General features: G+C 36.8%; 1 protein-coding gene across 1 annotated transcript; it reads left to right on the forward strand.

Moving 5' to 3' along the window:
• Positions 1 to 1,315: 1,315 nt before the first annotated feature.
• Positions 1,316 to 31,107, forward strand: LOC137030297 (uncharacterized). The gene is made up of 5 exons (XM_067400561.1): positions 1,316 to 1,515; positions 1,660 to 3,740; positions 30,283 to 30,451; positions 30,542 to 30,704; positions 30,820 to 31,107. Coding segments are annotated over exons 1-5 (2,703 nt in total). The 5' UTR covers positions 1,316 to 1,513.
• The last annotated feature ends 40,982 nt before the right edge of the window (positions 31,108 to 72,089 follow it).

A 72,089-nucleotide genomic window follows, 5' to 3' on the forward strand; every position in this document is an offset into this window, starting at 1 on the left:
AGGCAAAAGCATACTTCCCTCTGGCTCACAGAGCTTGCTTGACTTCATTTTCGTCATCAGCAAATCATCATCCGACAAACCACCAGCATTAGTTGTCGCCTCACCGCTGCTGAATTCAGCACTGCAAACTACTCTTACTATTTCTGCACAGTATGGTAAAAAATAGTAGAAGTAGTATGCTAGTACGCGGTTCAGAATTAAGCATGCCATACACAAATTCTCTCCCGAGGATATCAAAGTGTAAACAGTATCAGAATTCCGCTCATCCAGTACTTTTCGCATACCGTTTTTATGATTGCTGTGAATTCAGTTTTACATCACTTTTTCCATCTACTATATAATCGATATGCATATTAAAATGCAGCCAAGTTCAAATAAGTATTTGAAAGGCTTGCACGCTCAACTGTGTGAGATGGAGCGAAACATGGAAAATGATGTATACTCGGGCCTTAAACCAGTTTTCTGTTACTATATCAATGATGGGGCTATTTTAGTTATACTTAAAATTGACAATTCAAAATATTATTGATATCAGTCTTACATCATAGAGGTTTTGACCTTCTGGTGCCATAAAACATTTAAATGACATTGCAAAGAGCAGTTGGGTAGCCCCCCATAGGCCTGATTTTAACGATAACTAGGAGGTCTCAGCCCCCTTGAACAACCCCTGCTGAAATTCAAACACAATCTAAAGGTAACAACTGCAACCTGCAGACAGAGCAACCTGAAGAAGCTTTTTTTTTCCCCTAGTGTTGCTCTATCAGTATCTGAATGCCATGTAGGACCCCTTTGGTGTTACTAAGTCAGCAATGAACACTTTGTTTTTGCCTGTATTAACCGCTTTTACTGTAGCCTTCATTTTTAACTGGGTTTGTGGGGGCATTTCAGCATAATAAATGAGAACATTCAAATGATCGTTTTAAGCTACACATTCGGTTGTGCTACTGATTAGTGGGGCACTTCTGTGGACCTAAAGTATAAATACACACACTAAAATAATATTTTCCCACTTTGTGCATAATTTGACAAACCAGGAGGTGATACTGATTTATTTACTAAAAGATAAGAGGCAATTTGGATTTAAAAGTTTGTTTCCTATGGGATGAATGAAGAATTGGCTTTTTAATATAGTTTTTTTTTTTTTTTTTAATAGAAACTTTTCCAAACATGCACGTTTATCAATAATTATATATTTGTTGGTTTATCTGTACATGTGTATTAAAGTACATTAAAGAACATACATGTATGTTTAATTCTATATATTTTTCCTAATATATATATATATATATGTGGCGAGGGGGGCGTGGTTCAGCGAAGTCTGCAGCGGGAGAGAGAGGCAGGAGACGAGCGGTTGAGTGAGTGGGTTAAATGCAAATGACGAACACCTGTTTCTTGTTTCAGTAATTGGCGTGGAGAGAGTATATAACGCCAGGAGAAACAGGAGTGGCTGAGAGAGAGAAGGACTACTGACTGCTTACCCCCTGGATGCTGGAATTGTTGGCTGGAGTTGCTTATGTTTGTACTGGACCGTTTTGTGCCTGTCTGCACACCTGTTTTGTTATTTTTGAAAACCAAATAAAGCAGTCAGTAGTCAAGCTGACCCTGTCCTCTTCCTTCCTGACATTGAACTTTGTTACACTGGTGCCGAAACCCGGGAAGGGAGAGGAAAGCCGCCGCCATGCAATCGTCCTCCGGAATGCCATTTGCGGAGATTATCAGCAGCCTCGCGGGCCTACAACAGGAACAACATCAGGCCCTGCTGGACTTGCGGAGAGATCAGGAAAGATCTTTTCAAGTCATCGTCCAAGCCCAGCAGGAGGACCGCGAGAGGTTCCGGAGCTGGATTGACCGGGAGGTTCGACCGGAAGCCACGGAACATCGCGCTGTGCCCGCCCACCTGCCATTCAACAAAATGGGATCTGCGGACGACCCGGAGGCATTCCTGGACCTTTTTGAAAAGACGGCCGAGCTGTCAGGCTGGCCGCGGGACCAGTGGCCGATGCGCCTGGTCCCGCTGCTCTCCGGGGAGTCCCAGATAGCGGCACAGCAGCTTCCGGTCCAGAATCTCCTGGTCTTCGACGACCTGAAGAGGGCCATCCTCCAGCGGGTCGGCCGGAGCCCTGAGGAACACCGACAGCGTTTCCGCTCGCTCGAGCTGGCTGAGTCCGGCCGACCCTTCGTGATGGCCCAACAGCTCCGGGACTCCTGCCGCAAATGGCTGTTGGCTGAGGGAAGCGACGTGGAGAAGATCGTCGATCGAGTGGTGCTGGAGCAGTTTATCACTCGGCTACCGAAGAAGACAGCCGAGTGGGTCCAGTGCCACCGCCCCACGTCGCTGGACTCGGCCATCCATCTCGCGGAGGACCATATGGTGGCGTGCCCCGGGGTCGGCGAACCCCTCCCATCTGCTTCTCTCTCTCCCTCTCCATCTTCTGTCCCTCTCTCTCATCCTGTCCCTTTACCCAGGTCACGGCCGCCTGGATATCCGCGTGTCCCGCCCCGGGGGCGGGGCGGGTTTGACCAGAGCCAGTCCGGGACTCCACGTGCCCCGCCCAGGAGGGCGGGACTGGTTTCCACGGGACGGGATCCCACTCCTGTTTCTCCGCTTTCTCCACGCCAATCATTTACCCCACCCCCTGCCACTGGGGCGGCGGGGAGGTCTGGGCCGGCCTGTTGGCGTTGCGGGGACCCGGAGCATTTCATAGATAAATGCCCGGTGATGGAGGTTGGGACAATGGTTCGGGTCCCGGACGCCCCGCAGGCTGCCCCCGGTCAAGCTGGCTGGTACCAAATACCTGTGAGTATCAAGGGGGGTACCTATCAGGCTTTGGTGGATTCAGGATGTAACCAAACCTCGATCCATCAAAGCCTGATTTCATCCGGGGCATTGGATACAAGCTGCGTGGTTAAGGTGCGGTGTGTGCACGGGGATATAATGGAATATCCTGTAGTGTCAGTCATTATCCAATTCCGGGGACAAAAACATAGTGTTGAGGTGGCAGTTAATTCGCACCTCCGGCATCCGTTAATTCTGGGAACAAATTGGCCAGCATTTTCTGAATTATTGGGTTATTTATGCACGGATGCCTCTTGGGGGAAAAATGCGGTGGATGTGGAGGCGCGGGTGCAGGCGGGAGAGACTGATCGGGGACCACTGAGTGCTGCTTCAGGGGAACAGAGTGAAATCGAGAGAATAATTCTCTCGGAGCGCGATGATTTTCCCCTGGAGCAGTCTCAGGATGAGACGTTGAAACGTGCATTTGAACAGGTCCAAGTCATCGACGGTCAGCCTCTCCAGCCTGGACGCGCGCTTACCTATCCATATTTTGCAGTTGTGAAAAATAGGTTGTATCGGGTGACCCAAGATACCCAGACAAAAGAAGATACAACCCAGTTGTTAGTTCCAAAGAGCCGCCGGGAAATGCTTTTCCAGGCGGCTCATTCTAATCCTATGGCTGGACACTTAGGACAGGCAACAACACTAAATCGCCTCATGACCCGATTTTTTTGGCCGGGCATTCATGAGAATGTGCGCAGGTGGTGCGCGTCTTGTCGTGAATGTCAGCTGGTGAATCCACCGGCCACCCCAAAAGCGCCTTTGCGCCCACTTCCATTAATGCAGGTCCCCTTCGAGAGAATTGGTATGGACCTCATCGGGCCATTAGAGCGATCATCTAGAGGACATCGCTTTGCATTAGTCATTGTGGATTATGCAACACGATATCCTGAAGCAGATGGCTGTGGCCGATTTCCTCTCCAGAAATGGGGGGGGGGGGGGCTGCAGGCCGGATGGCTCCCCGGCCTGAGTCGGGCGGTGGGGGTATGTGGCGAGGGGGGCGTGGTTCAGCGAAGTCTGCAGCGGGAGAGAGAGGCAGGAGACGAGCGGTTGAGTGAGTGGGTTAAATGCAAATGACGAACACCTGTTTCTTGTTTCAGTAATTGGCGTGGAGAGAGTATATAACGCCAGGAGAAACAGGAGTGGCTGAGAGAGAGAAGGACTACTGACTGCTTACCCCCTGGATGCTGGAATTGTTGGCTGGAGTTGCTTATGTTTGTACTGGACCGTTTTGTGCCTGTCTGCACACCTGTTTTGTTATTTTTGAAAACCAAATAAAGCAGTCAGTAGTCAAGCTGACCCTGTCCTCTTCCTTCCTGACATTGAACTTTGTTACAATATATATATATATATATATATATATAGATATATATAGATATATATAGATATATAGATATAGATATATATATATAGATATATATAGATATATAGATATAGATATATATATATATATATATATATTCTGAGATTGCATTTTACTGCTTTTATTCATTTTGAGGAATACTGACTTTTTGTGCAAGTGAGATTAGTAAATGCTCACGTTTAGACTAGAACTACAGTTACCATCATATTTACACACAACGCCTCTGCACTTACAATTTCTCTCAACATGGGGACAGGAGAGCTGTCAGTCAATAAATGGGAAAACAAAGTACTTATTTGAAAAAAGCAACTCAGACATTTTGTTGTAAATTTAAAGTGTGGTACTTTACTAATTACTTGAAAAAGATATTCTGATTAAATAACTCCAGTTACTTTGCATTACCCCAACACTGGTTATTTGTAACTTTGAATTTTCTCTTTGCTTGTATTTAAATGTCTTTCTGCACCTGCAGTCTTTTAGCCCTGATAAAGGCCTGTGTGCCAAAATGCATTGGTGACATTGAATTATTTTTTCAGCTCCACTTTCTGATTATTTTGACCTCTCCAAGTGTTGCTAATTTGACAAGCTTACAGCTGGAAATGACACACAATAAAATATTCAATATTCATTTACAATTTTACCAAATTTTCTTAATTTTCTATACATTTCTAACTGATACACAGTGAAGGAACAGTAATAATTTATGTGCAAAAGTGAATAAATAATTTTTCAGTAATTTTCACACAATTACTGAAATACCTTGTTTATTTCACTGTTCAGATTATCATAAATTAAAACCAATTTTAATGCTGGATTTTTTTTATTTTTTTTTTTTATTTTTATTCAAGATTGGTGGTCTGGAAATGGGGTAAAGAAAAAGCTGTGTAAAAAAAAAAAAAAAAAAAAAAAAAAAAGCCATTTTTAAAAAGTTTCCAAAACTATTTGCATGTGACCAACCATATACCAAAAAAAGATGAACATTTAACATTTAAAAAACATTTATATAATAGCATCTCTTGGATGAACCCTGCTATGACAGAAATAATTGTGAAAGGTTTTAAAGTCTGATGATGGTGTTACTGAGGAAGAGCCTCCTCTGCGCTCCTGCTGGCCTTCAGTAGAATGTAAATAGCAAGCAAATTAACGATGAAAAATTCCTGAGGCAGATGGAAAGGCCAGCATTTGATCATCAGATGCAAGTTTGATGAATAGTCCTCGGACAGTACCTTGCCATCAATGCATTGTTCATTCTTGATTAAGAGCTGCTATGTCTCCCCATGTGGTCTATCTAGTGCTAGCCATTATCCAAAACACGAGGCAATAAATATAGCATGGAACAAATTTGTCAGTGGTGCTGGAAATGGACCAAGTCTTAAAAGACTCAGATTTCTTTTTGAATTAATCCGAAAGTTTAATTCATCAGTCTTGTGGTCTGGCAATTTTTCAAAGCATGTGTGTACTAATGGCCATTACTTTTTTTTTTTTTTTTCATCACAGCCATAAAATAAAGACAATGAAAGGAAAAGGATAGAAAGAAAACAACAACAACAGCAACAAAATTGGATACGCAAATTTCTATCCAAATAATAACTGGAAGACCCTAACACAGTGTGAGCAAATAACCAAAAGTAATTACAGCAGTACTCTAATGAAACAATAAATCATTATTTAAATTTGCTGTGTTATTCCCTTGTTTAGCAATAGCCATGTTTCATTATATACTTATTGTCTGTAGAATCTTCAGCTATAATACAATAATACAATACATTTCTTGAAATGCTACAACATTACAGATGCGATGTGGAGGCAGATGAACACAAGGTTGCAGGGCGGGGTTAAACCAGACAAAATGAGTGTTTGTCAGTCATGCATACATCACAAAAGAGAAATCTCTCATTTTCACTGGAAAGTTCCAGTTATGACAATAAGATGTAAAATAGATAGGGTGAATTTCCATGCCGACTTCAAACTTCATTTCATCAGGTTGCAGATATGCATATTTAAATGAGCCATGCATATTCATGAAAAGACAACTTTTCTTCAATCATAAATACTGGGAATACATGGCCTGTACTTGATGCCAAAGAAATTCAAATCTGCTGCATCATGATTTTTTTTTTTTTTTTTACGCCCATGCATACTGTATAAATCACAGAAATAAAAAGTCAACAGGCCTTTAGAAGCAAAAAGACATGAGGAAATAACACAGCTGGGTGAGCGATACCAATTATTATTTATATATAAGCAAGGCCGATATTGATAGCTAAACTGAAGGTTTTTGTGATTCGTGGTTTATGCTATATATCTTTTTCAGAATTAAAATAGTTCTATGTTCAAAATTGTATGTAAGGTTTTAATCTCAGTTTCTAGACTCTTAAAGGGTTCTGTAAGGCACCTCATAGAACCTTTTACGGGTTCCCATCATGGGATCATTTCACTTAACCCATTTGTTCCCAAATTTTTCTGAATGGTTTCATGCATATAGTCATGTTAATAGTGTCCTATGTGAACATGTTCTGCATTTATTTTCCCCAAGTTTTTTTTTTCTTTTTTTTTTTTTTTTCTTCTTGAAAATCATATTTTAATGTGTGGCAATTGCCAGTTGCCAGTGGGCATGTTGTATGCACGCCCTCAATGTTTTAACCCAGTGATTGGGTTAAATGTTTGCCCAACCTGCTGGGTAGTTTTACTTAACTCAACTATTGTTTAACAATTACTGTATTGCTTGCTTAACATGAACCCAAAGTATGTTGGAAATCAACATTTATTTAATGTTTAATAAATGAGCATTTATTAATAAGTTAAGTAATAATAATTAAACAATAGACATTTATTAAATTGCTTATTAATAAATGTTCGTCTTTTGATTATTATTGTTGCATCTAGTAATTTTTTTAATTTTTTAATTATTTTTTTTTATTTTGGGTTCATTTTAAGCCAGCCATATAGTCATTTTTAAACAATAGTTTAAATAAAACTGCCCAGCACGTTTGGGCAAACATTTAACCCAAACGCTGGGTTAACAACCTAATTGCTGGGTTTGTCCATTTTCAACCCAACATGGGTTGTTTTTAACCCATTATTTTTTGTGTTGTTTGTTGTGTATGTTTTAGGTGGAATATTATGAAAGCAAAAAGCACAAAACAAGACCAATAACCTTGATTTATGAACCTATCCACATTATACCCTATTTCCCCATGATACTGTATATATACTTACAAGTCATTTGCCCACCGGCAACTATGTTGCCGCTTGGACTTTTGACTAAGTATGCCAAAAACTATAGATCTCTTGTAAGATTTGTCCTGTTTGGATGATTCTAGAGACCTTCATGATTATGTACATATATATATATATATATATATATATATATATATATATATATATATATATATATATATATATATATATATATATATATATATATATATATATATATATATATATATGCCTTGCTTCCTGGAAGTAGGGGTAGGAAGTTGATTGTATGTCATTGAGACATAAAACTTGGATAACATCTAGAAAAATACTTAAAAAAGGAAAATGGCAATTATACACTGCGGCAACTATCGTTGCCAGTGGGCTAAAATGGGTTAATACTGTTTTAATTAATTTTTACTTTATCACTTGAACAACTGAAATGACATGTTAAACATGAAAGTATTATGCAATCATTTAAGATATTTCTTCTTAAATAGAACCTTTTTTGACATAGAGTCAAAAAGGGTTCTATTTAGTTATTTTTTAAGAGTGTACTTTCTGAAATCAATATGTATCAATATTTCAAGGCAGATCTCCCTAACTTACATTCGGCACAGAAAGTCGACAAGACAACACTTTGTAACACAAGTGAACAAGAAACAAGTCAAAAAAATCATAAAATCATAAAATCCCAACTAAGAGAGAATACATAAGACTGAAAGTGAATAAAAGCCTTAAAGAGAGTCAAAATGATGTTATCGTTGTCTCTGCGCCGTTTTGAGTGGTCCCAGTATGGTTTTTGAGTCAAGAGGTTGCCAAGGTTTTTGATGAATGCTCATATTGATTCTTGAAAAAGATGCTGCATTGTTCTTTGACCTTCACTGACAGACGCTGCAAAAAAAACTCTAAAATGGAAGCTGGAATGAAAACTCTGTAAAAACAAACAGAGAAAATTATTTCTCTATAGGCAGTCTTTATATATACAATGAACATAAAAACTCAACATTTGAACATCTGTACCCCCGTAATGTTTTGATTCAGCTGAGCTTTTGATACACATAAAAGACCTTGAACTTTAGATCTTGTTTTGTAACATTGCAGATGAGATGTACTGCTGGAGGACATCAATATGTCAATGTCCTTGTCAATTAAGTACATGAATATTAATGACGGTCTATAATGAAAATAGTGGTGGCCCTGGGACATCTTCAGAGAGAGATACACAGACAGAAAAGTAACGAGCATAATGTATGCCTTTTAGTCATGCTAAGAGGCCTGTATGACATTTGTCATATCGAAACACCTGTAATTAGGCTAAATAAATCCAAATGCAATTGTGCCTTTGGTAGGGCAACTATTTTTCCATTTTGTAAATTTAGATTTTCAAACAAAGAGCCAAATTCATATGCAAACAACGTAATTCAGTTTTCATATTTTAGTCTCAACTGAATTTCTAGTCTCACAAAATTTAATCAAACCCCTGAAGTCTTTGTAATAGATTAATGTTTCTTACAAAGGCTTTTGCTGGACAGAACTTTAAATGCCCATGCCAGTATTAGGAACTACATAAATACCAAATTTGATAAACATGCTGTTTTTTATATATATATCAAGTAATGTACATGACTATGAAAATAATGAAACATTAAAGAAACATATATAATTATAGAGCACAGTGAGCTAGCCAGAAAATTACAGCACAGTGAATAACAATATACATAGCTGGCATAACTTGCGGTATTTTCATCAGTCTATATATATATGGAGACTTCAGATGCAAAAGCCTCTAAGTGTCATCTAAAATATTTCTTAAAAAATTATCATTTTTATCAAGCTTGTATGTTTAGGTTCAGTAATTTCACTTTAATGGCAATTAATAGGTCCTTTTGCACAACCAACCACCACCACGCAAATCCAAACAACATACAATAGTGATCTTTCATTCCTGAATAGATCAATGAATGAACATATCACTTGAGTAAATGATTCAATGACTCGCTTAGTATGGGGATTTTACATGACACCATTTTTAACTAAATACCAAAGAGTTTTCATGCCTTATAAAACCATTTATTTATGCCTTTATTTATGCCTAAATAAAACCATCTCGATATTAAAGTTGTTAAATTTCGAGGAATTTTGAGAAAAATGTTGAGAATAAACTCATTAAATTATGACAAAAAAGTCGTTAAATTACGAGAACAAATTTGTTAAATTATTACTTTTTTCTCTTAATTTAATGAATTTATTCTCATAATTTAATGAGTTTATTGTCAACATTTTATATCGACTTTTTTCTCGTAATTTAATGACTTTTTTCTCATAATTTAATGAGTTTATTCTCAACATTTTATCTCAACTTTTTTCTCGAAATTTACCTACATTTTTCTCATAATTTAACGAATTTGTTCTCATAATTTAACTACTTTTTTTATCGTAATTTAATGACTTTATTCTCAACATTTTATCTCTACTTTTTTCTCAAAATTTAACGAGTTTTTTTCTCGTAATTTAACCCTTAAATGCATACCTTGGGTCTTTAGTGACCCGGGACGTCATTCACTACCCTCCTCCTCGTTCATTTTTTAAAATTAGACATCAACCTTCTTGGTATTCCTCAATCAATTCATTATAAAGAATATAACATTATAAAATTCATTATAAAAAATCATAAAATTATAAAAGAATGCCTATTTTTGTATTCATTTTTTGTAAAAAAATGTATAGGGTCGCAAACGACCCGAGGTATGTATGAGTGTGCGTATATTTTTTCTGCACAACAATAATTGAATCTAAGATGACGGAATAAATGCAATTCACCTTTATTCCACAAGGTGGCAATGTCTGATACACAATGCTGAAGTGACGACTCATTTAGACAGAAAACAAAATAAAAAGAAAATCATGAAATGGCTCAGTGATTTACTGCAGAGCAAGTACTGAACGCAATCAAATATGACTGTAACTGTCACTGGATGAATCTGGTGAAGCTGTTAGCGATCGAAATATTGATTTTGAAGATGTTGAAAATTATATAGTTTTGAGAATATGTTTGAGATCGCGAATGGGCTCATATTTGTGACCTCAAACATAAAACTAGCCCATTATTTGCTTAATGTACTGGGAAATTAGCTCTGATGAGGACAGTGGTGATGGCATAAAACATCTGCTCAAACTGAACCCTTTCAAGCTCCAAAAGGTAACAAAATATGCTTTATTTTATTCTTCTGTAATTGTTGCTCTAATATCACAGGAGTTTTATATTATCGCGACAGGTAGAGATCTTTCCGTGTTAGATATTGATCCGGGTCGATAAAGACCCGAATATGTAAGAATGGTTGGCGAAACAGTCATGCATTTAAGGGTTAATGGCTTTATTCTCAACATTTTATCTCGAGTTTTTTCTCGAAATTTAATCAGTTTTTCTCAACATTGTATCTTGACTTTTTTCTCGAACTTTAACAACTTTAATCTCGAGATGGTTTTATTTTTTTTTTTATTGCTTGGCCCTAATCCTCTTCCGTATTAATGAAATAGAAACTGAAGAAGCAGAAGATTTCACAAATTTGAATATGTTTGAACATGTTGAATAAATTAATCTTTTTTTTTTTTTTTTTTTTTTTTTAATTGGGGTGAAGTGATAAGTGGATATTCCAGAGCTGTTTAACACTTAAACCATCACAATCATTGCAGGGGCTTATCATATGGGTCTATGACAATGAGTTGATAGCAAGCACAGACTCTCGTATAAACCAAAAGAGGGAGCTGCAGAGGAGTTGTGGGTGGTTTGTGAACAGGAGGAAGCTACTCTATGCTGCTCTTTTCTCCTACTAGTTGCTCTCTTATCAGGGTAGAACACTCCTGTGAAAGTTTTAAAGAATTAGAGGTGTTTAAGGTAAAATTGCTGTAATTTGTTTTCAGTCACATCAGTTGCTAATGTTGAATTTTTTTACACCTACACTCTAAAAATGCTGGGTTAAAAACAACCCAAGTTGGGTTGAAAATGTAAAAACCCAGCGATTGGGTTGTTTTAACCCAGCAGTTGGGTTAAATGTTTGCCCAGCCTGCTGGGTAGTTTTATTTAACCCAAATATTGTTTGAAAATGACTATATGGCTGACTTAAAATGAATCTAAAATGAAATTAAAGCCATTTTTTAGAGTGCATCATGCTTCTGTAACACAAAAAGATCTATCACAACACCCTTGCACCGCTGTAAAGTGTCTTGCTTGAAAAGGTCTAACTCAAAGACAGCCCTGAAAGCATCAAAACCCTGAAGTACTTTACCGCCATCATTTTTTAAATCTTTTTCTTCACTTAGGACAATTCAACATGTGTCATTCAATGACAAAGAGAATTCAGATTTTTCTCCATGATAACCAGACAGTGGAAGCTGAGTTAATAAGATTCCCATACTTGGCTCGCAGCCAAAACCCCTGAACCGATAAGGACTGAAATCTCAGAGTGAAAAGAAAAAATTAAGGGATGAACTAAAAAAAAAAAAAAAAAGTGAAAAGAGAAACAAATTTTATTGCTTCTGCCAGCAGGTTGAATAATGATTATCAGCAGTCTATATTTTATGTCTCAGTCTCAGAGGAAGAAACGAGATTTAAAACTCCTCAAAGTCCCCTGCTACCGCTTTGGTGTGTTTCACAAGCCAAATTTGATCTCATTAATAGTGAAATAGGCTTTTCATTTCAGGCGCAAAGAAATACTGTAATGACAAATAACTCGGAGGCACACAGCCATGTTTTAATGCACACACAAATGCATACCATTATTCTGAACACTGTCCTTAGGTGAAACCTGTGCACTCTCACTTTTCCTTTAAATATTTTTGTTCTCTTGTCCTACTGCAATAATGACTCTTGTATGTGAACAATAAAGGAGGAAGAGCGAGAGAAACAAAGAGGGCCTTCTTTTTGTGCTCTATGAAGGCAGGAAGACTAATGTGGCAATCTTCCCTGGCTAATTGTATTATGATTCTGCACTGTAGCGAGCTTCCTGCTCTGTTCATTTTCAATCAGGCACATTAGGGTCTCCCGCTGGGTCCTGGCTGTCTGTGCACCGTGAGGGAGATCATTCATTTAAATGACTGATATGTTTCTGTGCTCATGAAGGGGGAGAAAAAAACTTCCTGTGCCCCCACCCTCTGTTCTGCTGATACACTTTTACAGCAGGTAGTTCTGAGTCTGTTATCAGAAGGCTTTGAGATGACATTTGATCAATGCTATATTATAGTAGCAGTTTAATCGTAATAGTAATAAAAATAAGCCTCATCATGTCGGTATATACAGTGGCCCCAAAACACATTTGGGATTGGAGGGAGCATCAAAATACACTTGTAGCCAATCAGCAGTAAGGGGCGTGGTGCTTGCCTGTGCCACATAAAATGTTTGTGAATTTTGGGGCGGAGCTTTCAAGATAGGGGTGTGATCCTTTTGGGTAGGGGCATGTTTGTTTTGATGATTTCAAATATCAACAGCATTTCTCAGAAATCACGTACTGCACCTTTAATTCAGTCTGCTTGTCTGTTGATTTTGTGGTCTTAAAGGGATAGTTCACCCAAAAATGAAAATTCTGTCATCATTTACTCACCCTGTAGTAGTTCCAAACCTACTACTTCAGGGTGAGTAAATGATGACAGAATTTTTATTGTTGGGTGACCTATCCCTTTAAGCCATTCGTTCAAAAAGACTGATCTATTTAGGAACGAAACACCACTAAGCTACTGTATGTTGCTCAAAGTCACCCAAGAATAAATTCTGATCTACCTTTGTTTGAATATATTTTTATTTGCAAAGAAAAAATAAACTAAGTAACTCACAACACTGTATTTAAATGTAAGTTATTCAATATTGACATCTTGTTTATTGAACTTTTGTATAAAAGCAATGTTCGCACTCACAGTCATGCGGCTGAATATCGACATATGTGAATACCTTGAGCACAGATGTTCCTATACTTGAATACACATGTGGTAAGGTAATTGAAAAACAACCGTTCATTTTAAGTCAGTTTAACTTTTTCTTTTTGAAGTTAAATTAAAGCGTTAATTTAAGTATGTTCCAAACATTCTGCTCCCATCTGCCAGTCACTATTGATAGCATTAAGTAATGGTAACACAATATTTGAATCTAAAAAAACATTCATAAAATCTATACATCTATAAAAATAGATGATATATAAAAAACATATTAATTTGCTATGATGATGACAGTGTAATTAACCTTTCTGGTGTTATTTCTCAAAAGAACGCATGTTTGTTCAGCCAGAAGAAACAAATCTAATTATAAGTCCTCCCAAATGACTTGACCTTTTCTAGTGCGTTAAGTTTTTAGCACATTTTTGCTAATTACTGACACATACTCATTCTTTATTTGAGCTGAGATAGTTACAGTACAGGCCATGAAATAATTGATACGATAATTTGTCTTTCTCTCTCTGTTTCTGTAAATAACTCTTCTATGATTGCAGATAGTTCACTAGCATTTCCTCGTCTCACTCGTAAAATATCACCACAGACAAATTCTGGACCACCATTTGCACCCCTATCCAAACCGTCTACAGCTATCCCTGACCTCTCGCTCTATTTTAACACACTTTCACACATAGAGAAATCTCTCTGCTTTTGGGCCTGCCCAGTCTGACTCGCACTGGGTTAATATGCAAGGTGCCAAAGGTTGGCTTAGCTGAGAGGGAGGGGGGAAATTTTGCATTATAATCATTATTATCGCATAGATGTGTAGGCATCCATTAGGCGCAGAAATATGCAACGATATGCTGATGCCTCCATTTGCATGGATCATAAACCCCTGGAAGATACATTCTGCATAATAATCTATGATAATGGTTTACCACAGCAACCTCTTTTGTCGTGCAACAAATTGAACTTTGCTAAGTGTAAATTTGTTTCTGCCCTGATTCGCAAAGTGAGGCTTTCATTAATTTTCACCCCTGGTGCAAAAAGACACTAAAGGCTTTATATAAATACGTGTTGCCAACAACAATAATGGGCATGTCATCAATGCCTTGGTTCAGTACTTATGACATTGCCCTGAGTACATGACAGTCCTCATTTCGCCAAGAGTAATGCAAAGGATAAGGGGACGTCACTCTGATACTGTGTGGCTTTCACAAGTTGATTTAAGGTTTCACAGCCATCTGTGATGTAGAAACACATGCAAATCCCCATAGTCTGTAAATGTTTGACAAAATCCTGTATGTTTTTGTAAAATCTTGTATGTATATCTTGTAAAAAATGTTGTATGTGTATGTGCCCAAAGAAAATTGAGATCTAGTTTACATGATGCGTTCACAGATATGTATGGAGCAACTTACAAGTGCAAAAAATAAATAATATGTGTCAAGTGGTGTAGCCATTAAATATATATTTTTTTCTTTCTAATTTCGTAGTCAAATGACAAAAAAATATTAGGATTTTAACATTTTATTAAAAAAATTCTCCTTATTCTGAATAAATATTTTATTTTAAAGCTGCAGTATGTAAGTTTTGCCTCTTTGTCGCCATCTCTGTTTGAAATCTGAAATTGCAGTTATTTGCAGAATTATCATCTTTACGTGGGTTGTGCGTCGGCATGGCTCCTCAGTGAGGATGAATCTTATGTTTTGAGGAGTATGTTTAGAGGAGCACCAGTGGATACTACACTTTGGAATCACAGATTCTGTCTTGCACGTCTGATCAAAATAAGGATTTTCACCAGAAAATGTCATCTGAACATAACATGTCTGCCACTTTTGTTCTGACCAACTGATAAAAAAAAAAAAAAAAAAAAAAACAATACAATAAATCGCGCTACCAATGGTGATTAAATCTATCGATCGCTTAGCTCGAATCGCATCAAACCATGAAAATTATTATTATTGTTATACTTTGTTAACAATATCAGCATTGCGTGACTACATGCCTTTAGTGTGTATTAGTGTTACCTGTAGTTTTCAATTTCAGTAGCCACTCTGCAGTCCGAAGCCTTTTGATTTTGACTATGGGTGAATCTCCAGTTGTCACTGATGACTGTCGTTTGGACCTTTGAAGAGTTTGGTTCCAAAACATGATAAACGCCATTTTCAAAAAAATTGAGTTTCCACCAAAATCAGTATTGTATCTGGTCGGTATTGAAAAGTAATTTATCAATTTTGCGCAAAATGTGATATCCGTCATGTTATTCTGTCATGTTTTCTTCCTTTCTTTCCAAAACGCGACAAATGCCAGTCTCCTTTTTCTGCAGAATGTGATATATCCACTCAACCAATCACAGCGCACCATTCCACCCTCTGTAAACATTGAAGGCTTTTTTAAAAAGCCGTTTTAATACCAATGTACTCGGCAAATGTGTTTATTTAACCATGCGGTGGCGCCAGATACTCTTTAATCGGTGATGACAAATAATTTATAACATTAACAAGATGATCCGTTGAATTCATTTTGGGAGCAACGGCTGAATGTATTTTTAGTAAAATGCCTGTATATAAAATAAATATTGGCAAAGTTTAGACTCAGTCATATATGTGAATTAACTTGCTTTGTTGTGTATTTTCAATTTGAAAAATAACTTTTATATTGATGGATTAATTGCATTTTGGAACAAAAAAATGTCATGGATTTATTGCATTTTGGGAGAAAAATAATATGTTTTTATAATAAAATTTTTAAAATCAAAATGTAGATTTGAATTTTTAATGTTTTTATAACCAAAAGATGCTATGTGAAAGTTTGAAACAGAAAATAGTGGTTTTCATCTTGCCACTTTCTTGGTAAAGAAAACACCTTTTTACTATAATCAAAATGGAGTTATTGCGTTTTAGAACCAAACTCTTCCTTTCTAGATTACAATGCGCCATAAAAATGATAAGTTTAATTATTCCAGCTGCTGTGAGAAAAGGCTATAAATGATCCGCTGCCTGTAGCATCCTCCACATGCCATAATGTAGTTGAAAGAATGGCATCACAAGCATGCAGTGCAACTTTCTCTGCAGCATTGTATAGGTGTACCTTGACAAGATACATTCATTAAGATTTCAAATTTGCAGCAATGTACAGTTGTGTAGGTTTAACTTGACATTTACATTTGAAGCATTCTTTGAGATTTAATATTTTATTTATTTCTTCCGTTTTTGCTTCAACCAGAATGCTAATGGTCTTCTGAATGATCCATTATACATTTTCAAAACCTTTATAAATCACCACACTGGTGCCACTTTGGCAGCTTCACAATCAAACCAAAAGCATCATCCAGTTAGATGTGCAAATCAGCCCTTGCAAATCAAGTAGCAAATAGTTCAGCCGTTTAAAATGCAGTGCTTTAGTGTTGGTGAAGTGTTCTAAAAAGTACAGCAGAACATGCAGTTTACATCACTTCATCATTTACACTTTTTATTGAATTTCACCTTTATTGCAGCTCGTGTAAAAGTTTAAAACGCCAGCGCAAACTCCCCTGGGCAGCTTTGTTCCTTTGTTTTGTTTCTATTTTCTCCCGATATATGCACACACATTGTGAGGTGGAACAATACAATATAATAATACCATGAGAACAGTACATTAATCCCAGGCACCCAACACTTTTTAATCAAATTCCTCTCAGAACAAATGCACATGTACCTTTTCCTTTTCTAATTGCCAGTCTAACTGGATGACACTCATCATTGAAGAGAGAGTTGATGGAAGGGGGTGGATGAAAGGGAAAAGCATGTGGCCCACAGTTGGCATCAATATGTAAGTTGAATTGGTGTAGCTTTAATGCATTTCTCCACATTGTGGGGGCGAGGTGTAGAGTGGGCCATTAGTGAAAACGCATCCATTCTAATGTGCTTGCGAAGAAAGCGGATGTTACTGAGGGCAGCAGACACATGGCTATATGCTGGCAGAAAGGTACAATGGGTGAGTAAATGGCCTGTGTGCTAGATGTCAAACAAGACTTTCCCTTTGAAGCAAGAATTATAAAAGATACTGCATTTAAATGGTAATGTTGTGCGAGGGCATGCTCAAAAAGCAGCATTTTGGTTTAATGGTCTCATATTATGGTGGAAATATTGTCATGCTGAGCTGAATGCATAAACCACAATGTGTTCTTCCGGAGGAGGCTGGAGGACTCTGGGTCAGTGACATTCTTCTTTCTCATCACTGAAGGAGCCGAAGCAGAAGAACGTCTCAAGAGTGCTCTTGAAAGGAGACTTTTTTTGGCATCATGGTATCATCTCACATCTCTCGCCTGAACAAGTCTTTTAGTGTTATTGATTTCTACCCATCATTCCATAGTTCCCCCACTTACAATTACCCATCTGTGAGCAAGGGGGGACCATGTCATCCTCGCCTGTGGCAATGTTCTCGGAGAAGTGACATGACAAATGGAAAAAGCACAAACTCGCAAGCAAGCACGAAGTCAATAGTTCTAATTTTAGCAGATCAAATTTAGTCACTTATTTCCTTTCTGACAGCTTGATTTATTAAATGAAGGCAAATGCGAAGGCAAATATGAAGGGTTTGATAATGAGATAACAGGTTGTACTGCAGGTAAACTTGTTGTAAGCTTGTCTAATGCTTTTTTTTTTTTATTTTTTTTTTTTATTTTTTTTTAATTTACACTAAAATAAATAACAAGCTTAAAGTCACCATGAAATAAAAATGGAAAATTTATATTTTTATGGAATATTTTATGGAATACTCTTTTTTTTTTTTTTTTTTTAATCATGTGCCCTCATAATCTTTTATCAAAATAACTTCCCCTCCTTGCACTATTATCTTTTCTTTGATGATGTTTACTGAGGGTGGGACAACCTGTCACTCACATGACATGACAGCAATAGCAAACCACAACCATCCAATCAATTCCAGATAGAGAAAATCAAGTCCCACCCTACATTTTTTTCTTGTTCGGGAAGCTGTTTCACTTGGATATACGTCACAATAAGGAAGAAAAGACGCAATTTCCATTTCATGATGACAGTAATTAACTTTTATGAAGTATTTTGTTAATATTAGACCTTAATCTAATATTAACAAACCTTAATCCATATTAGATTAATGGCTTTACAGTATACTTGTTGTAAGATTATACATCTGAAAAATACAAGTACTAATCTAATTTTAACACTTGTAACACTAAATAAGACTCGTATAGGATGAACTAATGAAATGCATAAACTCATCCACTGACATTCTCCTTATAATGGTATTATATAAACATGCATTTGTAAGATCCATGTGCAACTAATTAAGCAAGGTATCCAACATTGTTCACTTTCTTCTTAATGTTTGCTTTCTTGTTATTTTGCATGCTTGCTTATGATTCTCTCCCTCTCGGGTCATATTATACCCATCTCCCTTCTAATGCAAATTGGCTGAAACATTTGTGATAAACTGTAATTGGCCTCTTTTGTTTTGAGATTTTGTTAACTTTTGCCTTTGGTCAGTAATTGACACCAGTGGGATCGCTGCAATCATAAATACTTCACTAACTGTCACTTCAATCGGCTTTTATTAAGGCAAGCACTGAAATGTAAAAAACTGTAGAGCTTTAAAAAAATGAAGGCAACATTTTGCACTGCTTTATGGAGATTAATGTATTATGTTAAAAACAAAACAAAAAAAAAAACATCTGAACGAACTTAAAATGGCAAGTTTAGAAATAAAAGTATGCATTTGTTTCTTTAAATTGTTTTAAATATAATGTGATTCATCGAATGTGTTCTCGTAAGACATTTTCATGAAGAGCAAAGTGTTTTAAACTACCATCACATGGACACTCATATCTTATACACACGTGTAGTATGAGATGAAACACACGAATGCCACACGCAGACATCAGCAATTGCTGCCTGAAAGATGACAAGGGTAACAACAGATTATTTTGAGGAGAGGAACAAACTCACCCTGACATTGCGAGACATCAAGTTACTAAACGTGACAGCGAAATCAGCAGCAGTGTAAATAAAAATGGCAAATGGTCAAACGATGCCACCATAATTAGTCATGCCCCAGTAAATGCTGGGAATCCAAAACTGCATCCATGCAGCTTGTTAGCACATAGAAGAAACATTTGCAGATTTTTACCATGAAAGGACAACAGAGAGACAAGAAATCATGTTGAGATGAAAAAATGGGGCTGAACAACATGATCTCATTAATCTGAGGTCTTTGTACGTAAAGTGTTTTTTCATAGACACTGAATATTTCATTTTTAATGCATTGACAACTAATAGTGTACATATTAACGACTTTGTATTAGCATATGCTTTTAGGTTAATTGAATGTAGAATTCAATTGTAGATTCATGAAGATTTTATTTCATTTCTAAAACTGATACGTAAATACTTTTATGTATTCTATTCTGTCCATATGTCTGTATTCTAAGTTTCAACGTATATCCAATTCAAAAATGTGTTCAAACTTGTTACAGTATTCAGGATCAACTACAAAAAGAGGATAATTTTGAGTGTATCTGATGTTTTAAGCTGGAAGGTTATCCAAACTATCAAAAGGTGATCAATTAATTTTTGCTTTCTTTACTCAACGGTAATTGTTCACATTCAATGAATCCTGAAGAGCGATGGTCTGTGTCTGAGATTTTACTTCCAGCGGAGCCACACTCTTGATAACCACTGAGGAGGAGACCACCCCATCATTCAGACATGAGATCATTTGATTTTCAGACAGGACCCATTTAGCTTGACCATCTATCTCTGCGTCACCCTCATTACATCATCACATGCAGGAGCCTGAAAGCCAAGAGTTTGCCTTTGTTAACCAGACTGTAAATCATAACGTGAGCACCTCCAGGAGGCGACCGATCCAATGGAGGGTTTGCATCAGACTTCTTTGACATATCCTTTATGAATTGCACATACAGGGATAGTCATAATGGGACGGAGCGATGCTAAGTGATTTAAAAGTGCTGAGGGAGACTATTGCGGCCTGAGCGGATCGATGCGCGGCCTTACGCGCTACACACATGCAGCCTGTTAAAAATGCAGGGTGCTGCACGGCACTAATTTAAAGTCTCATACAGTACGTGTCAGTACTCGGTAAAAAACACAACATCTTTTGGCTTAGCTGAGCTGATTGTAGCCTAAGCAAGGTTATTTGAATCTTTATTACTTCCCCCCACCCACTTGTGTATCTTGAGTCCTCTGTCAAAGTCTGTTAGGTTGCCTCTCTGTTTCGCCAGTAGAACATTGAATAATTCATGTTATCTGTGTTATTTGTGCTTTTGCTTATTTATGAAGGTGCTATGGAGTGTCTCTGGATTGGTTTCAGGGACTGGAGGCAAATGAAGACATCTTGATGTTGTGTCGAAGCCATTTGCGGCGAGTCGGGCTGCTTGATTGTAAAAGTGTAATAATACCGGATTCTCTACGAGTCGTCATTTCTGCCCACTTACAAAGGGCCGTGTCCAATCGGTGCTACGCGGCACAGGGAGGCGATTGTGCTCGCTGTCCCTCAGAGTCTCAGTCTTTTTCCTCATATCTTCTCCTCTCACAAACCCCAGCCCCCTGTAGGCAAAATCCACCAACACCAACCACAGTAATCTCATTTCAGCAGGGTCCCTCCGACAAAGAGAAGTCGAGAGGGAAAGGAAAAACATGAGCGATTGTCTTTGCTGTTTGTGAAATGAGTTCATGAGGACAGGCAATTGGAAAGCGTTGGCAGAGATTTGAGCTGTTAGAGATTGTTGTAAGTACATGAGCCGCAGGCTGTGTGAGGGTTTGAGGTGTCTCTCGTTTTCTTCGACTTCCTGGCTTTCTTTTAATCATTACTTTGTTCTTTTGCGTACTCATAGGTGTTTCTTCCACTGAGGTTTGTGGTTTGCAAGTTGAACGCAGTCGTTCGTTCGCTTCAAAACTTCTGCTTCTGGCAAGTCGCACTGTCAGTTTGTGTGTATGTGTAAGTGATTGATAGATTTAACTAGAAGAGGGTGACCCAAGGGGAACATTGGCTTTAAAACTGTGCTTTAGTCATCAATAACAGACTGTAATTTTGCAACGAGGCTACAAAAAGAGAGTGAGAAGGAGAAAGTGAAATATGTGTGGGAGCAAAGAGGAAAAAAGATGAAAAAAGCAATGGAAGGAGAAAGAGAGAGTGGGCTGGCACATGAATAAATGAGAAATTTGGGATTCCCAGGGATATGTGAGCTATAAGCCTCAAGAGAGTGGAAGAGAGAGAAAGGAGGGTAAAAAAGAAAGGAAATAGGCAACACAATGGCCTGCCTTGACGAGGGGGTGGAGGTGGGATACCAGGCAAGTCAGAGTCAAACAGCAGAAGTACGAATTTGCCTACGGCACCAAAATCCTGTATATGAATACCACACAAACAGGCAAGCAGCCCACAGCCGACCTAAATCTTTGATTTTACCTGAGGCCCTAATGTTCACCCAATCACAGGAGGAGATGCAACAGCTGCAATATATTTCCACCAATAGCAACCCAGTGTTAAGATTCGCTAAGCGTCCCAAAGCCTTGAGGTTTAATCTAGCTTGTGTTATAAATCTGAAAAGATCTTTTTTGTAGTTGGTATTTTACACGTTGACTATGTCATTGTATGTGTTTGTGTGTTCTTGCTGCTACAGTAGAACCAATAACAAAAAAGTGATTCCAACCGATATTACTGTATTTCTCTGTGCCTTCATCATTATAGTTGTGGTGTAGACTCTGCTTTTCTTTTACATTTAGAATGATTTTTAAAATAATATCTTTGGTACAGTGCTGTCATTGGGGAGGTACCCTAAGGTACAAAAGTGAAAAGGTACACTCTAAAAAAATGCTGGGTTAAAAACAACCCAAGTTGGGTTGAAAATGGACAAACCCAGCAATTGGGTTGTTTTAACCCAGCGGTAGGGTTAAATGTTTGCCCAACCTGCTGGGTAGTTTTATTTAACTCAACTATTGTTTAAAAATTACTGTATTGCTTAATTAAAATTAACCCAAAGTATGTTCGAAATTAACATTTATTAATGTTCAATAAATAATTATTAAACAATAAACATTTATTAAATTGCTTATTAATAAATGTATATTAATAAACTATTAAACTATTAAATTTATATTAATAAAATATTAAAGCTTATTAATAAACATTCACCTTTTGTCTATTATTGTTGTCTCTAATTGCATCTGGTTTTTAATTTCCCAACTATTTTGGGTTCATTTTAAGCTAGCCATATAGCAATTTTTAAATAATAGTTGGTTTAAATAAAACTACCCAGCAGGTTGGGCAAACATTTAACCCAATCGCTGGGTTTGTCCATTTTCAACCCAACTTGGGTTGGATTTAAACCAGCATTTTTTAGAGTGTACATATTTGTACCTTACTTACCCTTAAATGGTGCACATTAGTAACTTAAAGGTACATTTTAGTACTTTAAAAGAACAGATTAGTACCTTTTGTTATACTTTATTCATTTTTTTTGACAGTGTACAGTTATCTTCCTTTGTGTGAATGTGCCTTTAAACCTGTCTGCTTCCTTCAAACCTCAACCATTCAAATGGTTAAATGCAGGATTGTTTCTTGCCTTTTATAAATACTGGGGGACAGGCTCTCCATCCAAAATTGTTCCCATATTTTGATATTTCACAAGCTGCATACACAATAAAGAGCTGCTTCATCACTGACATACGAATTCTAGAATACATTTGCTAGTTTTGTTACAAACAATGGATTGTGCAGCTATGGCCAAATGTATTGGCAGTGATACATTTTTGGTTTCACAAAGTTTGCTGCTTCAGTATTTAAACATTATTCCGTCACATCTTTCTGTGGTATACTGTAAAACAACAATAAGTTCATATGTTTTAAAGGTTTTATTGGCAAAAACATTAAATATATGCAAAGAGTCAGTATTTACAGTGATGACCCTTCTTCTTCATAACATCTGAAATTTGCTCCGGCATGCTGGATATCAGCCTTTATGCAAAATCTTAAATGATGGTGATTAATTCTTGCCTTATTAGTGCTTGGTTTTTATCACAATTTGTGGATTTCTGCATGCCCACTTGCCTTTTGAGGATTGACCACAGGTTATGGGAATAAAATCTGGGGATTTGCCAGACCACAGATCCAAAATTTCAATGTAATGATCTTCGAGCCACTTCATTATCACTCCTTCCTTGTGACATGGTGATCCATTATGCTGGAAAATGCACGGATCTTCAGCAAATTGCTGTTGAAAAGTTGCTTTTGCAGGATGTTTTTGGTACCATTCTTTTTTTCCCTGTCAATGTTTTTGGGCAGAATTGTAAGAAAGCCCACTCCCTTGGATAAAAAAGCAACTCCACACATGGATGGTCTCAGGATGCTTCTCTGTTGGCATGACACAGGACTCATGGTAGCGTTGACCTTTTCTTCTCCGGACCAAACCGTCGGAAGGGGGCTTCATCAGACAAAGCAACTTTGTACCAGTCTTCTGCTGTCCAATCCTTTTACTCCCTGCAGAATTTTAGTCTGTCCTTGAGGTTTTCTTGTAGATAAGTGGCTTCTTTGCCTCCCTTTTTGACACCAGGCCATTGTCCAAATGTCTTCACCTCATTGTGCTTGCAGATGCACTCGATCCGACCTGCTGCCGATGTTGAGCAAGCTCTGCACCGGCAGTGACATGATTTTGTAGCCGACTATGGAAGGAGACAGTCCTGGCACTTGCTGGACACTCTGTGATGTTGTGAAGCCAATGAACCTTTCACTTTGATGTTCCTGATGATCAGGTAAAAGGTTATTTCCGGTGCAATATTCTTTGCAGCAATTTCCTTGCATTTGAGGCCATTGATGTTAAAGGATGATGGCTGCATGTCTTTCTTTGAAGGTAGCCATCGCTAATGCAAGAACACAATGATTGGAAGCAATTCTTCCCTCCTTTTAGCAATCAGTAAGATCTTATAATCCAATCAGAATGAGAAAGATTTCACCTGACTAGGACTTCACTAGTGAAATGGCATTAGCTGGTCATGATTGCTGAAATGTTATCAGGGAAATAGATTATCAGGTTGGTATCTCCACCACGTAAAGGACAATAGTGTCTAAAATGTAAGTTACCCAATAGAGAATGTGAAGCTGACGTCACGTCGTGTTGAGTTCTGGGTAACTGCTTTGTTTATCTGCCATCAAGAATGTGAATATTTCATTTCAAGGCAAAAACAAAACACTACTTACTTCAGTGTAAGTAACCGAGGGTCATCCTCCCATAATGGTGGCACAGGCCCAGCATGCAATGTGACGTGACACAGCTTCACATTCTCTATATTAACTGTTGATCAGCAGTATAATTAATCAGATTTTAACATTGTTTAACGAGTTCGTTTGCCCATATAATCTTTAGGGTATTAGGTTAGCTAATTTGGCTTGCTGTCCACTGAGGAGGGGCTCGATGAAGCATCTTCAACTCGAGCTCTGATACACCCCCCAGTGAATAAATATAGGATGTGATTACATAGGGCAAGGTACCTGAGATGAAGGTGGAGTTTGGGGAGGTGGAGGGATGCTGAAACAGCTGAGACTGAAGAGAGGTAAGCAGCTGCTTATATACTCTGGCTGTTGATTGGAAGATTAGATGGGCTCACTCCTCCCTAAATTACGTTTAGGAACTTCACTAATGTAACTCTTGCCAATAGCCTTGGACTGCGGAAAGCATCTATTTCAAAAATTTAAAAAAGCAAGAAAAAGAGATACATACAGGCATTAGCCTCAAATGCATTGCCTATTATTATCCAACAAATTCAAATCAATATGTGACTTTGATCCCTGCAGTAGGTGAGCTTAAATGTATGCCCAATTCATAACCACAGAGTGAGCTGAAGCTATTTCAGGAGGCTTAATTGTCACTTCAGAGTCCTCACTGACAGATACAATAAGCTGGCAGGCCGCAATGACTCACATTTGAGACTCTCGCCATAGGGAACGAGGGATAAAATGAGAGAAGCGTTGAATAAATGAATCACCAGGATGGTATGTGTGAAAGAGAGCGAGTCAATGAGTAAGGTTTCAGACAATGTTTATTATTTTATTGTCAGCGATAGACACAGTATGGTATTTTTTTTTCCAGGAGGAAACAGGACAATAGAGGCTCCAAAGACCACAGCATGCATAGTCTGATGGATTTTCAGTTATGAAAACCCATCATCAAAACAGATAATTTAAAATATGTTGGCTAAAGTTTGTTTGTTTGTTTGTTTTTACAATTTATTACCTTATCAAATTTATCAAAAGTGATGACAAAGAGTTTAACAAAGAGTTTTCAAAGAATAAAAAGAATAAAAAGAATCAAAGAGTCAAAGAATCATGAAAAAAATTTATCATGGTTTCCGAAAAAAAATAAAAAAAATAAATAATATATATATATATATATATATATATATATATATATATATATATATATATATATATATATATATATATATATATATATATATATATATATATATATACAGTACAGTCCAAAAGTTTGGAACCACTAAGATTTTTAGTGTTTCACCAAGGCTACATTTATTTAATTAAAAATACAGTAAAAACAGTAATATTGTGAAATATTATTACAATTTAACATGATCCTTCAGAAATCATTCTAATATGCTGATCTGCTGCTCAAGAAACATTTAATGTGTACAATTTTACAAAATATTTGTGTACAATATTTTTTTCAGGATTATTTGATGAATAGAAAGTTCAAAAGAACAGTGTTTCTCTGAAATCTAATCTTTTGTAACATTATAAATGTCTTTACTGCCACTTTTGATTGATTTAATGCATCCTTGCTGAATAAAAGTATTCATTTCTTTAATTTCTTTAAAAAAAAAATAAAAATAAAAATTCTTACTGACCCCAAACTTTTGAACGGTAGTGTATAATGCTACAGAAGCTTTGTATTTCAGATAAATGCTGTTCTTTAGAACTTTCTATTCATCAAGGAATCCTGAAAAAAAAAAGAAGTACACAACTGTTTTCAACATTGAAAATAATCATAAATGTTTCTTGAGCAGCAAATCAGCATATTAGAATGATTTCTGAAGGATCATGTGACACTGAAGACTGGAGTAACGATGCTGAAAATTCAGCTTTGCATCACAGGAATAAATTACTTTGTCAAATATATTTAAAAAGTACACAGTTATTTTAAATTGTAATAATATTTCACAATATTACTGTTCTTTACTTTATATATATATACAGTACAGTCCAAAAGTTTGGAACCACTAAGATTTTTAATGTTTTTAAAAGAAGTTTCGTCTGCTCACCAAGGCTACATTTATTTAATTAAAAATACAGTAAAGATAGGTATATATATATATATATATATATATAGATATATATATATATATCTATATATATATATATATATAAAGCAACACATCTTTGTGTATCATTGATAATATTTAGAAATGTTTCTTGAGTGCCAAATCAGTAGTGATTTCTGAAGGATCACGTGACTGAAGACTGCAGTAATGATGCTGAAAATTCAGCTTTCAAACTTCTGTTAAAGAATTAGTTCACCCAAAAATAAAAATTCAGTCATTAATTAAATGATCTTGCTGGCGATGCAGCCTTCACCGAGCCATTGGATTTTATCAAAAATATCTTAATTTGTGTTCCGAAGATGAACGAAGGTCTTATGGGTGTGGAATGACATGAGGGTGAGTAATAAATGACATAATTTTCATTTTTGGGTGAACTAACCCTGTAATTCACCATAAAATTAAAAGTAAATCTTTGACTGCATAGACTAATCAATACTTTTCTCCAGAGTCAGTCACTAGTTCAGAACAACACTGATTCCATAGCTTGAGCCAACTTAAACTATTTTGTGCACTTTCAAACATTCAAAAAAGCATTGTGGAGAATGATATGATTTTAATGTCAATAGCTGAGGAGAAAGAAGCTCAAAATGTCAATAATACATGACAAGATTCAATCTGTCTGCTTTATGTAGTGTGTTTTCTTCAGTGAATGAGAAGCGGCACACTTGCCCTCCACTTTAGAAAACAGATCTTTTCAGAACACGATTCCATGCCGGAGTGTTTCCTTTCCCTATAGGTCTGATGCAAAGGGGGGGATGGCAGGGGGCCACAAGAGGCTGCTAAATGTTTGTTCTGGGATCTTTGAGTAAAATGGATAGCATTGATTTCTTAAAACTGAATTGGCAGACATCAAAACATCAAAAAGCATTGATGAGACTGCTAGATGTTTGAGAGAGAAGCCATGTGTCAATTCATTGCTTGGCTTCTGAATACAGCGCTTGGTGAATACGTCTTTTGGGGGAACATAGTTATCGCTATTGACTTGACTCAAAAAGGAGCTATGTTCAAGATTGAATGATGTGGCAGAGACACACAAGACTGACAGAATCTTGAACACAAAGACAGATCTGGAGTCTTTTTATTTCAGTTCTCAGAATCGCCATCAACAGATCTTATTAAATAAATAAAATCCCCTCAAGCTCAGAGTCTGTCAGGAATTTACATACACTACTGTTCAAAAGTTGGGGGGTTGATAAGATTTTTTATTGATGTTTCATTAAAAATACAGTAATAACAGTAATATATTATTACAATTTAAAACAACTGTTTTCTATTTGAATATATTTTAAAATGTATTTTATTCCAAGAAACTTTTCATCAAGAAACATTTGATCAAAGTTGAAAACAACAGTTAATATCTTTTGTGGATTTTTTTTTTCCTTTTTTTTTTTTTTTTTTTTTTTTCTAATATTATAAATATCTTCACTGTTCAATTTAATGCATTCTTGCTAAATAAAAGTACATTTTTGAACAGTAGTGTATACTGAGGAAGTTCTCTTGAACTTGTGAGTGCACCTCCATTTGCACCAAAGGGGATTTTTTTGTACACTTGGCACTCAAGCAATCAAACATCCAGAAGAATGGAACTACAGTGCATTCCAGAAGTAAAAATGTAAAGCGAGAGAAAAAAGTGAAGCCAGATGACATTCCATAGGGCTTCAATAACCCTTAAGAAGTAGAATTTGGGCTGTACAGAGTGCAGACTTGCCTTCCGGGCAGGGATATGACCTTCTCTCTAAGGCCTCCATGATCAATACAGGCCTTTCAGCCAGCACTGGACCTGATCCCAAGCTAGTCCCGTCCACAGTGGGACAACAAGGAAGCATGCCAGAGCAACCAGCCCAAGGCGATGCATCTGCTCTAGAGATGATCCTCACAGACAAGCCACCCCCATATTAAAATGCCTTTGAGGTGGTTATGAGCTCCACAACACAAAACAAAGATTCCATCCATCGTGGGAAAGCCCACAGTACATTTAGGAATGGAAGCGTCTGAAGAATGTTGAGGTGGTCCCTTTATGCATTTGGAGGCAACAGAAACAGATGAGGGCGATCAATGAAACATGAGGTGCAGGCACATACACTGTAGGCAGTAGACCCAGGAGTCATGGAGTTTGCTTTGTCCTGAAGCATCAGTCTTTCCCTTTAGTCTATGGCTGGATTTATCCAGTAACAAACTTTACTTTGTTTTTAAATGTGAAGAGCATATATGCACAGACAATCCTCCCACACAGGTTTCTTTTGCAATATGTGTCTATTTTCTGTCTTAAAAATTACTTGCTGTCACAAACACATGATAGAGATGGCAAAATGCTTTATTATCATAAATATAGGTTGCTTGGTTAATCGTTTTAGTAGCTGTATAGAACATTTGTATATGTATATAAAGCACATGATGTATATCAAGTGCACATGCATTCATGCATTATGCATTCATGCATTATTTCCAGTTTCTTGAAAATTGTGCAAAAGCAAATAGAGGGGTCAAGCCCGAGAAGAAAGAGAATGTTTGCTTGCTGCATTCAGGTTGTTAAAAAATATAATGGATGTTTCATTGCATTATTTATTCAAAGACAAGGCTATTACATTCACTTTATAGATGGAAGTAGACTGGCTCAGCATATTTGCTGGTAAGAAAATAAAAGGGAGTTATTACATATAAGGGAAGTTATTGTTCTATTAAATGTAGTTTGAAATTGCTCTGGGGAAGAGGAAGGGGTGATATCTGCCAAGCTGATGAAAGGAGCTTGGAAGAGACGTGAAAGAAGGTCAGACATCTTGCCTCAAATATCTAATTGGATTTGGCTCTCAATAGGTAGCCTTAATTTCCAGATGACTGTGCAGTTGCTTGGACTGAAAGCACCACTAAAAATGGGATAAACCTTCCCCGTAAATGGAGAAGTCACAGGATGCCTGACATGCAAGACTGTGGATTTGTGTCTCAATCTGTGTGTTTAGTTTCATTTTAATGATCTTTTAGTTTGGCTCTTTTCAGTTACCTATTTCCTTTCTTCTAGTTTCCCACCAGTCATTAGTTGTCAGGGACATTCATTCAGTCATCACACATATTCGTTATTTAGTCATCATCACTGTGTATTTAAGTTTCTCTTTGTTCTCAGTTGAGCTGTCCAGTATTTGTCATTCATACATGCTATTACGTTGCCATTTGCCTGCTCCTCAACTGGGGATTACTTGATTTTTTATTTTTTTTATTTAATAAATAGTTTTGTTTTGAAATGTTTTGCTTCATCATCTGGACTAAACCATGACAGAATACCAGACTTGAAAAGTAAAGATAAAGAAGATTGCCTCCATTACTGTAGCTCCCACAGCGAGCATGCTCAAGCCAAACAGGTGATTTTTTATCTTTAATCTACTGGAGAAGTATTTGAAGGAATTCGGCGTCAGCCTCCTCGCACATTGCGACAACATCACGCTCAAGGAGGGGTTTTGGTTCAGACTTGTCTCTAAAATCATAGGGAAATGATAGGTGAATAAGAATTGTGTAGAAGCACTTAACCCTGGTTGTAAGCCTAAACTTGACATAAACTGTAAACTTTTCCCTCAACATGTTGCACTTGGTGAAATCAGGTTCTGCATCCCTGTTCATCACAGAGCCTGCTTCCACACCCAGTTTTCCTCTTCTACATGCTCCACCAAAGCCAGCCATTCCCTTAGCCCCACCACCACTGACTCTCTTCAGCCCCAAAGCTCCACCATCAGCCCTGCCATGCAACCTTGGTCCACCTAGGGGCTTCCAGTCCCTAGCATTACCCTGGTGTTAAAAAGTCCCTTGCTCCACCTTGGTCTGTCAACCAATCTGCTCCACCCTGTCTCCTTGCACCCTCAGCAACACCTGGGACCATTGTTCCTTTGGCTCCTTCATCCCACCGGCTCCACCTTGGTCAGTCGTCACCACACTATCGGCACAGACTTCTTGGATGTCTGCTGTGCTCCATTCCTCCAACCCATACGGCTCTGTCGGCCTCCTCCATCCCTCAGGCTTCACCGCGGTTCTAACTCACATCAGCATTGCCTCAGTCCTTCGGCCCCCTGGTTGCACCTCATCCCCTCGTCCCCAGGACTCCGCAATGTCCTTTGACATCACCAGGTCTCTCGTTTCCACAGACTCCTCCCTCTATCATTGCAGCTGTGGGTCGCTTCCCTCATGGCCGTCTCCTAGGTCGCTCTGGGATCTCATCAGCCGTCCGTTCCTCCCTGGATCCTACCATCATCTACTCCTCTACTGGCCTTTCCACAGTCATCTCCTCCATGGCTCCTCCCACCATTCTCTCCTCCATGGTTCCACCCATCATATTCTTCTTGGCTTCTACTGTCATCTGTTCCACCCTGGTTCCTCCCATCTGCTCGCCCAAGTGTTTCCACTACCTCACCGGTCCCTTGTCCACCTTCTGAACCTTCTGAAATATTTTTGTTTTGAAACCTTTTGTCTCATCATCATCATAATCACCATCTGGTCTAAACCATGGAAATCACATTTCAGAAATGTATTTCCTTTTGTGTACAAAAAACACATAGAAAAGACTTTTCCCACTTTTCAGTTTCACAAATACACAAGGTTAACTTTTTAGTTATACACTGCTGACCAAAAGGAAACTTCTCTGGACAAAAAATAAATGTTTTTCTGCTCAAATAAGCTTTTTATAGATGGTGGTTGCTATTGAGACAGCATTTATTTTAAATTTTAATAGATTTTTTTTTTTTTCTTGCTTACTTGAGTGGTTATTATTATTTGGAGGGGAATACTGGCTTAAATTGTTAGCTATAACATTTTCCTGTTACTCCCTGGATGTGTCTAATTGAGAAATGTACATATGTATGAGGCAAGCTTGTGTTTGTACTTTCAGATGGTGGGAAAGCGGAAACAAAAGGGGAAACTATATGAGATGCAAGAAAAAAAAAATGTTACTAGGCAACAGAGGAAATAATTCCACCTATTACAAATTACACCTAAAGCAGGTCACAATGCTTTGAATTACAAGCAAACAGACAAATATACTGTTATACAAAAAAAAAAAAAAAAAAAATGGTTGAGCCCCTTTTTTCTTTATCAAAAAGTTGGGTTCTCATCGTCAGCCTAGATTAGATTTAAAACATGACATCTGATTTTATGGAAAATAGGGATACAGCGTTAATGATACCAATATATGTATCGGGCCCGATACTACATTCGTGTACTCATACTCATACTCATTAAAATGCTCTGATCCCAAAAAACAATACCACGCAAACAGAGAGCACAATGGAGATATCAGAGAAGGATGTCTAAGTAATGGTATCTAATTAACAAAATATTAAACAAATTAAATATTCAAGCATAGCTGCTATTCGCAAGTTGATAGGTGAAACACGCTGAGCAAATCGAGTGCAAGGCAGCACTTGTCGAGCAGATGCCTTTTTTTACAGACATCGCTGGAAAGTTTGTACTGTAGTTCGGTTGGATACGCAAAACAAGGAATTTGTGGATACACAAATTAGTGTGTAATACTAACGTTAACTGACGGTAAAGACAGAGAGCGCACTTCTGTTGCATGAACTTGGCTGATCGCTATCTCAGCGCACACGATTGTTTGGATTAATACTAAATTGTATATGTTAGTAAAAACATGAGCTGTTAAATGATTTATGTATAACCAGTGGTTCCCTACATTATTACAGGAAAGCGGCACGGTAAGCACATGGCGTTTTCAATACGTTTTTGCGCAAATATTATAAAATAAATATTATGAATACAGTGAATACAGGTGTCAGTATTCGGTATTGGCACGTACCCCCAAAAAATGAAAGTATCGGTATTTGACTTTCTTGTTCTGAAAAAGCAGTATCGGTGTATCCCTAATGGAAAATTATATTTACGCTGTAGTTATAATCCATTTATTCACTTTTTGAGCATGGACCTAAAAATGAAATTTCCAACTTAAACATAAATTTTGAATGCTTTAGAGCACAGACTTAATTTTGGTCTCTTTTTAAAGAGGACACTTGGCAAATTATTGCTGAAGTGAAAAAAAGTTTTAAAAATGTAACTTTAAAAAATTAACTTAAAAATGCACCTTTTCAATTTTAATATGAAATATATTTTCAAAAACATGTTTTACTATAGAACTTCAAGAAAATCAAAGAAATAAATCTAAACAAGGTGTTTTTCAAATTTGAGCTTGATAACTCAAAAAATGGGCTTCCAGTAAGATTTGTTTGGCCAAAGTACCAAAAGTTTTCACTAGATGAAATTCATCTCCCAATCATTTCCAGTGTAGTCATTTTTGACCGCGAGGAACACAAGTGTGACTATTTTTTGTGTGTTCACATAGTAAGTTTCGTACCATTCCGATGAAGTAAAAAATTCTAAAATGACCAAACGTTCAAAAATGACCAAAGAGCACCAGAGGGTTTTAAGCATAAAGAGATGTCTTGCAGCATCATCTTCTGCAGAGAGGAACAAGTGTAGATGGTCAACATGCTGCTGAGCTATTCAACCTCTTTCCTGTTGAGAAAAATCTTTGAGAAAGCCCTGCTGTTGCTGTTGAGATTATAATGTATCTTATTATCAGAACAAAGGGTTGTTGGCTGAGAACTAAAGGTGGCAGATCCTAGCAGGCTATAATCGTTAGTAGGCTAGACAGAGATTTTCAGTCTCTTGAGCAGTAGGTAAAGCTGGAAGGCTTGTGGAAAAGAGAAAAGTACATTCTAGAATAATTCCAATTTTCAAAAAGCCTTTTGGCTTATTGTTTGCCTCAGAGGACACAAATTAAAATTAGGTTAAAGGGATAGTTCACGCAAAAATGAAAATTTCCCCAACCCCCCCAATTGAATATCATAGTAGTGAAAAAAATACTATGACAGCCAGTGGGGGGTGAGATCTATCTTCCTTTGTGTACAGCAGAACAAAGAAATGTATACAGGTTTTGAACTACTTGATGGGGAGTAAATGACAAAATTTTCATTTTTGGGTGAACTATCCCTATAAAAATATTAAGAGGAAAAATTGATTTCCATGTACTGTAATTGTTTTTCAATATCAGTTTTTATACTCAGCAGATGCTAAATATTATATAATTGATTATTGGCTAAACCTGCATAACAGTCTTTGCAAGTTTTTAAATGATAAAGATGTTAATGTTTCTGTGTTTGTTCCCTAGTTAGATCTGCATTGCAATATGTCCATCAAATTGATCTAAACGTCAACTATTGGTAATGTGTTTATTGGTTTTTAGCTACAGGTGGTGTGCATTTTATTTACGATCAATTATATCAATCAGTTATGTCAGTTACATTTATGGTTTAGGTGTATTTAGCTTTACTGACTCAAAGAGAACCTTGAAAGATTAAAAGTCTCTCTCTGTTGCTTCAGCAGTTTGTGCTTCACAGTCAGTTTGAGTGTGTGGGAGAGTCACTTTCCAGCAAGATGGAATGAAAAGCTTTGACCTTCTCAGCTGTGATTTCTCATAAAACTGTTCGGTAAGTGCTCTTTCATTCTCCCTCTCTTTTTCTCACTCTATCGGTTCAGTTTTTCAGTTGCTTTATTGATGTCTTTTTATTGACAATATCATTTAAGCATTAAATAATACAAAAGCGTATAAAAGCATTAAAAGATGAAAAACACTTCTTTCTTCACTCTGTCTCTCTCGGTCTCGCTCTCTCTCTCTCTCTCTCTCTCTCTCTCGCTTCCTCAACAACTTTCAACAGCATTGGCAGCATATGTTTAAGTGTCTTTTCCCATGCTGCATAAAGTCATTTTGCTGTGCTGATATTTGAAAAGTGTCATGTTTACTGTCTAACATATATGTCAGATTGAAAGTGAGGAATGGAGTGATTTATAATGTTTATTTGAAGAAAAATGCCATTCATTTCATAGTCAGAGACTTTATGACCATAGGCACGGGATCATTACCGCTCGCAGTTACCGCTTAAATTACCGTACTTTTCATGGTGTACTTTTCAAACTGCAGATTTCATTAAACTCAGGAAATGTTTTTCATTGGCCACCTGCACACCATGATGATGGCGTATGATAGAGTCTGAGTACATTTAAACAGACGTTTCCCAGAGGTTGTGCCGGATTGGTGGTGCCCTTTTATGTGACATTTACACAGAGGATATAAACAAGACCGGGACGTATATGGAGGATGGCAGAGAATGAGCTTGCCAAGGAATGAAACAGAAAGGGAGGTTGAGGGAAGAAAATGAAAGGGAAAATGAAAATGAACATGAACGCATTGAGCTGGGCTAGAAGACCACAGAGGCTGAAAAAAGCTCAAGTAGATAGCAAATATAAGAAAGACTAACTGCCCTTTAAGGATGGAGGAATGGAGAGTTTAACCGGCGAAATGAACAAGAGTAAACAACAAATGAGCCAATTACTGACTTTTAGGGTTGTTTAAATCAAACACATTACCAATCGTGTTAGTATACAGTTCCCCTAAACAGTGACATGTTGTCTTACCGCATCGGTATTTCCATACACCTGAAAATGAACCTGCGCTATTGATCTCCTTTCATCGATTTCGCTGTAGGAAGGCGCTGGGGCTGCTTGCCATTTGTATCTACTCTCTAGTTTGCCAATGCCCACTCAAAGGCACAGTGGCAATCTGCTGCCACCTCTACAATTTATGTGTGCTGCCTGGGTCGCCCTCTCACTTCTGAGTGAGTTGGCTTAGGTAATTACTCCACTGCCAACAGAGCAGGAGGAAAGGGATGCCAGATATAGTGGGAGGAGGGACAGCTTGTTATAACGGCACCCCTGCTACCACCCGCTCATATCTATCTGCTCACCGGCTACATCATTTGTCCTTAAAGGAATAGTTCTCACACACACACACACACACACAAATTCTGTTCCAAATGTGTATGACTTACTTTTTTGTGGAACAGAACTTTGGATGTTTTGAAGAATCTTCACGTTTATGTATTCTGAAGAAATTCATCGTAATGATCTGGTGGTCACATGAACTGTCTTTGTATGTAAACGTGAATCTTGACTTGCAAAATCTGTCAGTTTGATTTGTGAGTCAGATCAACTGGTTTATTAAAAAGAACCGGCTTAAAAGGATAATTCGTTCTCTGATCTAAATCAACTTTCTGATTGAGTGATTCGGTAGCAGTGGTTCTGAAGTCAATAGCTCACTTTAAGGGCTCATCAACTTCATTATTCATTAACTTCATTAGAGATTGGCATGGTAAGGGATATGGCGATGTAATATATTTGGTCTTGGCGGAATAGGTCTGCTACGCTACTGCTGCTGCTGCAGAACAAGTACAAACACTTGTTACTGCCTATACATTCACAGACATTGCTGTGAGCATGTACTGTAAAACATGCTGCTTCTGCACATACACTGCCCGGCCAAAAAAGAAAAAAAAGTTGCTGTTTGGATTTTAATAGGCAAATACTCAAGAATCTATGAATGGATCATTATTACAGTGATTATTATGTTTCTAGCATGTTATATGTTTGGTAATGGCTCTTTTAACCCTTAAAGATGGAGTGTGAAGCTTTTCATTTCTTAAAAAACCATGTAGGAAGACTCACCATGGCCATATTCCAGGATGACAATGTCAAGATTCACCAGGGTTAAAATTGTGAAAGAATGGTTCAGAGAGCATGAAGAAACACATGAATTGGCACCTCTGAGTCTAGACCTTAATTTCATTGAAAGTCTTTGGGATGTGCTGGAGTAGACTTTACAGAGTGCTCACCTCTTGCATTGTCAATACAAGATCTTGACCAAAAATTGACGCACCTCTTGATGGAAATAACATCACAACATTTATTTCCATCGAGAGGTACATCATTTTTCCGTCAAGATCTTGTATTGACTATGCAAGAGGTGAGCACTCTGTAAAGTCTTCTCCGGCACATCCCAAAAACTTACACTGTGGTTAAGGTCAGTGCCAATTCATGTGTGAAAATGATTCTTCATGCTCCCTCCCAACAATTCTTTCACAATTCTACACATTTCATCTTTTAGGGTTAAAAGAACTGTTGCCAAACATATAACATGCTAGAAAAATAATAATCACTGTAATAAAGATCCATCCATAGACTCTTAAGTATTTGCCTATTAAAGTCCAAAGAGCGACTTTTTTTTTTTTTTTTTTGGTCGGGCAGTGTATAACATACATGAAATAAACCCTGTAGCAGATCTTATACAGGTGGAACTGGGGAAGGTGGAGGGTTTCTGAAAGTGTGCTGCAGTAAACAATGGCATGTTGATCAGCGAGCTCATTGGTTGCTGTGGTATCAGTGGCTAATCAGCTGCCCTATGTAGATAATGATGTGATCGCTACCAATGAGTTAAGGACCTATCAGCCAGCACCATCTAGAGTTTCATGCCAGAACTTTGTATTTCACATAAAATATTGTTCCAAACTAATATAACTTTCTCATTTATGTGGAAAAAAGATATTTTCACATAAGTTTGTTAAATGTTTTTGCCATACAGTGACAGTTAATAGGCTCATGGTGACCACTAGGTCATTCATCTGAGCTTCAGAATTAGTCAATTAAATTCACATTATCAACTTAATCAACTGGTTAATTGAAAATAACCAGCTCAAAAGAATGATTCATTCACTAATCAGGTTCTCAAGGTCAACCCACCGATTCAGTGATGCATTAGCAGCGAATAGTTCACATAGAATGTATGACTTTCTTGTTTTTGTAAAAAAAAATAGATCGATCCATCCATCTTCTCTTATGTCTTCCCTTTTTCAACACCGATACATCTGTGTGAATTGAAGCAGTAAAAGCTACTGTAGATGGATGTATGCTTGAGAAAAGTTTAAACCACAGCAATTGCTGTTTGCAGTCATAGAGTTTAATGTGGCAGTGATGGTGAAGAGTGTGAAGGGGAGGTGTTGCTGCAAAAGCTGAGAGCAGATATGGGGAGAAAAGAACTGGTGCTATCGGTCTAGGGCAGGCAGGACTGGCTGGCAAGATGCTGGGTACGAAAGGGCGTGAGGTGCAGTGCTGGCAGCCCAACTACATCAGTCCCAGAGCCCAGTGGCTCAGCTTAGAGAGAATATCGACAGCCTCACAGAGGACTAGGTGACATGGGTCAGTGACAGGCAGCAGAAGGACTGATGTTTGTGTGCATTTGTGTGTGAATGGGTGTGTGTTATCAAAGCCAAGCGAGGGCAGAGGAAAGTATAGTTCCCGACTGCATGCAGTGAATTCAAACTGCTACTTTGGAATAGAAAAAATATTTTAATGGGTATACAAAAACCCCAACGATATAGCTGTCACTGAAGAGAACAGACAGTGCGTGGTTATGAAAACGCCTCAAATTGCATGGTAGTGGCTATGAAAATATTTGAAAATCACAGATTAAATGCATGTTTGAGTACATTCATGTCAGTTTAAAACAGTTTTTGTGTGTTATTTAAGCAAATATAATAATACACCTTAACATCACATATTATTACTCACTGACAAGGTGCTGACGCCCTCACTGCAATTCCAGGGGAAAGAAAAACAAATGTAGTGACTTTTAATAAAGCAGCTCTGCGTTTTATAAATTGTAGTGCATCTGCTTGATTTCTCCAGCTAGCATTTCTTATTATTTCGTGCCTGTGCTGTGGCACTAGTCATGATGATCAGGAACGGGACAGGCTGTGACAGGCAGAAAGAAAAGGAAGGCCTATGGACTCTTAACATATCAGCAGACTTTTCCCCAGAGCACTAGACATGCCACATATCAGTAGTCTCATACATCCATCGGAATGCAAATAAGCACTTCGCCTGGACTAAATAATACATCAGCATGTGTTTGAGTCTGGGCCACTGCCCCGTGGGTATGAGTTTTGGGCACTAAATGTCAGTCGGCTCAGCTATGGTGTGGTGATGCCACATCCACCTCGGTTTCCTGTGGGCAGAATGTTATGTGGTCTAAATGCACAGAGAATCTGACGGTGAACATGCATAGTTTAGACACAATTAGGGCACTAACATGCACACATATGAGTACAGTGGAACTGTCACCTTATATTAGTGTGTGTATGTGAGTTTAAGTCACACATAAACATCAGTTAATTTAAACAAAAGTGACTTGATCTATGAGATGCGATTTTTCTTTTCAGTGCTGGTCAGCTTGTTTGATATATACCAGGGTTCGGATGGCAGGGTTCAAACTTAGCATGTTTGGTTCGATTAAAACGAACCCTGGTGCAATTGATCTGTTAATACGTTTTATTTGAATACGTGCGAATGCTACCATCCAAACCCTGGTGCACACCAAACAAGCAGACCAGGATCGGTGAAAAGATGGGTCTTGGTCGACTTCCAAATGAACTCTGGTGCGGTTTGAATATGAATGCAACACAGTCCTGTAAGCGAACCGAAAACAGGACATGATGTCACAAAATGCGACCCTAAAATGACAGAATACTCATACCTGTTTTTTTCTCATCATAGTCGCGATGTTGCCCATTACGGTCCGGCAAAGGCATCAGAAACATCTCCTCGCTGAAGATCTTGTGTGTGAGATGGACAGATTCCTGCTGCAATTTTGACTTCTTTACACATTTTATAAGCTCATCAGAAGTTCTCAGCTGGTCAAAAAACCACCATATGTAGGCTACACACATACAACAAGCACATTTAGCCTAGCACACGGCATTGTTTTGGATGTTCGTAAGTTCCTTTTTGAAATATATGTCATAAAAGCTGACCAGTCAGGTTGTTGTATCCCTATGACTTTAGGTTTTGTATCTTTAGGTTTGGTGTTAAAATACCAATGTGAATGCTAAGCGGATCAGGACTAATTTGTTTTTTTTGTTGTTGTTTTTTTACCAAATGAACCAACTGAACCAAACTACAAGTGTGAACACACCCTTATTCAAATCGCACCAGAGTTCATTTTAATCCAACCAAACCTGCCAAGTGTGAACACACCCTTTATATATATATATATATATATATATATAATATATATAATATATATATACAACAGATTTGGTGAACTGTCCAAATGATTCAGAATGAATCAAACTGATTCAGAGTAGTGCCAACCCCTTTTGACCAATTCATTGATTCGTTCACATTGGCAAATTAAAGGTAAGGTAGGTAACTTTTAGTTATACTGGTTGAAACTCTTTATATCCTGATAGAAATCAACAATAGAAGGGATCTAAATATTAAAACATATCTTCTGTGGGAGTCACAGGACCAAAAAATGTTCGTCCAATCATTGCAATCAGTCCAAATGCAATGATGCGATGTCCTACCTGCCTGTCAACATATATTTCCATATCTCCGCTCACCCTGCTTGCACAGACATCACATATCATCAGCGTGCTCTGTAAGGTTATGTTGTACACAGACAAAAGGCAGCCGCCTTTTACAGTTTCTCCTGATCCCAAACAACAAGCTTATTCTGCATTCATGCCATGTGGTAACTGTAAATTACGAGATGACAAGTGATCAAGTGGTACAAATAGAGCTCTGTAAGTTGTTTACATTCATTATTATTTTAATGTTATATGCTTTGAAACAAGCTAAATTAACGCTGTCTTGTGACACTTTGCAGATGCTGCTGTGTGCTTTGCATTCATGTGTTTTGGAGGAGGCGGAGCTTTGAAGAGCGCTCTGAAGGGAAGACGGAATCTTATGCTTTCAATGCTAGCTTGCTATTGCTAGCCTGTTTGAAACTGCCTACCCTACCTTAAATAACTTTGAATAGTGCATTTGTCTGATTTTACACAGCACTGACTTGATTGCCAATATAATAAATTATTAAAATAGCTTTACTATTTGTAGCAATGCAACTGCCTAACACTATTACTAACATGGCTTAAGTGCATGGGCAAATACTAAAGTCTAATATAAAAAGTGAAGTGAATCTAGAACAAAACAAAACAAATAAAACCAAAATAATTATACATACCCTATAGCATTGAAAAACAGCTATGTCTAAAGTTCAACCTCAACCATGACTAGTTCACATACTCTGCAAGGTCAGGGGTTTCAGAGTTGCACTCAAACTCACCCAGCATTCAGCGCTCTGAGTAGAGGGCAACCCCTTGGGCCAGAGTTCCAATGTTGTAATTGCTGTATTTACATTTTGCCAGCCTGTGGGCCTCATTATGGTAAAGGAAGGATCGTGTGGGCAAAAGGATGGTGCTGTACTGTACATGAAGCCCCGCCCTGCTTTTATGACCCAGCATTTATCAGTCCTAACCTCCTGCCATGGATGCATCTACTGGAACAAAAGAAGAACAAATAGAAGCAGAACACATTTGTTTATCTGTAGGAGCTGTGTAGCTCATTATGATCTAAGAAAATGTTTAATTTCCATTTATCAAAGTTTATTCAGATAAGTTATGTTTGTTGTGAGTTTGTTGCTGTTGCTCAGGTTTGTTGATGTACAGAAATAATATCTGCAGGAGGGGTACAAAAGAGCAACAGGTTTTCATTACCTGCAAGAAAGGAATAACTTATACGTTACTTTTTTTTTTTTTAATTTGTTCAGCTTCTGTTTAGTCTCCATGGTTATTTGAGTCTAAGCACAATATGTAGCTTTTTATGACCTGCCGTCTTGTCATAATATTTTTACTTTCTTTGCCTTAAAATTTACAGTGAAAAGGTAACAAGACATTATTTCAACAAATCATCATTTTAAACAGTACTATTTAAATAGTAACATTTACAGTAATTTTAGTTATCAATGACATTTTATGTTGTTTATTTCATGTTTATTGTTCATTTTAGTTTCACATGTGTTACCTGATGGTGTTTTGTCTGGTCAAATTTTATGAATATGAATGAAGTCATTATGTGGCCTTTTATTACCACCTATATGATTAAGGCTGTTACCAGTACAAAACTGATTGTTGTAGGCTACTTCAAGATGAAGTACTTTAAGAAAAATGATTATTACATTAATTAATGTGATATATATGCAGATGAAGTATCAGTATATCAAAATATACAAATAAAAAGTCATCTAATAATGCTTTAAATGTCATCACTGTATTTGTTACTGCTTTTCCAATGAATTTCTGGCAACCAAATCTCATGGTTTATTAACAGATCATTTTGCATAATTTCTTACATTGTAATTTTGTAAAATTATTAAATTGCGTTGCATGATTTTTTTTTTTTTTTTTTTTTTTAAGATTATTTAGTCTCTTTTATAAATACAATATGTTCCAGCACATCTAAAAGAAACTTATTCAGTGCCAAAAAATGTATTAGAGAGTGTAGAATGTACCCAAGAGTGCACTTATATGCTTCAAAGATCAGCAAAGAGAACGTCTAGAATATAAATGATCAGAAAAAGCAAACCAAATATCAATGAATTAGCAGTCAATAGGTTTACAAAATGAAATTCATACCCTTTTTAAGCATTTATTTTATGCAAAATACAGTTTTACCCCAGAATAACATGTACATGCACAACCACAAGAACTCCTTACTAGCATTCTGAGATGAAACATAAACCCAGGAAAATCAAACCTTTGAATATTTCAGAACATTTCCAAAGTTAACGCAGTTTGGAGAAGAAGCAACAACTGAAGTAATCAGTGTCAAGTGATTGTGATGGGGATAAAAAAAAAAAAAAAAAGTTCAATTATAGTTATCCTTTTTTATACCATTTCTTTCTTTCACTGATAATGAGGTGAGAGTGCGGTAGCGGTGACACACTGTGGCGTTGCGTACAGAAATGGCACTGGTGTGAAGTCTAAATGTATGCATACCTTATCCCACAAGTTTTTTTTTTTTTTTTTTTTTTTTTTTAATTTCCTTCATAGGTTATGTACAGGTGCAAGAAAATATATGATCTGATCATAACAATAGACAAATACATGCTGCGTCCATAAACTGAAAAATGCTGCCTTTGGAGGATGCATTCGAGGTAGGAAGTCATCAAGGCACATTCAAATCCAATGTTAGCTACTTTCCGTATCATGATGTATCAAATGTATCATTCGCTGCCTTTGATATCTCACAATCCTGTGCTTCTCCTTCTGTGAAATTTTAGCTAGAAAATGAATATGGCATCTGAAAGTTGTGGTTCGTGATCAGTTTGTGTGTAAATGTAGGTTCTTGACCAGCTTTTTCCTTCTTTTTTTTTGATGTTACTTCTAGAGAAAACTTACTGTTATAGTAATTACATATTTACATCACCAAAGCTCACTCTGTTTTGTTGTAGATCATTAAACTGTAATGCTGCCTTAGAAGTCTTTAGTGAGGTACCTTTATGCGCAAACGCTGCCTGCAAAGTTATTGCCTGCGAGGCAACAAGTCAGCTGCCTAGATTCAGCCATTGTGATCTTAAACACATAACCTTGTTTTCTTGTCTTTAATGTCTTCACTGAACACACCATGTAAACATTCAAGTATATGAACCCTTGGGCTAATGACTTTTTCGAAAAGCTAACTGGAGTCAGGAAGCAGCTAACCTGGAGTCAAATCAATGAGATAAGATTGGAGGTGCTGGTCAGAGCTGGTCCTTCTCTATAAAAAACACTCACTGATTTTACCATTCATCTATCACATATCTGGTCCATGAAGAAGATGATGAACAGTTTAGGAAGTAGTGATGTTCGATTCTTGAAAGAATCATTCTTTTGAGCCAGTTCATAGGAAGTAACCGGTCGAGCCGGTTCACTAATCCAACTGTATTGAACTTTAATTCTGGGTTGATGGCGCAAGATGAAGTACCACGTCCGACTCAAAAAGAACCGAATGAGCCGGTTCAACCAACTGTCAAAGTTTGCCGGGGATTACCGAGGACTCAAAAAGAACCGAATGAACCGGTTTAACCAACTGGATTACCGAGGAGTCTGATGAGCGAGTTGACAATACTACGCAAGCCTGAGGCACGTACTGGAAATAGGCCTATGCTTATTATGACTACTGTATGAACGGTCATGAACTGCGTCGTTTTATTGTTTTATTATGTTTCCTGGGGTGCACTTCTAACGTTAGTATGGTTTTTACATCCAAAAATTGTCATAATTTAGAAATAAAATGCATTTTTCCTATCCTGATTTTAGCCCTCTGGTTTGGACGCTCGGTTTTAAGGGGCGTGTCTGCTGTGAGACTTCAGTGTAAATGTCCACTGCTCAGATTGGCTAACATCTTTCCATTTGAAATAGAATTGAAGTATTACTCTCTCTTTTAGTGCGTTTTTACCATTACAGCTCTCAACTAATCATGAAAAGTGCCACATTACATTTATATCTATGGCATTATATTTAGATCGTGGCATGAAAGGTTGCAGAGATTAACACTGTAGCCGATCACAGACATCTTGACTGCATGAAAGCATCATTGCAACTCAATTTCTGTACACTAACAAATGCTTTCATCTTCACTAACAGTGCAAACGTGATATAACTAAGAGATTCGTTGAATAAAATGGGAGTTTTGCAGCTTTCAGTCACGATAAACTTGCTCGCTTTCTTTATATAATTTAATCACCGTTAAATATCAGATCATTTTCATCCTACTAAGAGAAACAATGCAAGTGGACGTTTAATTACTGTTTTGATTTACTGACACACAGACAAAGAACATCTGACTGTACATGAATCATTACATATCAGATCAGGCATTAGATTTAACACAGTTACTTACATGTTGCATTACTGTCAAGTCCAGGCACTGCACAATATTTTTAAATCCTCAACAGCATGTTTATTGCTTGGTAGCTCAATCCGGTTTAGCACCACGTAGGCCTATGTTACTTAGGCTACCTATTCTTATATTACCTATATTACCTATTGCATGTCATGCGTGAATCGGTGGGCGGAGCTAAACAGGCAGTGATGAAGTAGGTGTTGATCTTCTTCTACGGAGGCGGTGCCTGCTGCCCTTTGACGTCACTTTGTTTGCTGGGTCTGGTGTCAGTAAAAGCTTTTATTGGACTAACAAGGAAGTTTTCAGTTCTGAAACTTACAGGATATTCTTATAGTATGATGACCTCTTATATGTCAAAAGCTGAAGTTAACAATATTGAAGCTGAATTTGATTTCTCAGTTCATCACCCCATTAAAATAACATTTTATTAAATCCTGCAAACATTTTTCTGTCGAGAGGTGTAAATAAATTTTACTTTAGTTTATTGTGCATGCAGATTATATTTTAAGCTGTTAAATGAAACCAAGGGGGTTATAAGACTGGTTTATTCTTTCAATATACTTTAGACATGTAGAACATTCCAGGGTTTGTGCATTAATGTATGTAATGTGTGCTGTAGGTACAAAACTTGTCCAAGATGTAGGCTACTCAATATTGGTCAGTTGTATCTGAATGATCCGTGAATGACCACAAACACCATTAACTTAAGTTAATTAAAGGCAATAACAAGCAATATGCGTTCACACAAGTAACTTTGTATGTTTCAATATGTATTGACACAAATGACTTTATTTGATTGTTTCATTTAACACTGAGTTGTTAGAAAAGAAATGCATAGAGACATCATTGCTTGATGACTTAAGGAACAGATGAATCGGTTTTTGAACCGGTTACTTGAACCAAACTGTCTCAAAGAAACAGTTTGCGGAAATGAATCAGACTTTACATAACTAAGTCAAGTAGCACAGTAACTTTATTAAACAAATCAAAGAGTAATATCCAATGCAATGCAAGATCCAAACGAGCGTAGACAATGTAACATACTAAAACTCAAACAACACCAGACAAAGAACTGAGGAGGCTGAGGGCACTATGAACACAAGGTGACAAACTCAAATACAACCAGGTGTGCAATAAAACAATGAATCACCATAGCAACAAATGATAAGCGGGAAGACAGGACAAAAGGAAGCAGGAAAACAAAGAGAAACAAACTAAGAGTCCTTGAAAAGAAAGCAAGACCAAAATACAATGAAAACGTGATAACATCAGGTTTATCAGAAGATTTTTCAGAAGAAGAACTGAAGCTCAACAGAAATTGGGTGATGCAAAATGTTGCACCTCCACACGCAAGAGTCAATCAACAATGACTTCAGCCAGAGAAAATGTACCTTTTGAGTGACCCAGTCAGAGTTCTGACCTCAACCTGATTGAGATGCTTTGGCATGACCTCAAGAGAGTGATTCACAACACATGACCCAAGAATATTGCTGTTTTGTAAAGAGGAACGAAGCATTCTTCCTGACTATTGTGCAGGTCTGGTCTGCAATTACAGAAAATGTTTGGTAAAGGTTATAAAAGGTTTACAAACTTTTCATGTCCTGAACTCTGAATGTTTACACAGAATTTTCAATATAGACACGAAAAAGGGTCATTGTTTGTGTAATATTGTGATTGGTGATTATTGTTATTATCCATACTACAATTCCACTAACTGTACACAGAATTTGCTTAGAAAGAAAGAAAAAAGGGTTATAAAGGTGTTTAACTTGAATGTAACCCTCAGTATGTTAAATCTTCATTACAAGTTAAAACATAAATAGAAAGAAAATAGGATATGTTCCTAACTTCCTAGAGAATAACAACAAATTTAATTACAGCAAAAACACTGTGTTATAGCTTATGACCCAGTGAAACAAGTTATAATAGAAACGTTTTGAAGCATAAATATGTCTGTTAAATGAAATCACAACATACAGTTGTACACACCATTCTGGATTTTTGCTCTAGAACACCTTTCTGAGTGAAAAGAGCCATCAAATGTTCCCAGTAAGATATCTGTATGTCTATATCTGTACAGTTCCATGTACACAGTGCTATATCTAGAGATGTACAGACATTTCCAGACAGGTTATGACAAAAAGCGAAAGGAAAAGGAAAGAAAATCATTGCTATGGAACTTAGGCCCTTTGGGCAGGCTGGTATAAATATGGATAGTCGGCCAGCTCCATTGTGGCCTACTCTCTCTTTGTGTAGGAGCCAGAGCTGTGTGTTCTAGTGTTGCATAACATTAACAGATCCCGGACATTATTTTGCATGCCAGCATCATTAATAAACATCATCAGATGTTGCTAAATTTTCTCTACATAGGAAAGTCATAGGAATGAGAATGCCTGAGGAAAATCATGCCCATTGTTATTTGGACTTATAGTTAAGTGGCGCTATGCAGTAAGATGCTGTTTGTATCAAAACCATTTAAAATAAGTCTCTTAATAACTATTGTAATAGTATGGAAGATCTGTGGGCCACATTTGAACTTTATGTTTCTAAAAATAAAATCACAATCAATGATGTTAAATATTATACAGACTCTTTTTTCAAGAAAGAAAGAAAAAAAGAAACTATATCGACAGTACCACGGGGTTGGTAAGACTTTTAAATGTTTTTGATAGAAGTCAGATGCTCACCAGGGCTGGGTTTACTGTATATATGATTATAGTATTACATAGTATAAAAAAAGTATTACACTTTAAAACAATTGTTTTTATGTGGACATATTTCAAAATGCATCATTATTCCAGTCTTCAGTGTCACATGATCCTTCAGAAACAGTTCAGAAATCATTCTAATACACAGATTTGATGTTCAAGAAACATTTCTTATTATGAAAACAGTTGTGCTGCTTAATATGTTTGTTGAAACTGTGATAATTTTTTCCCCAGGATTATTTGATGACTAAAATGTTCAAAATAACAGCGTTTATCTGAAATAGAAATCTGTTGCAACAGTGTAAATGTCTTTACTCTAACTTTCGATCACCAAGTCTCTCGGTCCATTGGACGTCGCCTGGGTCACCATCTCCCTGCTGCGGTCAAACTAAAAATTACCACCTTGACTTCTCCCTCCATCACTGCCACCATGGGTCGCCTCCATCATGGCCGTCTCCTGGGTCACTCTGAAATCTTGTCAGCCATGTGTACTACCCTGGATCCTACCAACATTTCCATGGGCTCTCCCACCGTTATCTCCTCCATGGCTCCTCCCACCTTCAAAATCTTCATGGCTTCTCCCACCATCTGCTCCACCCTGGTTCCTACCATTTGGGCCCTTATGGGTTTCCAGCACCTCACCAGTCCCTCGTTCCACCTCCAGAACCTCCTCCCTTTTTCCCTTGATCTATCCATCAAGGCGCAAGGCCACACCTTCCTGGGAGAGGGCGTTCTGTCACAATCTGTGTGTTTAGTTTTGTTTTCATGAACTTCCGCCAGACCCACTTCCATATGCAACTTACGGAAAAAACGTAAATGACGTCGCTTAAGCGTTTTGAACTTTCTTCCTAAGTTGAATACGGAAGGTGGTCTAGTGGAAGCTAGATCTTTTACTTTATAACTTGTTAAATATGGAGATTTTTCTTATACAAACACATCGCTTCACTACAGAAGGCCTTTATTAACCCCCGGAGCCATGTGGAGTACGTTTATGATGGATGGATGCACTTTCTTGAGCTTCATACTCGTTGGTCCTGTTCACTGCCATTATAAAGCTTGAGGGTGAGTAAATATTGGGGTAATTTTCATTTTAAAGTGAACTTATCCTTTAATAATGATCTGGCTGTACAGAAACTAAAAAGAAAAGTACGAATGTAAAATAGAATAGAAAAAGGAAAGACGAGTAATACATGGGTGATTGATTTCTTGCATATCTTCTAACAGGGGAGAGGTGCTCTTACTAATGAACAACCAACATATTACTGGAAATGTCATATCCACTAAAGATATTTTAAAATCAATAGCATTGATCTGGATATGACTAGCTTATACATCAGTCCATCAAAGTGACTGATGCATTTTAGTTAAAAAGAGATTAAGACCTGAAAATACTAAAGCTGAATCATACGTGCATAAACTGTTATTGTTATAAATTGTATTTATTTGTGCATTTTTTTTTTTTTTTTTTGGGTGACACTGAAAAGGCTGCAGAGGTGTGGGTGTTTAAGGCGTTCTGAAGTCACAGTAAGTGCTAATAGGTTTTATAAGTGGGAAAGTGCAAAGTAATAGGCCTTGGAGAACCTAACCTAACCCACCCACACACACAATCAATGAGTCCAGCTCAAAATCAATAACTGTTCTGTTTCATAACATATCGCAGTCATATGTTTCACAAGCATTTATGGTAAATTGCCACTGGAGTAAAACTGTGTGTGTTTTAGTGTCTGTACATGAGTTTATGGGTGAACATGATGCAATGTGTCCATGAAAGCTTTGTTCTGCTAAATTTAAATATATTACCCATTAGGTTATAGATTAATGAATAAGAGATTGCCGACCCCTGGGAAGCTTTGTGATCACTGTCTATGACATTCTGAGCCAAAAGGTTAAAACCATGGAAATCCTAGCTTTCATGCCTGACATTCGGCTCTATCGATTGAGTAGGCCCCTGTTAAAGATACCATCTGGTATTTAAGCCTACTGAAATGAATACAAAGCCAACTAGCAGCTCTTTCCTTATGAGACCAAGTGCACTGATAGTCAACATGTTGACAAAATCAAAATCGCACACAGTCAATGAAACAAACCAGTAAAAGGGGGAAAAAAAGATAGAATAAACTTACTGTACATAAAAATAGAAATGCATGACAAATGGTAGAGATAAAGCAAATCGGATGACTGGTTTCGGTTCACCTGACACAATTCTTCTAGAGACATAGTGCAATGGTATGCAAGGTTTTTTGTTTTTGTGTTTTTGCAAATTTTAACTTGGAAAAGAGTGAATGGCAGTGGCAGTGTGAATGGCAGTGAGATGGGAGAGACTCACGAAAGCGTTCAAAACTCTTCAGATCGCATAATGGTGGAAGTAGAAATTATTATCCTCTGTAAAGAAATGAGGTGTGAACATATGAGAATTTATCATTATCTTTCTAAATGTGTGCTCTTTTGGGATAAAGCCTTAATGGAGCTGTTTAGTAGCCATGTGATCACAAATTAATCTGAGCAGACGCAATTCAGTACGTGTGTCCTTCTTCTATGTGAAATAATCATAAATACCAGGTTATGCATTTAGATTATGGCCTCGAAGATCACAGTCAGAGATTATTCGCCTCGGCTGGCCTGTTTATAGCCTTCGCTCGCACTGGCCCGACAGAGGAAATGCACCTAAAAATTTCTGACTGGTATATAACAGAACAAATCAAACAAATGTAAATGGGTAAAGGCAGGGCCCCCTACAGGGCGAGGCCATGGTCAAGCCCAATGGTCCAGCCATGTATGTAACCCATCACTAAACAGTGGAGAATCAAAAGGCAGCTTTTTCCAGAAAAAATACATTGCTTTAGTGATGTGGAAAAGTGAGAATGAAAAGACAGAAATACATGGTAATGTAAATCCAGTGGGAGGTCTTTAATGGCGAAATGGAAGGTCTATATAAAGATATAAAATATGCACTTAAAGCAGATGTTGTTTGTCTTCATCTACAGGCAAGAGGTCACAAGAGACAATAGTTATATTTATAATGCTATATTCTCCATAAAATAAACATGGAACATTATTTTAAGTCACATCACTCGACACAAAATGGATTTATGCATGTTTTTCCCCCCACTCTGACTTAGGTCTGCTGGTGTGTCGCAGACTTACACCATGTCCTAACCAGACGCGACGCGATGCCGTGTTTCTATTTCTCAACGGCGTTGCGGCTGGAACAGCAACACAAAGTATGGCAATGATATTATCAGGTACTGTTTGTGCTTTATTTAATGTTAAAATATGTGTGTGTGCTAATGTGAGTTTGAATATCATTCTGTGTTCCCAGCTTTAGCTGTAATGAAAACAACACTGGCTAATTCACCTCAGATCTCGAAAATAAATAAATGGGAACAAGAACGTTCAAACTGTCAACACAATGCGAACAAACAAGTGAACTCTATGTCAAAGATTGGTTCAGTCACTCCATATGTACTTTAAATAATGTTTAAATGGTGTAATATTTATGCATTTTACTATGTACTTGCCCATTTCATCATGTCTGCTGTGCTCTTGCCGAGAGAACCCACCCACACTCTCTTCTGATTGGCTGTGGTTTTTGATTGATTTTATCGCTTCTCATTGTAGCGTCGAGTCTAGTGTGGACAGTCAAATTGTTTGTCGCTGGAACCTTATCGCATCACATTTGGTTAGGACACTGTGGGCCTGTTTACACCTGGTCACTTAATGCATTTTCTCTGATCCAATCGTGAAAAGACCAGGTCTAAATGCCCTCCGAAACGCATTCGAAACGGATATAAATCTGATCGCTCAAACCACTTCACGAGGTGGTCTGGGACGTATTCCAGTAAAAACTGAACAGGTCTAAATGCATCTGGTTGTTTAAACCGCATATGTAAATTTAACTCCTCCCAAAAATACAAAAAAAAATAATAATAAATAAATAAATGTGTGAACGCGTGTTATAGGCTAAATAACATTTTATAGCCAGATATGACAGCATCTATTCAGCAACACAACGTGCAAACTGCCGCAAATCAAACTGAAAGTAAGTCGCAGGCGCTCAAAACACAATCATCTTCATTAAAAGTAATGAGACTAAATGATCTTACCCTGCTGTGGTCACACTCTCTCCTTGCGGCCTTTGATTTTGAAATTAGCCGATTATCAATAAAATGCAGCTCATATGTGTTGCTTTCGGTGACGTGAACTCTATGAAATCTGCATATAGAACGGGAATTGAAGATCGGATTTATATCCATTTTGCGGAGACACATTTATGTGGGCAAGTGTAAATGCAATCGTTTTTATAAATCAGATACCTATCCGATCAGAGAAAACGCATGAAGTGACCAGGTGTAAACAGGCACTGTGTTAACCAGGTATACATGTTTCGAAAGCAGCAATCAATAACCTTATCAGCAGCCCTCAGACATCAAAGGTAAGACTCACTTACATGCCATAATGCCTCATCATAATACCAAAAAAAAAAAAAAGCTGAATTCCCCTCAAGTAATGAACCAGCTATATGAATCAGTATTCTAAATGTGTATTAATATGCAGTGGGCAATCATTCTTTTTAATTAAGCATATTAATGAATGTGGTTAATTGCTAAGACTGGATTTCTCTGACAAAGATTGACTGGAGTGGCCAAATAAACTTTATACTTAAATAACAGGCTGTGGGAAGCCCAACCTATTTTTACTATTATGTGATAATTAACCAACTCTTTGGAGACTTTAGCTAACAAGCTCTGGATAAATTTAACCACATGGTGGGAGATGAACTCACCAGACTGTGCTCATGCACACACACATACATGTTCCACATGCTTCTCAGAAGACATGCTAATTGGAAGAGCTTTGAGTCAAGTAAGGAAGCCTGAACACTTTGTGCGACCTATAGACTGACTTACTACACAAAAAGCGGTTCAAGTAAAGTCAATGCTCGCTTTTAACAGCTTCGGTAATGTAAAGGGCTCCACAAAACCATGGCATTCACTCTTGAGAATTTATGGCTTCCATGGATTCCCAATAATTAGTCAGAGCAATGTAAATGACTAGATTCACCCAAGAGACCATCTGTTCACCGCAGCATAATGAGATATATAAAACAGGTTATAAAATAGTCAAATAATAATTAGTGATGCTTCATTCTATTTTTTTTCCCCCATCAAGGGGAAGGGGTTGTGAGAGGCAGATAGAGAAAAAGACTGGGAATGTGAGTGGATTGAGGACTCTCGGCACTGTCAGTCTCTGTTAAGTTAGCTGTCCATTGACTCTCATAGGCTGCTGTACTGTGAATACTGTGACAACTCTTGCTCATCCGTGGAAAATTCCATTACCTCGCTGTTACAGAATGACTAATGATAGTGCCCTGTCTTCAATTGCCGCGAAACAGACACAGACAAGCGCTTTTGGTGGACGTCTGTGTGGGTGTGTGTTTTCTGTCAGCCGTCTATGTAATTTAAAGAAGAACAACAAATTGGTCCAATTCTGCACAATGTGGTTCAACAGAAAAGTTTTGTCATTAGTGCTTGTTACGATTTAGATAATTTTCTCTGCGGGTGACAATCACTATTGTGTATTGTCTGCTAGTGCATTGAGAGAAAGAAAAAAATACTTCAGGACTGAATTGGATTGTTGACTGGATTCTTGTCCAGTCCCATCATGGCGGAAAGTATTTGTTGTCCAGAATAACAGGGATGTAGGATTTTTACTGATGGATGATACCTTTTGTAAAAAGAAGAAAAAAAAAAAAACTTTACTTGTGTGCATATTATTTAAATAATAACAATAATTAATAAAATAATCTATATAAAATACATACATGTATAGTTTTTTTTTTTATATTTTCATTTTTTTTATGTATGTACATTTACAGTATAACACTATACTTAGTATTATATTACCATTGCATCAAATTACAAAAAAAAAAAAAAAGTTAACGCTGCTGTGAGGGTGTTTCTAATACAGCGGCTATGGAAGTGATGGTAAAAATCACATCTTTCTCTCTTCTGACTGCTATTATCAATCGCTCTCTATTTTTTTCCCTCTTTTTGAAAGTTATGATAACACTATTGTGGACTTTTTCTTTTGCTATTTATGCAAATGGAAACACAAAAAATATATTCAGCGAAGTCTCATTCGCTGCTATAAAAGTTTACCCAACTATGATGACTTCCACTTCTGAGAAACCCGGAAATGTGAAAAGAGTCTATTATTGATATAAGAGTTGTTCGAGATGAACTACAATAGCCTGCCACAGGCTGGCAAGATCTGCTGGTTGCAGGCGACGGAGGAGTACAGAGACGGCCTTCAGGTTGGACACTTTGTGCTTTCAGTAGCTAGTGTGCTGAACCAACGTCATTCATGGCAGACCATTTTTGCAAGATTTTTGCATTGATTGTAGCCGAAGAAGTGGATGCCAATGAGATTCCCATGTTTTGAATATCAGATATTCAATATCAAGACTGGTTAAATATAAGAAAACACACGTTGTCCTTGTCATCACAGAATCTGACCAGTGTGAATAAGTGTATCATCATCAAGGCTTTCACAGCCAGTTTTGAGCAACTGCAGTGCCTGACCTAGGTGGCTGGTCGCGTTTTGCTCTTGCAGTACTTTGATGCCACGTGATCGTAAGGCGGCAGCAGCGCCGATCAAAGTCAGGCAAATTTTATATCCAGAATTCATTGCTTTTGTCAGGCGGCAGCCGATCTTTGCTGCGCTGCATGAAGTTGAACAAGTCTGTTGACTGATAATGTTCCTCTATGCCAATTTTCACCATCCCAATAGGCTTGTTTGAGATGGACTACAATAAGCCTGCCACTGAATGGTGAGATCCGCCAGTGGAGTACAAAGACGGCCGTAGTGTGCTGAGCCAAAGTCATTCATGGCAAACCACGCAATTTTTGCGTTGATTGTAGCCAAAGAAGTGGATGCGATTGAAATTCCCACGTTTTGAATATCAGGTATTCAATATCAAGATTGGTTAAATACATGAACTTGTCTAAGAAAAAAACACAACATGTCCTTGTCATCACAGAATCTGACATGAGAATAAAATGTATCAATCAAGGCTTTTGCAACCAATTTTGAGCAACTGCAGCACCTGACCTAGGCAGCTGGTCTCATTTTGCTCTTGTGGTACTTTGATGAATTCATTGCTTTTGTCAGATGGCAGTCGATCTTTGCGGCGCCACATGAAGTTGAACAAGCCTTATGTTTTCAAACATGTCATGTTGCGATCGGTCACCTGACGCACTGCGTCAAATCTACAGCACCGAATGGCGCCATTTTTTAATTGAACTTGAACGCTAATGATGTTTGAGAAAAAGTTTCATAAAATAACTGCTTACAAGATGGCCCGACACGCAAAGCTATCTGGCTCCCGAAGACTTGGAATATTGCTTACAATTCATATGGATTATTTTTATGATTTAGCATTTAACATCAACATCCAATTTGTATTATTTGAAGAGAAGGTTATAAGGTCTAGTGTGGATTGGAGCGGCACGAGGGTGACAGCTGTTTGTTTTTTGTTTGTTATTTTTGACTGAGCTCTTGTTGTAATTTTATAGTGAATAATTCAGTCTACAGTGGTATAAGTAACGTGTATATGCATATAGTTCAATATTTTTACTTAATGATAACAACAAAGGCAAGACAGGTATTGCTTACCTTTAATATTTTCTTGTAGGGTGGTAACATTAGGAGAACTTAATCCATATTCCAAGCTGTACAAATATCAAATAGACTTTTGGAGGAAAATGAAAACAGAATATACAATATAGTAGTTTTCTTTCATTTTTTTTCTTGACTCTCTCAATGTGACAGTATGTCACAAGGGCATTTTGCTCTCTTTTTTTTTATTGTTTGATTCTTCTGAAACAATTGGCTTAAAGCAATGAGGGGCTTAATTCAAAATGAAAGCTCTACTCCATTTGCTCACTACTGCCTTTGAAGTGCATTTTTTTTTTTTTTTTTTTACTCGATTACTTTCTGCATCCATGTAGGCCTCTATCTTCGCCACGGTGCTGTCGTGTTTTCCCCCCTTATTTTCCTTGCTTATTTAAAAATTCACTCAGTGTTCATTATTCTGATGATTTATTTTAGTTGGTGTCTTGGAAATAAGAATAATCAGAATTAAAAGAGAGTAAATGTTATTGTTTGATTCAGTTATTAATATTTTTTGAGCCTGTTGTCATATCTAGGCAAATGGTTAATCTACTTTCAAAAGAGAAAAGGAAACTGACTCCCCCGCCCCTTGCTTTTTAAATATTTCTTTCATGTGGGAATTTGACATAAAATGTTATTGAGAGTGACAGCCTGTGTCATGTGTTGTACTGAGAGTTTATGCTTAGAGCGCTCTGCATTTTTCTTTTATACAACTTTACAAGTGATAATGCAATATGGATATATTTATTTATTTATTTATTTATTTATTTATTTATTGTATTTTATGATCACAAGTGGTCAGCCGAGACACATTGCTGTTTACATTTGATAGTGGTTATTTGAAATCAACATTTTACACTTTCTTAAGAATTAAAGCCACTATATGTACATTTTCGCCGCTAGAGGTCGCTTATTCAAAACAAAGGCGTAGCTTGGTGACGCCTTGATTTCACAGAATCATGGGATTTTTACAAAAATGTTACATATTGTGCCTTTAAGAACAGAGTGCTTCAAACTATCAGTTTTATTTCTCCACATTATTCACGTATCAGAACAAAACTCTATGTTTGGGACAATTCTGGAATTATCTGGCACTGTAACCTGTTGGAATGTTAGAAATCGCATTAACTGATTTTACATTCACTTATAAGGTAATAAGGTGTTTCTGTATTGAAAATTAGGATTAGAGTTAGGTCTGTCATTTGGATAAGTCTTCAATAAACATTTAATGGGGGGTTCCTTCCTGTAGCTCAACAAGTAAAGTATGACACATGCAATTGGTCATGAGTTTGATTCCTAGGAAAGGCATGACCTGATAAAACATAAAACTTTAAAAATTACTTGCATATAAGAGTGACCCTGCATTCAGTATGAATGATAGAACTGGTTGTATGGAAGATGCAAAAGCCTGAAAGTACAGTACACTCTAAAAATTGTTTGGTTAAAAACAACCCAAGTTGGGTTGAAAATGGACAAACCCAGCAATTGGGTTGTTTTAACCCAGTGGTTGGGTTAAATGTTTGCCCAACCTGCTGGGTAGTTTTATTTAACACAATTACTGAATAAAAATTACTATATGGCTGGCTTAAAATGAATCCAAAATAGGTGAGAAATTAAAAATCAGACACATAATTACTAGAGGCAACAATAATAATCAAAAGGTGTACATTTATTAATAAGCAATTTAATAAATGTTTATTGTTTATTATTCATTATCTTATTAATAAATGCTAATTTATTAAACATATTAATAAATGTTAATTTCTAGCATATTTTGGGTTCATTTTAAGCAAGCAATACAGTAATTTTTATACAACAGTTGAGTTAAATAAAACTACCCAGCACGTTGGGCAAACATTTAACCCAACCACTGGGTTAAAACAACCCAATTGCTGGGTTTGTCCATTTTCAACCCAACTTGGGTTGTTTTTAACTGAGCATTTTTTAGAGCGTACCTCAATTTTCCCTAAACCGTAAAGGATAAGCAGAATAATAAAATGGTTGATTACATGTCACTTTATAAGTATAACTGCAGTGATTCTACTCATCTCAAAATGTAAATAAGCACTTTAAAAACCTCACTTAAACTGCTTGAAATACAGCAGAGTCCAATAATGAATCTACTAACATTTACAAATAATGTGGAAAACATTTTTGTTTAGGCTATTTGTGTTCTGCTTAAAATCACATTTGACGAATATGTCACCACATCTGGAACTCCAGGTAAATTGATATGCATTCATCCCCAGTTAACACGATCCCCAGTTGATCCATAACAAGTGGCATGCATCTCAAATGTGTCTCTTTTTTAATGGGATGTCAGAGGGAAGTGTCTTTGATTTCATAATGACTTCATATTGCATAGATTTACAGTTTACACTACAAATGCGATGCAATCACCAAATGTGGTTGAACCAGTGAATTGGTCACAGAATGTTTTGGACCAGGTTTACCTGTCATCAGATCACTCAAAACAAATCCTAATATCAGGTGCAATAACAACAACAACAACAACAACAAAATGGCAGGAAACCAGCAGAAAATACAGAAAGACAGACAGATGGAAAACCAGGCAGTAAGGTAGAGAGAGACATGGGATGAAAATGTGAAAAAGAATAAAGCTTGAGGACCAGTTTTGCACTCGCAATCCACCGCGGTTCACAAAACCTCTCGAGAACCACCCGAACAGCTTGACATGTTTCCGTGGCAACAGCAAGCAGGCATCAAAGCAGCGGATACTGTTTATGTCAATCACAGAGGTGTGACAGGCAGATGTTAAGCATGACAGATATCAGACAGAGCATGGGCTTTCTGTCTATGCCCATACAGTAATCAGGCATTAATATTCTCTGCTTTAACACATGCAGCTGAATGCTGTCAGTATGCTGCAATACCATGGTTCAGTCCACTGCATTTTCTGCTGCTGTAGCACATTGCAGTACTACTCATATTATTTTAGAAATATGTATGGTTATACTGTGCCATATGCAAATTTTCTGTATACCTAGAGGACATTTTCCAAAAGGTACAGTATACTGGAGAGAACACTGCTGGCATACAGTATCCCATAAGGGACTTCCATTTTGAGAGTGACTACTAATTAGTTTTTTTTTTTTTTTTTTTTTTACTGGAATACGTTTTTTATAGATAGATAGATAGATAGATAGATAGATAGATAGATAGATAGATAGATAGATAGATAGATAGATAGATAGATAGATAGAGTGTGTCAAGCACAACCACAGTTAACCCCTAGTTACAGCTTGAGAGAAATAATACGCAACCTTGTGTGAGTTTATTTGTCTTGTTGATGTCGCCAAATCATCCATGTAGTAGTAACAGATTGCAGGCCTTAACAGATGCGGATGAGAAGGACACAGCTGATTTGCTTTAGAGCATATAAGGAGGCAGTCATAACCTTGGCAAGTGCAGGTGCATATGCTTGCCTAAACAGACAAAAAAAAAAAAAAAAAAAAAGTAACAATAGTTAGTTCCAGTCCTTGAATTTGATAGGTTGGATGTTGTTCCAAGAACGCTTGCATGTGTGTATATAATTTAATATTCATTATTTAATTCATATTTATATTTATTAACTTTTTTTTTTTTTTTTATTTAACTGTCCATGATCATTTCTCCTATTTGTACATTTAGAGTGTATTCATTGTCCAATGCCCACTTAAAATACAGGTCTTAAAACTATTTATTGGTTATCAGCCTTGAAAATAATTATCTGGGTTAAGTTTTAGTATTGGCCAAAACGTTATTATTAATGCCTTAAACAACTCATTTGCTAATGTGATATTACTTAAATACACAGTAGAAGTGTGCAAAAAAATGCACATTTTGGTTCCCAAATCCTGTCTGATCCTCTTTTGGTTTTATGTGCCTCTGTTTTACAGGTCATATTTTACAGAAAAAAATAAAATAGATAATATTTATAACCAACATAACTGATGGCTGCCTCTAGTTGTGTTTTTATGAAGGCCATTTTTCTAACATAGGAAATTTTCTAAACTTTATTTACACTCTGCTTGGGGCTGAAGACTTATGACTTTGGCCTGCAATGTATGATGAACGAGTCCATGTCGTTAACACAACACAGCCCATTCTTTTAATTAGGAATCTTGCGGTCCATCTTGCTCTACAATGAAGCCAGAGTCTGGCAGCCGGCTAATGAAATTATGATTTATCTGCGCTTTGATTTGTGTGTTTTACGAGTCGAGTTTGCGCTTGTTTTGTACCCGGGATTACTATCATTAGAGCGCTGACGAAAAAGAAAATGGCACATTCTGCCATGTTTAATATTTACACTCCATGCTAATGGTATGCTAATTATTGTCACGGATCAAAGATCAATGGCTTGAGTTGTTTTGCTTCCACCTCTTTTCCTCTGCCACACCCCTCCCCCCCACCACACACCCGCTAACCGCTCTTGCGATGAGGAAGTCTTTCTGTAATGAACATATCGCCTGCATTTTGTTTTTCCCAGGCCCCTGATGATCAATGGAATGCCGAATGGGCCTTAATGATGTTCCAGCATGGGCAATCTTCCCATTTGATCAATGGTGAAAAAAATAAAAAAAAAATAAAAAATGTTGTCTTTGCCTTTTGGATTGAAGGAAAAACTACAAATGAAGACAAAAGATTTTCTTTGATGCCATCTCTTGCTCTGCCAGTCATAGTTTCTTATATTTATTTATTTTTTTCTCTTTGTTTCAGAAAGCAAATAACTTTTCTTAATATTAGGAGCTGTAATGCGCTATAAGCTATTAACACATTGGTTTGGTTGTTCTCCCCATTCAAGCCGTTTATGAAACCAGTAAAGCCAGTTAAAATGGCGGGTATGCATTTCTGTTTATTTCTTTATCACTCTCCTGCTCTCTATCATTTCCCCATCTTCACAGGCCAAGCAGAGGTCTTGCTCACTCTATTTAGCATTTCGATTGACATTTCACACTTGAAATAGTTAACCCTGGGTAAACAAAATCCAGGGTTATCTTGCTTTATGTTTCACACTGCTTGTAATTCACCTGCGGTTAACAATTCATCTCATAAGATGACATTTCACACTGTACCCTTCACAGCTGAAATATAGCCTACTGTTTATACAACACGCTGTGTTTCTGTGACTGTCAAAAGCATGTGAATATCAGACAGGTGATTGGCTGTTGGTTGCTAAGCATTTAGCCGTAACATTCTAACACCACATTGTTTCACACTATACACATTTGGCACTGCAATGTGAGGTTAACACTGCAAAAGAGGTGCTTATCCTGCCCTGGAGCATGGTTTCATAACCACGGGTAAAAAAAAATGGTGCTAACCCCACTTCTAAATTGCAAGTGTGAAAAGTTTCTTTACCCTCGGTTAAAAGCAGGGTTTAGAATGTCCACAAACTCCCTTTAAGAAAAGTCATTTCACTCGGCGGCCATCTTTGAAATGCCTCTCGGGCATTCACGTGCAGCTCCTATCACTTTGAATGGGAAAACATCAAATTTAGGTTAAAACCAAGGTTAAAACCAACACTATCTCACAACCAATTCGTACGTATTTTACAGGTGGCTAATTCGTACAAATTCATACGACCTCACTCGTATGAATTCATATGATTTGTCTAAACCCCAGTGATGGGTTGGTTTAGGGGCGGGGTTAAGAGTAGGTAATTCGTATGAATTCATATGAATTTGGCAACTCGTAAAATACGTACGATTTAGCAAAAAACTTACTAATTCACAGTGTTGGGGAAGCTACTCTGAAAATGTAGTTTGACAAGCTACTCATAAATTAAAGTAGTTAAACTACAGTCAAACTACCCTTCTGAAAAAGTAGTTAGCTACACTACAAGTTACTATCAAAAAGTAGCTAGCTACATTGACGCTACTTTTAATGTTTTGTTGTTGTTGTTGACATAGTTTATTACAAATAACTGGATAACTGTTAATGAAGAATGAAGATGTTTGGGGTTTAAACAAAGCAATGCACTACAATTATGATTTCAAAGCGTACTGTTTTATTTTGTAAACTATATCAAAACATACAATACTCAAATGTAGCCTATATTTCACACTGACTCTCTTTGCACGCTTTATATATAATACATTCAGAATTTTAATATAAGTTTTGTTTTTCATGCTATGAGAGGACCGACCACCAATTGCACTCTGCAGTTTTGCAGAAGTGATTTCTACATGCAGGATTCACGCTCAAAATTGCTACTATAACCATAACACGGTACAAAAATATGTAATAATAAGAATATTAATAAGCAATGTAAATGGAGACTAGAAAAATATTTGTATATATACATTAAATATTTAATAATTTTTGTTTCAATATTTTTTAAGTTCTATTCCAAATATTTGTAAAATGACTTATTTTTAAATGTCTCATTATACATTGCTATTCTTATGGTGTCGCCGTTGTTTACACATGGTTTTATAAATCAATTTAAAAAGGCTATTATTCACCTGCATGTGCTTAGCGTTTTAATCATTTGTTTATAAATTAAGCGTAACCTTTACTAATCGATTCGTGCAGTGTGAAACCCACTCCTTTACATAATCACCAGACAATCTCTTCTCGATGAACTGCTGATGAACTGATGAACTGATAAAGCCGCAAGATGCGTTTATTTATATAACAATAGATAGCGGTAATGGACTGTTTTAGTTTGTGATCTGAAGACGCTGTGCTGCTTCAATGCATTGCAGGTTCGTCGTCAGAATGCAAAACGGAATGTAGCTTGTAGCTTTTGGTCGCGCTACACCGCTACTTGCTGGAAAATATAGTTAACTACTGGAAAAGCTACACTGTTTTAAAAGTAGCTGAACTACATACAAGCTACTGAAAAATGTATTTAAACCAGTAGCGCTGCTACATGTAGTTAACTACTCCCCAACACTGCTAATTCGTACGAGTGAGGTCATACAAATTCCTACGTATTAGCCACCTCATAAAATAGGTACGAATTGCCATGACATTGGGTTGGTGAAAACCTTTAGAGAGTTGTTTATTTTAAATTCAAATTAACATAACATATTAAAAGGTAGTACATAAGTGTCCATGGGGAACTGAAAGGGGGGTGATCACATGAAGGTCAAAGAGTGGAATGAGGAGTTTTGTCTGGTTGGGGATTGAAGGGATGGGGTGGTGATGCTGACGTAAGGAGGTTGTTCTGCTACCATTTAATTATATTTCATCCCATACCATGGCATGAAATGAAAAGGTGAAAATTGCCAGTTTGATTTCATCACACGTCAAAAAAAAAAAATCTTGATATGAAAAGCAATACTTTGTTAACTTTAAAGGTGCATTGTTCTAAGAACCATATGTTCAACTTATGTGCTCCAGGGATCCTCACTACACACTTCCAATGCTGCAGATGCCATGATACCTATCATGATACCACAAAACCACCTCAGCATCAAGATTAAAACTGGCTTCTCTCTCCCTTTCCCTCTCTCCCTCTCTCCTCGGTACCCGTTACTGCTATTAAGCCTGAAGCCCACCCACCAGAACCATAATATCCTGTTAACCGGTTGTATTGTATTACCACCACTGGCACTGAAATGAGGTTTTCCTTTCACTATGATTCATTTATTTGTTTATGTGTGTCGTTTGCATTGAGTGGCATTTCTCATAACTTGTGTTGCTTTTTGTAGAATTGTCAATCCAAAAGCTTCAGAGGAGGAGGGGGAAGGGGGCAGTCATTTAGAGAATAATCATATAAAGATCATATTCAAAATGATAATGGTTATTTGGAATTGTTATGACTGCAGATAGCATGCAAGACTGATGTACTGCTAATGGCTCCCAGGTAACTAATGGAATATAGCTAGATGATACACTTTTAGATTTTTGTTCTTGCAGACGGTCTGTGCTCTTTTGTTTTGGTAGCAGATTAGGGGCACTGACTGAGGCTAGTTGTCACACAGGGATGTTATTACATAATGTATTGGCTATATCTCAATTGATTTTGATTTTATATATATAAAAATACTTAACAATAAATCCTAACAAACAATTGTATTAACTTATTTTTTAACTTTAATTATTTTAAAAGTATTTATAATGACACATGCAGTTTAAGATTAAGAAACTAATTAATTAGAAAAAGTAGAGAATCATTTTAGAATCAGATTGTGACTCCCAGAATGGGGATCGGATCACAAGGTGCCTAAAGATTCCCACCCAGTAGCGCGCATTACATCTAATAAATCGCAATAAGCTTTGTGCTTTGTTATATTTGATATGAAACAAAGTCTCCGATTTCAAATTTCGTTCATTTTATTATGAAATTTAAAAAAATAAACCGTTTTGGCGCTGTTTAATATGGCGTGACAAATTGCTGTAGCGCCTCAGTTCAAGCACAATATTGTTATCTTGGGCGCTTCAAAACACATTGAATAATAAGTTATTACAAATTATTTCGATTTCTGTAATGCATTTTAAGGATACTTTGCCCATCAAACGGGAAAAATGCAAGCATGAGCAGCATGGTGGAAGGAGACATGCTGAATGAAAAAAGTGCACATTCACTCTCCGATAGCATGAGCTAACCAAGATAATTTGCATTATTTGTCAAAATGCCTGTTTTGGCGAGTATTCAGTTAAACAGTCAGTTTTGGAACATAATTAGTTGAGAAAGTTAACGCAAGTTGTGTATCAGTATTAAATATGTGCATAAACTCTTAAAGTGACAGCAGTCTAGTATTTCTGCATGTTAATAAAAGATCAAAAGACAAAGAAACTCTCTGCTCTTGACTGAATAACTTTTATAACAGATTAAATTGTAGGCATTAATCTGTATTTAATTTTTACAATGAAGACTACCAGTGTTATTTTACATTTGATTTACTTTAATTTCTGTAGTTTTTCGTATATAGGCTACTGTATACCCACCTGAAAAGCTGTGTTTATGTGTGTATTTGTTCTTATAAAACGGTAGTTCCTGTCCTTGATTCTGATTGGTCAATAGCTGTGTTTTATTCATGATAAAACCTATGGATAAAACATACACAACACCCCTAGCAACCACTCTTAGCAACGCAAACTGTTTAATCTCAATTGATATTGTTCATACTGTATTATGTAGAAGAGTATTGTGAGAAAGAGATCGAATGAATGAGTTTATTACCTGCATTCATATTTAGCATTTTCCTTCAGGTCAGTCCTATGTTCATAATAAAAAATCTGTCCGATGTATTATCTTGTCCTTTTAACAGTTAAGGGGTTTTCTCGTGACTGACAGCGCTAGCATTTGTCAGTAGACCTTTTTCACACTTCCGGGTTTTTGGCTTCCGGAATGAGCCACGCAGTGTAAAAGATTTTCCGGTTACAGTGATAGATAGCCTCGATCAGAACCAGTTCGGGAATCAAAGTCGTTTTACGAATTAAATGTTTTGAAAATGTTTGAACGGCCTTGGTGAATTATTGGTGAGACTACAGAGCTCGCATTAAGAGCTAAATTTAATAAATAATTTGAAGTGATGGCGGTTAAACTGGTTATATTCTTCGTGTATGTTTGGCGCGGCTGTGCATTATCGCGCTCCATGTGCTGTAAAGACAGTGTCTGTGTCTAAACGTGCATACTATGTGACATTATTAATATTCAGTACTATTTAGGGTGGATAGTATGCACATACTGAGATGTATAGAGTGTTTTTAGCGACGTGCTGGGGAAATGATCGACTGGTAGATCCCTTATCACACAAGCCTGATCCTCTGATTCGTGAAGCAGGACTGCTCGCACCATGATATTTCTGGATATAAACACTTCAGTCATCTCTCACTCATTTTCCTGTCATCATCATCTTAAAGTGTGTATTATGCGCAGCATTGTTGTGCTATTGCAACATGCAAAGACTGATAGTTGTGTACAGTGTGGTTTTGGAAATTATGTCTTAGTTTAATCATTTTAATCGATCAGGATTAATGATAACATATGCTTGAATGTGGGATGTGATGCCATATGAGACATGCTATATATTTTTTAAAACGTAGCTATTAAACTCACGACAATATTATGTATCTCACGACTTTATATCCCACATTAAAGTATATATTGGGAGTTAATTTTTTTAATTAATAAATTATATAAATGTTCGTAGTACGTAATACGATCTGGGAAATTGCTGAATGCGTAGCTGCGTAGCCTTTGCTGTATGACAGCTGGTGATATAAATCCATCTTCCGGTAAATTCGATCAACGGTCTGAGTGGCTGTATAAGCTACAAACAAGTAGAAAATAATTTATTTGTAGATTATACAAAAGCTATTTGGAAAACAGACAAAACAGAAAAGGTAAGAAGCGATATTTGAGAAAAGAGCATATCAATGTAATAGCCGTAGACGCATAGCGGAACTAACTTTACCCTGCGTCACGTGATTTCCGATTCTTGTGAAAAAGGTCTGTTGCGTCTTGTTCCGTGTTCACAGCAATTCAGACTTTTCAATGTAAAAGTCTTCGCTACTGACTGACACACTTATAAAGACAATCTTTGCCGCCATCTAATGGCGTAATAATGTAACTTCTGTTGTTGTTCACGGTCGGGGACTATTTTTTCTGGCGGAAGGAAGGCTTTTAGTAAGAGTTTAATTCATGAAAGTTGTGTTATTACATATTTCTGGCTTTAATATTTGTATTGTGTGGTAACTTTTTTATAAAAGCAATAAGGTACTCGAGGCTAGTGCTGTATTGTGAATAAGTCACGACTGAAGGGGTTGCAGGCACTCCGCTTCCTGCCTTACAACGCCCTTCAGCCCTGACTTATTCACGATACAGCACAGCCTCTCGTACCTTATTGTCTTTTTACTTGTTTTTTTATGAAAATAAAATTTTGCATTTGAAGATAAAATACATTTTTGTTTGTATATGCTGTCAATTATAGTTATTTGAAAGAAAATCTGAATTGACAAAAATCGGTATCAGCAGTTAAAATTACAAAAATGGAGATCGGAGATCGGAATCAGCCAAGAAAATTGCAATCGATGCATCTCCAATTGCTTTATTGTATTTCAATGTTAAGAGTTATTTTTGTTATAAGAAAAATGTTATTAAACCTGTTATAGTATGACAACATTGACAACATGTGGGCCAACAACACACCAGCTAGAGGCATGATCAGTTGGATTGATTTCAAATGTCAGGTGGAGCTTGTCCTGATGAGTGGTTGTGGCACGGACATAGTTTTAGGGAAAAGGAGACCCACAGACCCTCTGGTCTCACTGGGAGAAGTGAAAGTAGACACAACTGCACTAAAGCTCAAAAACAACTTCTTACACACACACATACTCAGACAGGAGCTTGAAGCGCTTCAAGTGTCAGGGTTGGCTGGCAAACACTAAGATATGCAAAGTGAATGTTAATTATGGAGCGCCATAGGGGCCAAACGTTCATTATTTCAAAACTAATTACAGCTATTTTTTTATATTTGTGACCCAAATGGACACCTTACTTGAGGTTATAGACTGTCTTTAATATAATTGCTTTGGAGTGTTGGGGAACGTGTGAAGGGGCAACACTGTAAAAATGAAATAAATGGAAGTGACCCATCCCTCATTTCAGAGAGCAAGTGGTGAGAAAGAAAGAGGAGTGAGGCTGAGTGAGACAGAAGCAATCTTGTAAGATATATTTAATAAGAAATAAAAGACTTTTCACACAAAGTGGTACCCCACCATCTTTCACTGCAAATTGAAAATTCTGTCATGTCATACCAAACTTTTGACTAGAGACTGAAAAGTTTTAAAAGGACCTTATTGTTGTGTTATCCGTATATTCTAGTTTTGTCAAAAGTACCGCTACTTTGGCAGGGCTTGACATTAAGACTTGTCGTGCGCTTGTTGTTTGGACAAGTAAATTGGTCATTCACTTGTCTGAGTAAAAAAGTTGCTTGTTCGGGGAAAAAAAAAAAAAAAAAAAAAAATTATTTTTGTATTTATTTTTATGGTATAAATATAACTTATTCTGAAGCAATATTCTCATCAGTGTTCTATTAGCTCTAAAATATTTAAATCTGCATAATGCCTCTGGAGGCTTTTTTTTATGAAGGGCATTTTTCCTTCTTAGTCTTATGCTTCATCTTTCATATTAACTTCTTAATTTTGATTTATAATTTCAATTAGAATAATAAAACACTACATAGGGATGCTACCAATCAAATTAAATAATTTAGGTACAATAAGGCTAAAAGCACACTGGGTGTAAAAGGCACACTTTGATTTTATTTTCCTCCAAACCACTAGATGGCACAAAAAAAAAAAAAATGTTATTATTATACAAATCTGAGATTATTATTATTATTATTATTATTATTATTATTATTTTGTCAGGACGTATGAAAAATAGAGTCTAATTATTTAATTTGAACTTTGTGCCTCTTATGTATCCACCATGAAAAAAAAAAAAAAAAAAACTGCAGATACACTGGAGAAAAACATGATTATATGTTTCCCTCTAAGTTATTTTTTCCTATTTTTACCCAGAATAGAATGGAGTGACAACTGCATTACATAATGTTTTCAGATTGTTTAAAATATTTTTTTTGAAAATACAAATAAGAAATGTTAGAGAAAAAAAATATGAAACTAAACCGCCAGTAGGTGGCAGCAAGTGACCGTCTTAATGAGTGAATCATTGAGTCATTAATCAAACGATTTGTTCAAGTGTCTAATAATTCAAGAATGAGCAGTTGTTTATGAATGGGTCATTGAATCATTAACTCAACCATTTTGTTCAAAATCATTCAGTAATGAAAACACACTTGCGTGTTGAAATGTGCTATGGTTCTGCTGTAAACTTTATTTGGAACTATTTTCGCTGCTGAAATAGGACAAAAACAGTCAATACTGCATATAAATGTAAGTGAAAAACTTGTTTATTGAACTGTCGTATGAAATCTGTGTTACATTCTCAGTCGTAATGGTATTCAGGAAGACGCAACTCTAGGTCATGTGATGTTGCTTAACTGTGTCATATGTTATAAATATAAAAACGTAACATTTAGAATTTTTACTGCATTATGTTAACTGAGTTTTTGTGTGTGCTGTGCTTATTTATTTCTCCTTGAGATACATAATATTTCTCCATTTCTCCTCGAGATGCTGCACAAGCAACAACAGTGTAGTAAAATTCTCGGTCCCACTTTATATTAAGTGGCCTTAACTACTATGTACTTACATCAAAAAATAAGTACAATGTACTTATTGGGTTCATATTAAATTGCAAAACACTTTTGCTGCTATTGAGGTGTGATACAGGTAAGGTTAGGGAAAGCTTGATGGTAAGGGTAGGTTTAAGGGTAGGGGTAAGGGTTAAGGGAATGGTCAACAGTGTAATTATAAATGTAATGACAGAAATTAATTACAGATGTGATTACATGCAGGTGTTTTTAAAATATAAGTACAATGTAAAAACATGTATGTACACAATAAGTGCATTGTATCAAATTATTAATTTATATGTAAGTACATAGTAGTTAAGGCCACTTAATATAAAGTGGGACCAAATTATCTTTCACTTGCCCCTTCAAAAAATCCACTTGTCCCAAACAAGCATTAATGTCGAGCCCTGTTTTGTTTTTACAATACCAGCCTTCTGCAGTATCAGTAGTACCAAAATTGGAGACCCGCTGATGGGGAACTGCTTTCAAACTCCTGTGTTGAGAACACTCTGTGAAGTGTGTCAAGGGATTCTATTTACTATTCCTTGTTTTTTTTTTTCCGAAGCGTTGAGCATTGTAGCTCAGAATCTGCTTTTATTTCTTTCATCATAACCAACAAAATATGTAAAAGATTGTGTAGGGTAGGCTTCTTCGTTCTCACTATCTATGTATGTCTTATTCACAATTGATTTGTTTTTATTTTATGCTGCTAACTATTCACTACAATGTTTCAGGAGTGACAACTGTATTTAAATGAGGGACTGTATCCAAAATTGCAATGATTGACATTAATAACCATAGCAACGGACGGTACAAAAAGAATAGACTTGTCACTTGTTCTTTCTTTTCATGCCATGTCCAGTATAGACAGTTTCAGATTTTAATGGGTTCTCTTTGACTGCATTGCAGATTTTTATTTTTATTTTATTTTTTACATTGTGCCGCTTGTGCACGGTGTAGACACAGTTGAATGTTTTATACAACCGGTCACTGGACTGATATGTTATAGCAGCAAATATATCAGTTATCAGCTTTAAAAAATAAAATTTATCACTTAATAGTATTGGCCGAAATTTCCATATTGGTGCAGTTTCAGCAAGCTTCTGAACATCTCTTTTTATGTTCAGAACAAAGTCCGTCATATAGGTTTTGAATGAGAGTATTACTTTAAGTGGTTTGGTTCACTAATTTGTGTAGAAACACAGTGTTTCACTCATAATAAATTTTGCCTGAAACGAAGGTACATTGGGGAAATTCTGACCAGGAGTTTGTGCCCTCTTGGCAAGACAACTGTCCCTCCCATCAGAGAACTCCCATGAATCATCAGCTGACCTTTATATGGAGATGTACAAATGTGGGTTGGTGGTTTTGATCTCAGACACTGACTGATCACTGTGCTGTTTGCGTATAATGCAGTGGCCTTTTAGCAACTGTGATTTTTGGGAAATGAGATGAGGGGCAGAATGCCTGTTTTCAGATTTATTTATTTCATTATTTTTAAAAAGTAATTAGCAATCAACTGGATGCCACAGCAGGTGTCTCTCAAACATGAAATCTTTCCAACTTCTATCATTTCAGTATTGTTAACACCTGCACAAATAACTAAAGTAAACAACAACAACAACAACAACAACAGAAAAAAAGATCTTTTAAATATTAAAAATCTGGATTTTTTTTTTATTTTTTATTCAGACTCTCTGCTTGCTTTCCTTGTTGACAGAGAACCTGATATGGAGCTCTGTCTCTGCAATGGGCCAAGGAGCCAGATGTCATCGAGAAAGAGTGTTTGGAGTGTTTTTTTTCTGTCACTTGGCTGACAGAGGAGTCTTTGGATCTGCCAAATGAACAGACTGAGACTGGTCACGCTGACGACAGGTAGCCTGATTAGTTTGGACACAACGGTCAGTTCAGGGAGAGAGGAAAAGGCTTTGGGGAGACATAAAGAGAGCCTTTAGCAGATGGAGGTAATACTTTTGAACAGACCATTCTCAAACGATAGCTTTCCTCTCTAAGTCAGTCCCCTTTGAGCCAGGGCTTTGAAGGCTGAGGAGTGGATATATTACTTTCTAGGAAAGAATCCCCAACAACTTGGTTGCAGTGCAAAAATACCTTTTCTTTAGCAGTTTTTTTTTTTCCTTAAAAAAAAAAAAATCTAAACATCCTTTAAAGTTTTCAGACATTGTATTTTGACAATTTTAATGTATTTATTTGTTTGTTTTGGGTTAAGTGTAATTGGTAGAAAAAAGTAGGTTTATTTGCAAATTTGCTTAGAATAATGAACTTTTTACTAAATTAAATTCAAAATAAACTACCGTTCATTTTGTCAGTATGATTTTTTAAATATTTTTGAAGTCTCCAATGCTCATCAAGGCTGCATTTATTTGATAAAGTAGCAGTAATATTGTGAAATATTATTACAATTTAACTGTTTTCTCTGTTAATATATTTTAAAATTCTATTTATTTGTGTGTAATCAAATACGTGTCATATGATCCTTTAGAAATAATTTTAATATACTGGTTTGGTGTTCAAGAAACATTTCTTATTTTTTATCAATGTTGAAAATAATAATATTAATATATAATATCAATATTATAATATTTTTGTGCAAACCATGTTTATATATATAGTCAAACCAAAAATCATTCAGACACTAGATATAATATATATCTTTGTTTTTTTACTAGTGGGTGCAGGACACTATAGTTAAAATAAATTAAACTGTGACATATTATACCCAAAAATTCTTCATACAGTGGACTATCAGTAAAACTGATAAAAATTTGGGAGCAAAAATTATTCAGACACTTTGACCTGACAATGTTTTGCTTAAGTGTTATCTGACATAATTAAGATACATTTTTTTCTGACACAGTTTAACTCTGAGATCTTGTCATATTTTATTACCATTTTTTAACTATAGTGAATAAACTGTAATAATGAATGAAATGTTCAAGGTGTCTGACTACATTTTGGTCTGATGCTCCAGAAGGAAATGGGATGCATTAAGAGCCGGGGATGAAAACTTTTGAACAGCATGAAGATGTCTAATTTTTTCTTATTTTGTTGAAATATCTTTTTTTCTTTTTTCTTTTCTTTTCTTTTCTTTTCTTTTCTTTTCTTTTCTTTTCTTTTCTTTTCTTTTCTTTTCTTTTCTTTTCTTTTCTTTTCTTATTGCCCTTCTGAAGCAACAGAATATGTGCATGTTTCCTGGAGACAAATTAAGCACAATTTACCTGGATGTCAAATTCAAAAATTTTCATCCCCGGCATTGTGTTTCCTTCTGGAACAACAGTGAATGTTTGAACCTTTTGTAAAAGTTGTGTTTGAGTCTCTTAGTTGTCCTCAGTGTGAAAAGATGGATCTCAAAATTATACAGTCACTGCTGGAAAGGGTTCAAATATGCAAAGAAAATCCTTGAAAACTGAAGAATCTGGAGGATTTTTCTGAAGAACAGAGTTTAACTGCTCTGAACAAACAAGGAACTCGTGAACAACCATCACAAAAAAAAACAAAAAAAACTATATAATATATATTTATTTATTTATTTATTTATTTCTGTTGATATTATGTATTGTCCAATATTGCATGTGCATGCTCATTTTCTCATTTGCATCTGCATCTTAAAGTTAATTTAATAACACTGTTATATGTAATCCTAAAATGAACATCTTTCTTTTGTACTCTACATTTTGATGCATAAATTTTAATCATTTTATCAGCTATCATTTTTAGCTTTTTACGTTTGATTTATTTATACAATATGGTTTTTAATTTTAATATCAGCCATTTATTGGTTATAACAAATCACTGAAAACAAAGCATAATATCATGCAAAATGTACTTCTCAAATGTACTATATGGCCAAAAGTTTTGGGACGCCTGCCTTTACGTGCACATGAACTTTAATGACATCCCATTCTTAATCCATAGGTTTTAATATGGAGTTGGCCCACCCTTTGCAGCCATAACAGCCTCAACTCTTCTGGGAAGGTTTTCCACAAGGTTTAGGAGTGTGTTTATGGGAGTTTTTGACCATTTTTCTAAAAGCACATTTGTAAGTGATGTTGGTGAGAAGGCCTGGCTCACAGTCTCCGCTCTAATTCATCCCAAAGGTGTTCTGTTGGGTTGAGGTCAGGACTCTGTGCAGGCCAGTCAAGTTCCTCCATACCAAACTCGCTCATCCATGTCTTTATAGACCTTGCTTTGTGCACTGGTGCGCAGTTATGTTGGAACAGGAAGGGGCCATCCCCA

Source organism: Chanodichthys erythropterus, chromosome 1, assembly GCF_024489055.1.
Source record: "Chanodichthys erythropterus isolate Z2021 chromosome 1, ASM2448905v1, whole genome shotgun sequence".
In the NCBI taxonomy this organism is placed as follows: Eukaryota; Metazoa; Chordata; class Actinopteri; order Cypriniformes; family Xenocyprididae; genus Chanodichthys; species Chanodichthys erythropterus.

What these genes read in the sequence shown, in the direction of transcription:
- LOC137030297 (XM_067400561.1), top strand. An exon ending in ATATCCTGAAGCAGATGGCT is followed by an intron (nt 3,741 to 30,282) that starts GTGGCCGATTTC and finishes TGGTGAAATCAG; the next exon opens with GTTCTGCATCCCTGTTCATC. An exon ending in ATCCCTCAGGCTTCACCGCG is followed by an intron (nt 30,705 to 30,819) that starts GTTCTAACTCAC and finishes TCGTTTCCACAG; the next exon opens with ACTCCTCCCTCTATCATTGC.